General features: G+C 39.3%; 2 protein-coding genes and 1 long non-coding RNA gene across 3 annotated transcripts; 1 reads left to right on the forward strand and 2 right to left on the reverse strand.

Moving 5' to 3' along the window:
- Window positions 1-9382: 9382 nt before the first annotated feature.
- On the forward strand, window positions 9383-9653 carry LOC132955447 (uncharacterized). The gene is made up of 2 exons (XR_009665929.1): window positions 9383-9511; window positions 9573-9653. It is a non-coding gene; the product is annotated as an uncharacterized LOC132955447 (long non-coding RNA).
- Window positions 9654-12473: 2820 nt separating this feature from the next.
- Window positions 12474-25726, reverse strand: nlrc3 (NLR family, CARD domain containing 3). Its single transcript, XM_061028271.1, has 19 exons — window positions 25515-25726; window positions 23348-23517; window positions 19614-19877; window positions 17586-19332; window positions 17418-17504; window positions 17223-17306; window positions 17028-17111; window positions 16844-16927; window positions 16643-16726; window positions 16354-16437; window positions 16101-16184; window positions 15456-15539; window positions 14921-15004; window positions 14615-14698; window positions 14227-14310; window positions 13960-14043; window positions 13507-13590; window positions 13003-13086; window positions 12474-12898 (listed from the first exon to the last, which is right to left on the reverse strand). The coding sequence occupies exons 2-19, from the start codon at window positions 23469-23471 to the stop codon at window positions 12808-12810; spliced, it is 3405 nt and encodes a 1134-aa protein (XP_060884254.1). The 5' UTR covers window positions 23472-23517; window positions 25515-25726; the 3' UTR covers window positions 12474-12807.
- A 1561-nt stretch (window positions 25727-27287) lies between these two features.
- Window positions 27288-49242, reverse strand: si:ch211-183d21.1 (uncharacterized). Its single transcript, XM_061028276.1, has 12 exons — window positions 48997-49242; window positions 47397-48253; window positions 46221-46401; window positions 44969-45108; window positions 41876-42441; window positions 40509-40782; window positions 40182-40377; window positions 37538-37722; window positions 37280-37375; window positions 35711-35875; window positions 32040-32133; window positions 27288-29379 (listed from the first exon to the last, which is right to left on the reverse strand). The coding sequence occupies exons 2-12, from the start codon at window positions 48217-48219 to the stop codon at window positions 29316-29318; spliced, it is 2784 nt and encodes a 927-aa protein (XP_060884259.1). The 5' UTR covers window positions 48220-48253; window positions 48997-49242; the 3' UTR covers window positions 27288-29315.
- Window positions 49243-72089: the final 22847 nt, after the last annotated feature.

Consider the following 72089-nt stretch of genomic DNA (forward strand, 5'->3'; position numbering starts at 1 on the left):
ATTCATTTAGATCTGCATTAAAAATATTTGGAGGAGGGGGGTGGGGGATAAATCTGCGACGCGAGCTGTCATGAATCTAAAACCTAATTCATGCTTCTTGCGGCTGGCGAGCACGGTCCCTGCGAATGTTGAGTCGTTTCATACTGACTGTGGTCAGAGCGCTCAGAACTCAACACAGCCTGAAGAAAGTAGGCTACTTCCGGGTCCTGTAGCCAATCATTGCGAATCGGTCGGCGCGAACCCGTCCGCGTTGTTACAAAATGTTGGAGGTGCGCGGCTGGCTGGGGCGCTCAGACCCTCCGCAGACCCTCCTCTCACTGGCCACGATTGCGCAATATCGCCACGCGATAAATTCTGCAAATTCATCCCATTTATAAAAAGGGACTCAAGGTTGGGAGCACAGGTTTTTCATGTTTCACTGAAGCTTCATCAAAAAGTTAGAACAGAACATAGATATCGACAAGCAGTTATGTTTTTCTTATTGTTTGCACTGCTTCTTTAGTCGGTCTGAATGCTAAAATCCTCTGTAAATTAACATTTTAAAGCTGATATTTAAAAAAATTCTTCCCAGGGGTACATGCCCCCGGACCCCCCTAGGAGGTTTGGATACATGTTGCTTTTTTCATCCCAGATGAGTTTGCACCCTTGAGCTCAGATTGAAGACTAAAGAACGAATCTCTCAGGATAAAAACATAGCATCCCTTACAGTACATACGTTGTCATTGCATGAGTTAAGTGTTCATGCGTTTGGAGATGCTGGGTAATTCAGCGTCAGAAAAGGGCAGAATTAAGGCCAACGTTACTTACAGTTGAGCATTGAGGCAGCCAAGCTAATTCTTTGTTTTTGAATTAGTCATCACTAGTCAAATCAGAGAAGCTTTTAATGGTCTGTGTTTGATCCTAAGTGCAACACCCTCAAACTCCGGATATGCTGGAAATGTATTTCACTTGGAGCTTCAATACAGAGTTACTGAGAAAATATAACAAAGTTCAGGCCAATTTAAAGACCAAAGCTGAAAAGTCTGTATAAGGATCCAGGGGCTCGAGCTGAGTGGACTGAACCTGGGCACAGAAGAGAGCCAGGAGATCTCACCCTGATAGATGGACACTGACAAACGCAGAGGCAGATCTCGAGATCAGAGACAAAAGAATCTTGCATTTCCAGGTGAAGTGACAAAGTCTGGTGTTCAGAGGCTGATGGGGTCGGTAACGGCTGATCAAACCAAGGATGAGTGTGGGAAAGTCTTGCATGAAGGCAAAGATTGATCTGGCAAATTCCTGGAGGATGAGAGAAGTTTAAGTATCGTATTGATTGCAGATAATCTGTAAATGCAAGTTGTGTGCTGTACTGAGTTGCTTGATAAGGTGAGCATTACCGGTGGGGAAAATGGAGCAGGAGTGAGGTGACAGGAAAAATACTGAGATCAAAAGAGCAGAATTGTGACATTGCTATGAAATGAATTCGAAACCAGCTGTAAAAGTGTAACAGTTGGTCAGGAATTTAGTATATTGATGCATGCCTAAGGGCTGAAAATTGTGATGGCAGCTACTTTAGTCACTGTTTGGTAGATTTGTTTTTTAAGGGTTTTTAAGGCTGACATGTTGTAGGTAAACGAGTGTTATGCAGTGAATGTAGAAAAAACATATTCAGATGAAACCATCATTGCCTCTAGACCACAACAAAGTAGATAGTGAACAAAGGATGTTTTCCTCCTCAAGGTTTGTTGACTGTGCTCGAGAAATCATTTTCTTGCCTCCATCTCTGGGGATTAATGAAGCCGAGGAGGACCTGAGCACAATTTATCTGCAGGTGTTTTTGTATTGTATACCTCCATTCTGGTTTTGATTTGATTCTCTCATCCCGGCATTTGATTCTGTGATGTCTTCTCACAGAGTCTGACCTTGGTTGAACTTTATTAATTGTCATCTGGATTTGGGAAGCTGAAAAGAGGATTCACGGAATATTAATAATAACTGTTTTCTATTGTGAAAGATATTTGCAGAAATCAAGGGAGATGAGTGTTGTTTCTGATAGGGCTACAGTCCAAAAGAGGGGAAAACATCAGTGGGATGAATGAGAAAGGACCTTCAAGAAAAAAGTGGCAGGACTGATAAGATCGTAGAGCGGCAAATAGACATTTTGTTGGTTACAAACAAAGCTAAGTCTACACAGTTATTTTGGGAATTTAAGATTAGGGCTGCAGTAACCAATTCTTTTAGCAATCGAGTAATCTATCGATTATTCTGGTGATTTAACAAATAATCAGATAAAAATAGTGTGTGGCTAGCTTTTTTCTATTAGATCACTTTCTTCATTTAAGAGTAATAAAAATATACGAAAGAGAAAATAAGATGGGTCTCCTAAATTAATGTTAACTTAGTTTCCTCTTTTGAAAAACAATATATTTCCTTGCCTTATTATGTTTTTTTTTTTTTGTTTGTTTTTTTTACAATTTCTTTATTTTTATTGATGCTCATCTCAACTTTTGCAGTATTTTTGCTGCTGGAACAATACAAATTCCCGTATTGTGGGACTTATAGAGGATTATCTTGTGTAATAGGCCACATTTTTATGTTCATTGGACTGGCAAATGTAAATTACAGAGTTTTGAACAGATGTCCTACACCTGCTCATACTCACTTCAATCGACTTAAAATAGCAGGAGCAGGAAACACATTATTTTTTTTACTGTTATTTAAAAAAACAAAAAAACATTTAATACTAAAATTCTTTGGCTGAGAGCTGGAGCTCAGGAGGGTTTTAAGTGTCTTGACAAACCGTTACATCGTGCCCACCTGTCAGTCATGTCAGCTACGCGCCTAGCTACGGATAATTCCTATCGTTCATAAAATCAAAACGGATGCATTATAAAAAAAATCACCCGCCGTACAGTATGTGCCAGTGAGGACAATAACTAATAATACCAATATAGTTTTTTGGACCAGACTGTTAACATGTTAAATTATGCTGTAAAAACTGGCTTTTTGGCTGTTGTGTGTACGTGATTTCTGGAGCTCCTGGGGCCAATTGAAGGACAGGAACTCAACTTTAATCAGCTAAAAGTCAGACAACTCCTCAAGGATTACAATCTTTCCTTCATCAAGCTCATCCACAGTGACTGACACAGCTTCTTCCCCGAGAGAGTCCCGTCTGATTTATATTTCCTTTTGAGACTGATAAATTCTAGCAAAGACAGAAAAGGCAGAAGCTAGTGCTAGATGATATTGCTGAAAGTCCCAGCCTTCTCAAAATCACCCATATATATTAAAAGTACAAAAAGACTGTTTGTACTGAGACACACTTGTAAACAGACCCACCCCAGTGGCCGTCTTTCGCTCTCTCTCTCTATCTCGTTAAGAGTCAATGTAGCTTGCCCACCGACGAGCTCTTTCCCTCCCTGCACTATAAATATAAACCAATAATAATCCATACAGATCACCAAAAAGAGACTTTATTAAACAGAATAATAAGCGGTGTTATGAAAAATGGATGTATTCGTCAAAACCATCCATAGAGATTTTGCAATATAAAAGGAGTGTGCTCTAAGCGCATGTCAATTAAAATAAAAAGTCAGCAGAGGCTATAAAAGCTGTCCTGGTCTTGTCCAATGTTTCAGAGAAATATCTTTTAAACTGCCAATAGAATACAGTATAAGAAAGACTTTTTGTAATTCAAAGAATGGTTTCAACGCTACCTTAGATATTACAATCACCTGATAAAAGCAAAATGTATTTCATTAAATGTATAAGATTGAACGGTCACTTCCTGAATTATGTTACTTGCTCAAATGTAAAGTGATTCTTATTCACAAGTAGAATTGTGAGAAAGGCAACCACACCAGCACACTCGGATCATTCGTCCAGTGTAAAGAGACAAGGATATGATTAAGGCTGTGGCAGTAACCGCAAAAATTATGTAACGCATCCCATTCTTCAACCAGCATTTGTCACAAGTCATCCAAGTCAGTGGTTGTGTTGATCAATCTGGCATGAACAGCACACCCAAGCTGATCCCACAAGTGTTCAATGGGGTTGAGGTCGGGACTGCAGGTAGGCCCCTCCATCCTCTCCACTCCCAAATTCTGGAGGTGGTCTCTGATAAATCCCGCTCTGTGGGCACGAGCGTTGTAATCTTGGAGGATAGCGTTCAGTGCCAAACTGTGGAGATGTGGGATTGCCACTGGTTGCAGAATCTCATCTCGATCACTGTCTGCATTGAGATTGCATCCAATGATGACAAGCCTTGTTTTTCCAGCGAGGGAGATGCTGACCCACACCAACACTGCCTCCACCAAAAGCTGTTACCCTATCAGGTTGCCTGAAGCTCTTTCAGAATGAGCCCCAGGTGTGCCCATAGCCTACTGCCTGCTCATCATGGCGGAGGCTGTCTGAAAGTGTTGCATATGATTTGGTGCCTTGGACTGTGTAAAGGGCAGCAGTGTGTATTGCTGCCTGCTTCCGGCTGCCTCCAAAATGAAATGCTTGAATTTAAGAACTTGTCTTGCATGCACAGTTCTCTGAAAAATCTATGTGAAGAACAGCTTTAGATTCAGCGATGTTATGTTCGAGGTATCAGAACTGTTCTGCTTGGTGGATCCAGTTGAACTAAAAGTTCTAGCTTTTTCTGAAAGAGTTGTATTATGTCCTGGATTGTCCCTGTCCATGTTTGTTTTAAAACATTTGCAAAGGTTTTCCCTCCATTTAGGAAATGTTACTTCATCGAAGCAGAACTTTAGACATACACGATCAATGCAGGCTTTATTCTTTGGGTCACACACAATCAGACTCACTAACTCTCTGAGATGCTATTTGGCAAAAACCTATTTTGCAGTTGGTGGAGGAAGAGGTTACCTCGTACAAGGCAGTGGACTGCATCCCGCTGGATTCCAACCCACTTGTCTGGTGGAGGACCAATGAGTCTACATATCCTCGAATTGCCAAGTTAGCAAAGCAATACCTTTATTTCATTAAAACTGACATTTTCGAAGCATTTGTTTTAAATTAAGCATTGAAATATTTTAAGAAAATGAATTACCTGTTCTTCCATGGTTACAATCTCTGTGATGATGCCTTTGAAGACTCTGTCATGACAGGCAACATCCACATGAGCAGCGTTTTCCCTAGGTTTACAGCGTTGGGGGGCTGGGGACAAGCCGACATGCCGACACGACGACACAAACACTTGAAGGAATCTTGGTGTTCATGGGTTACTTTTAATGACAGCTGTCCTTTTCTATTGGAAAGGTATCCTTAAATGACTTCTTTCCCTGATTTCCGACTCTATCCACTATCATATCCCTACAATAAAAGCACAAAAAGCCCAAAAATAAATCTTTTTATAATGGTAGGGGAAACACTGACATGAGGAAGGGCCTTGAACCTTGGGTCAAGAGCTGTGCATTTGTGGAGGAAGTCAACACAAGCTGAGTATCTGTTATCTCTTACAGCAGCTTTGACTTCTCTCACAGTTGGACTATCCTCCTCATTGGGTTGCACTGATTTGAGCACTGTTGTTTTCAGGGGCAGTATCATTGATACATAAGGTGTTGCTTCAGTGCTCATCAGTGTTGTGATTGTTTTTAGTGGCCTAAGGACCTCGATTACCTCCTCTGCAATTCTCACATCTTGATCAGACAAGGTGGTTATGTCTTTTTTCTTGAGGGCCTTTTCTGTTAGAGCTGAGTACACAGCTGCCTGTTGCTCAAGGTACCTCTCCACCGTATCATAACTGGAGTTCCAGCAGGTGCTGACATCATGTATAAGGGTGTGCTTTGGTATATTGAGCATCTCCTGTTTGCTCTCCAATGTGTGAGCAGCTGTGGTGCTACGGTGAAAATAAGCCACAACTTTTCTGACCTTACCTAGCACTCTTGACACCTGGTTCAGTCCTGTTGCTTTATGTGATGCTAAATTAATTGTATGTGCAAAGCACCCAATTTGGGTCCCAGTCCAGCTTCTCTGACTGCATTCACAATATTTCTAGCATTGTCTGTGGTGACAGGGATTAAGGTTTCTGGCCTCTCCAAATTCCACTCTAATACAGTCTCCTTAAGTGCCTCTGCAAGATTTGAGCTTGTGTGTTGTTCATAAATTGGGCGAGTTTGAAGAACATGGCTTACCATGTTCCATTCCGGTGTGATGTAGTGGGAGGTTACCGTTAAGTAGCTCGCTAGAGCTCTGGATGTCCATCCATCAGTTGTGAGTGCTGGACAGCTGAAGCCTTGGACAAGTCATGTACAACCGCAGCTTTAGCTTCTTCATACAGGGTTGGTATGACTTATATCGCGGCTCAATTGTCTTCAACATGTGTTTGAATCCCGTGTTCTTAACAACCGAGTAAGGTCGTAAATCTGCTGCAATGAAAACTCCAATGGCATTTGTAATAGCTTTGGCCCGCTCAGAATGATTAGGAAAGGGCTGTTTAAATGCCAAAGTGAGTTGAGTTTTCTCCACGGTCTCCTTTCTTCTAGTTCCAGTTATGTTAATGTTCGCGTGGTGCCTTTTCAGGTGCTTCAACAAATTAGACGTGTTGCCAAACAACGTCGGCACACTACTCTTGTCAACTTGTCTTTGTCCACTGTTGTATTTCACTGGGAAACCAAAATGTTCCCATACAGGAGACCTCAAAGATAGCGGGGGATCTTCCAGCTCGAGCTGCTGATTTGTTGTGGCTGCCATGCCGCTTGCCATCTGTTGTGTGCTGTTTGTGGTCCGTGCGTACTTGGATCGGTCCGCGGGCCGGACCAAAAGCCCTGTACCGAAACGGTCCGGTCCGAGTATGTGTACCTTTACACCCCTAGTAATAATTAATCATTAACATCCCTAACTGAGTAGCTGTCATGTTCTCCATGTTGTTCTCTGATGTGTGTCTTTTATTCTTTAAATGTATTTATGGCTGTATCTGATTAAAATGACTCGAAATAAGCCCTTGGTATTCAAATACAATTTTTTCACAGAGTACCCAGAAACATCATCAGGGTTGGAACGTAGACCAACTGGTAAATGGAAAGCTTTGCCTTCTGGCTCAGCTCTCTCTCCACTCATACAACGCACACATTACTGCTGATGCTGCACCAACCTGCCCAGCAATCTCACCATCAAGTGTAACCCTTCCTCGTGAACAAGACCCAGATATACATGAACTCCTTCACTTGGGTCAACAACTCAACCCTTGGCAGAGAACCGTTGGCTTCATACTTGTAGGCGCTGACCCTCATTCGACCCACATGAACTCAGTCACATACCATCCCAAGCCACAAACCACTCCAATGCCTGCTGGTCCCAGTAAGAAGCTAACAGAACAACATTTGCCAAAAGGTATTTTTTTGTGTGCATTTTTACCCCTCAGTCATTATTTGGGACCAACACAGCACTACTTAGACTCAGTCCTCAGGTGTTTTCTTACAGCTATTGATTTTTTTGACACTTGTTATAAAGTAATTATCACACCTACTGGATTCCCTGTTGAATCACAGCTCTCACACAGCCAATTTTATTGTCTGTTGTGATTTTTAACCCACTTGGAACTAAACTCTATTACTGTCTGGAGTCTCTTCCCAGGCCAAACTTGATTTTTCAAGAATATGGAGAGCAATTTTCTTTGTTTATCTTTTGCTCTATTCAAGGTAATTGAAGCTCCCTTTCACAAGGACTTCCTGTCCTACATAGTGTTGAATTTGTGTCCTCAAAAGCCTTCTGTGCCTTTTTAAAACGACACACATGCTAATGCTTCCAATTAGATACAGACATCATACGTGCAGGCCGCATCTTTGTATAACATTATCATTAATCAATGTACTTTTAGAAAATGTCTGAAATCTGCTACTGAGGATGATGTGTTTAACATTGTGAACAAATCTGATATAAGAACACATCTGCATAAAAACACTTTTAAATCATTTCCATTGTAGTTAACTTAATGTAGGATAATGAGCTTACAGTACAGCTATATAAAATACTATATTGTGTATGGCTCCACACAACGCAGCTTAAAGTCTTAATATGCGATTTTTCACACTTAAATGTAATATAAATCAAGTATATCCTCTGAAAATAACTCTGTGAGTAATGACTGTCTACAATGGGTTTAACACCCGAGTCCCACTGTCTGTGATGTTTTCAGAGTTTTCAGAGTCCTATCTTCAGTTTGTTTACATCGTCGGGACGGCCGGCTGACTCCTCCCCTCACGTATAAAAGTTGTTTAATTGAGGGACTAGAGAAAAGAAGAATAACATACTGTACTCACTGCTTAACTGTGTTTCTAGATCACGCTCATTTCGGGTAAATTTACATGCAGTGTGAAGATACGAGCATAATAAAGATCGCTAGCATTAGCATGCTAACACAACAATGCAGCGCGAGTTGTTTTGGTTTCATGCTGGTGCTCAAGATCTACTGGATCAAAAAAATCACATAAAGCCTTTAAGTACCTCTAATCACCAAGATGTGCTGTTCCACTTTTGTGTTTACTTGGTATTTTGTGCCACTCTGGTTGTGGGAAAGTAAAAGGAGCTTCAATCAGAGGTGGTGTAAGTATCCAATAATGGATATGTAAATGGAAAAGAGTGAGAATGCAAAACAGCAAATGCATAAAACCACAAACTGACTTTTGTTTCGAGATCTTGCAACATTGGAACTCTAGCTGTTAACGACAGGGAGAAAAATGGCTTTCCTACAGTTGATGTAGAAAGAAGTATGCATGAACACCCATGTCAAATGTGTCGTGCAATTTAAAAAAGTTGTGAAATTGTGCACCCATGTTTAAGCCAAGGATAGATGTACCTTTGCCTCCAATCATCTGTTTAAAGAGCCTTAAGGTCAGTCAATGAAAAAAACAAACACAAAGTTAATGTGGAAGAAATTATGTTTTTTGTTACTGAACTAGCCTCTGAATCCCAGTTAAGCTTTTCAAGGACAAGTTGAGTACTGTATGAAAGCAAGCTTTGTATCGGTTTGTGCTGTTGAATCTGTATAGATTATTATTTTATACAAGCTCAATGTAGCCATGGAGACATAGTGAATGTCTCATGTAATTGAACCACTCTCATTGTGCTAGTTCAAAGAACACATGAAGACATGTCTTTTCATTTTATTTATACATTTTCAGTGTAACAACAAACAGCACAGCTACAAAAGCACCCACCCCTCATGGGTTAACCAACACAAAAAGAGGTAAGAAAAATAAGGCACATGACACTAAATGAAACAACACAATTAAAAAAACATACTCTTGTAGAAGACCAGGGTTTTTCCTGGCTCAAAATCAGGCGGTGGTGGTACCTTTCCTACCATGGACTTTACATATGTACCGTGCATGCTGGCTCAAGCAACATTTGGAATTCTAATAATTGTTTAATTAAAGAGATGCAAAATCTCACATGAAAACCTTATTTTTCTTCTAAGGAGCAATATGTAAGATACAGAATTAAATCATAAAATGAGCTTACTATATCATCAGACACTAAGGAAACATTGTTGTTCTCTGACAACAATGCAGCAGTAAGTATGTCCGTCTCTTAAGTTTTGATCCCAGTCCGGAATGGTCTATTAATTTTGCCCAGAGAGAATGTAGGTGGTTTTAAGGCACCCTCACATAGCCGTTTTGGGTTTGTTGTAAGTGGGACAGATTTAGCAGAAATGTCATGTAATTTAACTGAAAAGATTTTGGCTGTTCTGGTTGGACATGATGAATATTGATCAGAGATTCTGTCAGCTGTTTGGTAAGTTGGCTGCCCGGCTACCGGCACAGTTGCCCGGCTTGAGTACAGGACTTCAGTCCGCCAGGATTTTGAACTTGTCAGGCCCAGGACAGAGGGTTCAGTGTGAGTGTCAGTGTTTGATGACAGGGAGAATGTTAAACTGTAGCAAAGAGATGAGTAGCGAGTTCAACACGGACTCCGGGGATGGTGAAAGCACAAAGTGTTAGGATGGGAAAGCGGGTGCAGAGGGGCTTGCACTAGCTCCAGGCATCCCAGGGCTACAGCCACAGACCCATACTCGGCTCTCGTCCCCGATGTCAAAATCCCGGTCGGACACGCTTTATCTCCGCATTTCAGTAACATTGAAGTTATCCTGTGTCTTTCAACGACACAACTTCCCCTATCTAAACATAACTTTCTGTTCCTAGCTGACTCTCTTACTCTATCCCGTAGGCTAAATAAACAGTTCCACAGCGTTTTTGTGTTTGCTGTTGTTTTCTGATTGTGTGTGTTTTTGACTTAAGGTTCGTTTCTGTACTTGCAGCGCGTTTGATGCTTATGCAGTTGTTTTGCCTATTTGCAGTGCGTTTGTGTCTTTGCAGCATGTTTCAGCCTTTGCATTTGTTGTGGTAGTTTGCATTTCCGTAGATACTGCCATAAATAGTGCGGTCGAGAACAACATGGAGAACATGACAGCTACTTTGTGGATAATTGTTTCGTCATGTTAGTCAGATACAGCCAGAACACTCTGGATTTCTCCATAATGAAGGCCGTCAAGGTTGTGTTCCCGTGTGCTTGTGCTCGTGCATGAACTGTACCGTGCCGAAGCACACCTCTCTGAAGCGTGCCAGGACCAAGGAAGCACGGTACACTTTTCTTTTAAGTTATTTAAATGCCATTACTAAATGAATCACATGATTTAATGGATGCATATTATAGTCTGAAGTCTTTATGATGTCACCTCCGTCAGATGGATTTTGATGATTACTGTCAGAAGAGGGATTGCTGGTTTGATGTGATTTGGGATGATACATTCTTTCTATTTAAGTTTGTACCCATCACTTTCTTTACGTTTTTGTGATAACAAAGCAAAGACTAACAATTTCACAATGAAAAATAAATGTATTTACTCCTTACTATTTACCTTATCAAGGTACTACTGTAAATAGTTAATACAATTCACATTCAAAGTTTTCATAGGTTATATCAAATTTCATCTAAAAGTTTTAAATAACGGAGAGAGAAACTCTGACAATGACATTTTTTGTCCAACACAAAGTAAGACTCAAGAAGAGGAAAACAAAAAGCTGTTGCATATGTTAGAGGGCAAATGGGTTGTAATGGTCTTGAGCTTCAGAGGTTATTTGCAGCAGCTGTGAACACATTTGGCTCAGACATCTAAACCATTCTGCAAACCAAGAAGTGTTTGAATATTAAACTCAATGCCAAGAGGCTAATTGCTACCAACAAACTTGGGAGGCAAATGTGTGAGAAGGGCTGCTTGCAACATTTGGCTGTTTGCTAGTTTAGAATGCTACAATTAGAGTTGTCGCCGAAATGTGTCAGTTTGGTAGTGGTGAAGACTGTCCCTGTTTTTGTTGTCAAGTGAAAAGAGCTCTTTAAGTTTGGGCTTCACAGGCGTCTTAATTCTATGGTGATCAAAGTAAATGAAGTACAGAAGAAAATAAAATTACTACCTAGAGACGGCTGTTGGGCCATTTTCCTCTGCTGTGCTCAGAGTGAAGTGAAAATGCTGTTACTATATAATGTCAGTGGGTTTGAAAATGGTGTAAACATTGGGAAACTGGCAAATCATTCTTATTTTACTGCTTCTACTCGAGGCTGTCTCCATAACTACTACCTAGAAATGTTTGGTTTTCATATTCCATAAAGTAACAATATCATACAGTAGCGTTAGGGTGTGGCTGGAGGTTATCATAAGCTGTAGTCTAATACCGCTACCTGGTTATCAAATATATTGTTTAACTTTAAAATATCCCTTCTGATTTTCTCTATCATCTGCTCAGTTGCTGATCAGGTGAGGCTCATAAATGATAAGGATTTGTGAAATATAAAGGATTTTAAGCCAGCAGTAAGACACTATAAGAACATTCAAATTTCACAGCCCTGCTCTGGCTCTCAGTACTCACTCTACCTGTCAGCCACACCCACCTCACCAGCTCGCTCAGCTCACCTGTTCTCTCAGCTGCAGCTGATCAGTAATCAAGCCACTACAAAAGCTGCTGCTCCATTGCCAGATTGTCATCGCATTCATGCCCGTCTTTCTAGCGGGTTCCCTTGGACTGACTTCCCGGTACTGACCCTGCCTGCCTTTTATTCACCTTCTCTGGCAAAAGCCTGGTAATTACCTCAGCCTTCTGTCCCGACCACAAGTTTTGCTTCAGCGTGTCCTGGTTCCTGTTTGCCTGTTTTCCAGGCTGAGTGTGAATTACCTGTTTTGTCGGTCAGAAGTTAATTTTCCTGTGTTCCCTGCCTTGATTGTTCTGCCTGATCGGGTCTGGTATGTTTTTCTGTGCCATCAGGGGCTACATTCCTCAGCTGGGTAACAGAGACATTGTATAGTTTGGACCGTGATTATCTGTGCTTGCCATTGTATCACCTGCTGCTGAAAATGTTGGGTCCATGCACTTTACATCACGTTTTCTAGCCTGAGTGAGACTTCAAGGAATAATGAGTTCATGGCTGTTTTATTGTAAAAACTCTGTCAGCACAGCAGGAATGTAGATGAGTGTGAATTAAAACCGCTGCATGAATCAGAGCCTGAATCTGTTCTTATTTCTGGTTGCCAATCAAGTTGTGCAATTGTAATGAGTGACGTCAACTTAAGAGAGATGCAACTCCTCCTTATAATTTTGGCTGAGTAAAACTAACACAAAATGGTGCCATAATTAATGTTCTCATCCTATACAAGCCCTTTCCAACTCTCTGGGTACTTCTAACTTAATGACGACTTCAAATAAAATTACACTGAAACTAATCTTAACATTACAGAGAATATTCAAGTACCAACAAACCACTATCTGTTACTAATCTACTCCTTGTTACATCTTATACAATGTTCCTCAGTGCGATATTGTCTGTCCTCAGTCAGATGTCGACCACACAGCCCGGAGCGTTGGCTGTTATCGCATCAGATATGACCTTTGCTCCAGATTCTCCAATGCCATTTCCCTGCAAACTGTAGAAAAAACATAAACTGTAAAAATCAGTGAAACATGTAATCACCCTTGAGATGCAGCTTTTTTTGTGAAAATGAAGAGACGTTGTAGCTGAGAAACTCACCTGATGTATGTTAATTGGTGGTTTCCCTTCAAAGCTGTTGCAATGAATATGGCTCCATCCATACCGAGAGAGTTCTCCTGCAAGCTAATGATGCGCAAAGACAAATGTTTTTTTCTTCAAATGTCAGTTAATATGTTGCTTTTTTCCCCAATGTAATACTGTGGATTTGGCAATCCTACTGCCAACTATATCAAGGTTCAAAAACATAATTTACATGGACAATGTCATTACAGAATAAGGCTTTCTTCTGGATTTTGTAAATTACTGTGTGACAAAAAACGCTAGCTCCCTGCTGTTTACCTTTTGAGATCAATAATTGAGTCATATAAGATGTTTCTTAGAGGCTGTTTCCTTTAAGACTTAAGTGTTTGAAACTCAAATGGAACATATCCGTCAATGTGAATTCTCTGCTCAAAAAAATCCTGTTGACAGTATAATATTTTGCTTGCTTGTCCGAGGAGTGTGAGTCCACATGGCTCATTATAAGTGTCAGTCAGGACTTACTTCAGAGACTTGAGGCTTCTGTTGCTTTTCAAAGCGTTTGCCAACTTCTTGGCTCCCTCCATCCCAACAGTGTTCCCACGTAGACTAAAACCGTAGAAAATGTGTTATCATTGAGTATAAAACACAGAAGTTGTTATACAGAATTGACAGATTGTGTTGGAACTGGGAAATATTACATTTTCACAACTAGCAGCCTTCTGCTGGTTGTATCATATTCAAACTAGAGAGGTTTAATAAAGAGGGCTCTGACTTAAATCCAGTTCATGCATGTGATGTGTTTCCTCATACACACACATTCACTTTTTGTTTTAAGAATATTATTGTGTTTGGTCTTTGAATTGTTATGGTATGTTTGTTTTCTTGTAAAAAGTGTTGGCAGTCAATAAAGTTCATTATTTTGATCACTTCCAGTAACAAAGTAGCAGTTTGACACAAGACAGAGCATGGACTCACTCCAATGTTTGCAGGGTTTGGTTCAGTGTAAGAGCGTCAGCCATTGCAATGGCGCCACTTGTGCCTGCTGAGACCCCCTGGAGACTGAGAACAGCACACAAAATGATCAACATATGGAACAATAGCAGGCAACAACTGTCACAGAACATCAAAATACGAAAAAACGTATATCATGTCCAAAAATGAATTATTTCCTCAGTTTTTAGATACTTGACCTAGATGCTGAAACATTTTGAATCAATATTTCAAAAGGATTGTAATGCAAACCACAATGTACGCAGAGAGGCATTGGTCTTCAGGGCTTCAGCTAGAAAAATTACTCCTTCATTCCCAATAGCATTCTCCTGTAGACTGCAGCAAAAGACAAAGCGACAATCACACACCGAGACACAATTGTGAATGACAAAACAAAAGCTTTTGCTGAAATTTCACGTATGTGCTCAGCTGCTGCCAAGGCAACGAACAATCAAAGTAAGCAGGTAGTCATTTTCTCACAGCCATATCAGCTAAGGCTTGTTGACATGTATAGCCTCGAATGTAAGGGAATCAATTTAATTGCCATTTGCAGGGTGAGAAAAAGTGGAGATGAAGTAAGTGTAATGGGGATTGATAATTGGACGCTGATGAATGCAGGTGTCTGAACTATTGGCCTTACTCTAAGAGCTGCATTACAGTATTGGAGACGAGAGCATCAGCCAGAGCTTTTGTGGCAGAGGACTTGATGAAATTCCACTGAAGACTGTAAAAAGAGAAAGAGAGGAATTTAATTATGAATTTTGTAAAAATAAAGGTTATAAAATAACTTGCAATGAAAGTATATTATATTAATCCTAAATTAAAATGATTGACCTATTTCATTTCTTGTATTCTGAGTCCAGGGACCGTTCCTTTAGGAACAAGGTCTGCACGTTGCAGTCTTGTAATCTATGTGGGTGCTTGCATCGGAATAAAAAAACCTTACTGCAAAGATATGAGGCCTTGATTTAACTTGATTGCTCCAGCTATAGCTTGAACCCCTTCATCATGCAACAAGTTGGCTGTAAGGCTGAAAAACACATGCACAGAGAAAAAAAAACACATGGAAATGACACACAGTAGATTTCACTCAAGGATCACAAAGTAGAAGTACAAGTGGTTAAGTGTTAGACTTTCATAGACTTCATGTGTAATTTCAGTCTTCCACTGCTAAGCACAACACACACAATATGTCTGCTTTCATGCTGATAAAACACTTAGCTTTGAAGTTTAAAAATTCCACCTCATTTAATTTGGCAAATGTGATTGTAGAAATTATCATAAAACTGGAGTAAATTCATACCATGAATGTGGAGGTGTGAATGTCACCATATTTATTTCAACAGCTACTGAGTTCTTACTGTAGATTTCCACAGAGAAATATCAGTCTTGGGGAGTGACATTTACTGAGCAGTTGATTATTTTTACGCCTCTGTGGGGCTTTAAACTAGGCTACAACTCAGAATAATGAGCTGACTCACTCAAGGTCCTGCAGAGAGTGGTTCTCACGGAGGGCGTATGCCATGTTCTTTGCTCCTTCCACTCCAATTGAGTTCTCCCTTAAACTTAACACATGGAAAAATACAAGTAAAGGGGAAAAAATTGTTAAGAAAACCTCAGACATATTGAATGGCTCCATTAATTTCAAGATCAGGATAAGCTTAAAAAAAATCCAATTATGTTGATTCAATATTAAGTTTTTAACAGTCTTTAAAAAAAATTCTCTAAGCCCAAGACAACCGATGTTTAAACGTCACAAGCTCTGCCCGAGGTCCTGGCTAATGCTAGTTCACCGGCTGTTTTTTTTTAAAATATAAACTTTTATGAGGCAACTTTTCAGACAGCTGGAAGAAACTTTACAGCAAACTTTTGTCAGTTTACTTATTGCCTATTATGTGACACCAGAGATATATGGGTGGAATCCAATCATCCAGTTTTAAAAGGAATAAAAAAGAGGATTAACAGTTACTTTATACTTTATTTCAGACCCATAGGTCCATATACTTATAAAAAAAGCACAGATATATAAATACAGTTACTCTGGAGATATTTTGTTATAGATGTCATTAATGGCTTTTGTTTTTCCTGGAAAGCTGTGGTAAAACTTAAACAAGCCTGATACTAACTTCAGAGAGAGAAGACCTCGGTTTGACCTCAGTGCCTTAGTTAAGGCTGTCATCCCCTTGTTGCTGATGGAGTTACTCTGCAGCCTGCCAAAAGAAAGAATGCAACTGTTATGTTCAAGACAACCTAAATAATTGTTTCATGGTCTGGGAACCAATTATAATAACCCACAGAGTTGAGTAAAATGTATTATTAAAAAATTGTTTGCAGATAATATGGAGGCAGCAGTGCCTATGCAGAAGGTACAGTACTGACTGAAGTGAGAGCAAAGTGTGGTTGACTGTCAGAGCCTCTGCAAGAGCGATTGTTCCTTTGTCCCCCAGCTGGTTACTACAAAGACTGCAGAGAAAAACACAAATAGAATGGCCACTTAAAAGAAAAAAAACACTATGTGTCCCAATTACAGACACTGTAGTTTGAGGATAAGGTTAAGCCAAAAGTGAGTCTATGAAAGAGCTAGTTCTCATCTAGTACCAAAGTAACATGAAAAAGAAGGGCTACAGGTTAAGATAATGTATGCATGTAAAAACTAATTGAAGAGTACATCAACTTTGTGAGCGTCAGGTTTGTCTTCAGTGCATCTGCAATCCTCTTGGCTCCTCCCGCTCCGATCATGTTCTTCTGCAAACTGAATGGTTACATGGAGAAAGAAAAAAGTCCTAATTACACCGCATCTTCCAAGTGTGCACACACATGCTATAAAAATAGGACATTGTACATTCAGTGAAAGGTCAACAAAACTCACTTTAGAGACACCAGTTTGCGGTTGCACTGTAGTACTTCTGCAAGGGCCCGAGCACCTTCCTCCTCAATGGCATTGTTCTGAAAGCTAATTATGGGTTATGAAAATTGAGCCATTACACCACCTGAAATGTTTTTCTGTAGGACATTTATGTACATAAACCAAAATCTATGACAATTATACTTACTTAACAGAAACCAGAACTTGGTTCATTTTAAGTGCCTCAGCCAGGAACTTTGCACCTTTAGAGCCGATGTTGTTGTTCCGGAGACTTAATTATAAATTGATGGTTTAAGTATGTACAGAAATAGAAAATGATAACATACTGTACCAATGGTTATATAAGGGGTATAAAGATACAGAGGTTACACATAAATCTCACTTAAGTGACGTCAGTGTCCGGTTCACCAAGAGGGCTCGACTCAGGGCTTTGGCTCCTTTGCTGCTGATGGCATTCTCTGCTAAACTGATGGGGTGAAAAAAAGCGGTATCAACCATAACAATTTTCATCAATGCACACATCCTAAAGCACATGAAAATTCCTTCACATGAGGTGCTGCAAAGAAAATGTTCTAACCTTATTTTCTGGATGTGGCAGTCCTTAGCACTCAGGAGGCTTCCAAGCAATTCCATGACATCATCTTTGAATTGATTACTCTCTAACCTGTGGAGTTGATGAAGTGTAAGTTTCACCCTTCAATCTTTTATCTGAGTTTGAGTTAATTTGGAGTTTTTGGAAGCTGACCTGAGATGGCTGCAGTACAGCAGCTGTGGGAGCAAACACTTCACTGTTGAGTAAGTCAAAGAGCCTGTTAAGTTGGTCTGTTCACTGCACTCTGGCGACACATGCAGCAGGTAGCCTAGCACGACACAGTGAGCCCTTGTTAACTTCCCTGCCAGACTGCGGAGTTGTAAACCCTCCTCTACACTCCGCAGCAGCTCTGTATGTTGCAGCTCCTGTAAACAATAAGCCAGGTTGACTGCGCGCAGGGATACCACAGCACCCCCGTTGACCAAAAGGCCTTGTAAAAACCCTGCTGCCCAAGCCTTCTGATTGCCATCATCTTTCCCAAGGGCCAGAAGGCCAGCAAGAGGTTTGACTACCCCTGAGGACAGCAGGCCTGTCAGGAAGCGCACAAACACATCCAAGTGCCCATCTTCAGCTTGTTGCGAGTGCTGCAGGGCACTCCTAAAGTGGTTCTGAAAACCGATCTTGGGCCAAGACATGGTGCTCTCTGAGAATAAATCGAAGATGGCCCGCTTGGAGGAGACATGGTAGAAAGTAGCTGCAAGAAACTCCTGCAAAGTCAAATGGGTAAACCTGAATGTTGTGTAAATGACAGATTCCTCTCTGACAAGAACTCCAGCACCAAGACTACATTGAGTTAGCAGTGGATCTATCCCATAGGCTCTGAGGTCCTGCTCACTGAAGGTGTACTTGTGTTTCAGGAGACCATAAAATGCAAGTCGCCCAAGGTTGCCCAGCAGTTTACGATTGCCACCATGAAGCTGCTCTATTTTTACAGGCTCCCTTCCTCTTGGTTCACCCACTTCCGCCTTCATAGAACAGAATTGAGCAAACAGCTCAGTAAAAGTTCTTGGAAGGCTCTCTTGTGTTCCACTCTGCATAATGTACATCAGAGTATCAGCTACTATCCAGCAGATTCCAGGTATGTAGCACATCACCATCAAGATGTTATGGGACTCCAAATGTGGCCATATTTTATTGGCATATTCCTTTTCAGAGAAGTGATGGTCAAGGAAGAGCTGAATATCCTTCTGGCTAAATCCTGGGATCTCCGTCACTCTGTCAACTAATCCTCCAGGGATAAGGGAGGCCACTCCTGGCCTTGATGTTACCCACACTGCTACATCAGGAAGCAGATTCCCTCGAATGAGGTTTGTTACTAGGTCATCAATGGGAACCTCTTTCTTTGGGTCGTTACAGGACGCTGCATCAGAGAAATTTAAAGTGCAGCGGAATTCATCCAAACCATCCAGTATGAACAGTGTGCGACAGGAGCTGCTCAAGACCAGACTGGGGTCTGTTAAATGAGGGAAGGCCATTTTCACCAGCCTCTCTGCAGACAGTTTCTCCAGTGAGTTGAGCTCGCAAAAAGTGAAAGGCAAGACGAAGCTCACATCTGTATAGTAGGCCCCCTGGCACCACTGTCTGACGAAGTGTCGGACCCAGGTAGTCTTTCCAATACCAGCGACGCCAACTGTGACTGAGACTCTGGGAGGTAAACTAACACGAGTCAGGGGCTCCAGGAGTTTAGCCAGCCCCAACTGTCTGAGGTGATTTCTTTTCCCTCCTCGAGTCACCCCCACCTGCATTAAGTCATGTTCCTTTTGCTGAAGGTCAGAGAGTCCATCAACTAGAAGTAAGTTTCTTGAGGAGATGTTCAACTTGGGGCAGCTAACTGAATCTCTGTCTCTGTGCTGTTCGTATTGTCTTAACAGCACCTCTTTGTGCTCTTTCACCATGGAATCTGCAGAAAATGAAAATAGTCAGGTTTTAAAGTTTGGTTTCTGAGTTTTTCATGGAAATTTATGGCATTCATGGTTTTTTAAATTCTCCATCAGGAGCCCTTTTGGGCTTAATGTGTTGGTGGATGGGACTTTGATGTAAAGCTAAGAGGACTTAGGATTCAAACCACATTCTGTTTAATAGAGGGTTTGCACTACACCCCCAGCTGCCATATGCTTAACTTTCTCTTGTCTTTTTTGGGCATCACAAACACAAAAAGAAATTCCATTTCAAGTCCCTTACCGTGGTTTATGATGAGCTGGGCCGGCTGAGAGTCTGAGCTCTCTATGAAGCCTCGGAGGGTATCAGTCCCTTGACTGTCCTTTCCAGATATAATGGTTGTGAGCATGATAACCTGGTCCTGAAGCTGGCCTGCTTCCTTGATCTTGGTTTCCTCAGTTGCAGTCAGCACTTCAACCCTTCTCAGGTGGGTTACGATCCCATCCAAGAAGGACGTGGTAATAAATCTTTGCAGCTGTTCTTGATGCTTTTGGATCCAGCAAAGATCTAAACCAAAACATAGCACATGGAAATCACAGCTATAACTGTTGGAGGTTAATTGAGGGACAAATGTTGTTAGTTCTCAGTGTGTTCAACAGAGGACTATAATTCATCAGAGGATTTGTGATTAGTCCCCCTGATTCACATATCCAGAATAATCAACAATGTAAAAAGCCAAAGAACAGAGATACAGAACATACAAAACCACAATGATTAAGGAACATTCATACACAAAACAAACTACATTATAGTACTGAAGTCTATTACTTTATTTAACCCTGGATTTACTGTGGCCTTCACTTGATATATAGGTTTCTCTCTGTAATTAAACTTTAAGTCTGTTGCCACCTCTAATGTTCTTTCTGATAAGTTCTAAGCCTCAGAATCTATTGAATTTTCTTATATATACACACACGTTTCCCCTCCTGCAAGTCTGCCAAGGACTTCACTGCAGCCAGCACCTGCTAACTTGGTTTTTAATTAGCAATCTTGAAAAGGACAGCCTATAAGAAAGTTCTGTGTAATTCTGCACTGATCACCTTCTAATAACTGCCACTGTCTGTATTTCTTCTTTCTCTTCATCATACTACATCATACTGTTTTCCATCTAACATTTCTCTAGTTTAAGTACAAGTCACAAAAAAATCTATTCTCACTTTGGTTGCTACAGCTATTTCAAATCTTGTTAACAACGCTGCTCTGTCGTGTGCAGCCACTGTTCTTAGGGGTGTCATAATGCTGTCATAATTAATTAATAGCAAATATACATTTATATTATATCTAAGTCTTTTTTCATTTAGCCTACATATTCAATATTTTATGTAAACCCTTGTTTTTCTCAAAAGTCTGTGAAAAAAAGACTAGTTGTCTGGGCCTGCCCATAAAAATCAAACGCTTGGTCAGTTACTTTTGTCTAGTGTCAGGACTGTGGAGGGGGCGTGGACATTTCTCCACCTCCAATGACAGAAAAAGTTTAAGAACCACTGTTCTATACTAAGACCCTTGACTTGGATAAAGAATAATTAACTTTTTCTTTTTAACAGGAGTGGTCAATTTACAAGAAAACAAAACATGTTATAGATATTCTGGGTACATATCTGTTGACTCTTCCTTGAACGCAACAGTAAGCCAAATTTGTCACTTTTTGTGTGCTTTATCACACCATCAATGGAATAGTGATAAATATGGATGTATTTTATGTCAACATAGAAATTATTTACCAAAATTAAAGTTTCTGCCAAAAATCAGAAAAACTATGGACATTCCCATCAGCCTCATGTGTAGATTGTGTTTGTGCTAACTACTGTGGCTGTTGTAAGCAGACTAAAAACTTAACTGAGATGACTAACTTGGGGAAACATTGTTTTTCTAAGGATATTAGCATGCTTATGTAAGCATTAAACTCAAAGAACCTAGGGGCTTCAGGCAGCCTCACAGGTGCCAGGCATGGCACAATACTCTCATACCAATTAAATAGATTTCTAATTACCATGCTGCAGCCTAAACATTATTATGTCCGATATTCATTCTAAATTCATCCTCATGAAGGAAATAATGTGTTATACACCATCTGCTGCCTTAACCTAATGCGTATTGATGTTGAGCTTGCAATCAATAATAATAATCAATGATGTTTTCTAAGCTCATATTCTTCTCAAAGGAGCACGCAGACACTAATGCATGTAAACAACACTATTACAACCTAGAAATAGGACAGTAGACGGCTCAGTTGTTTTTTTTGTGGTGCTTTTAGCATTTTTGCTCATCAATATATTATATAATATTATTTGTGTTCTGTGCATTGCATTGTGCATATCCCCATTAAACATAGAAGTGTTGTATTAAGACATCAAAGGCAAAAAAATGTGTCTACCCCAAGTCCAGGATTTTCTTACAGTTCTTTTTTTTTTTTTTTTAAGAAACTCCAAAAGCCAAATTAATCAGCTGCAGAGACCTTTATATCAACATCTCTGCACAGTAATGACATGTCATTAATTCCAGCCTGCGTTGAGCTTTCCACAGCAATTATTATCAACACTTGTAAAACATATACTTTCAACATGGTCCTGAACAGAAGAGTGCCCACATGTCTCCATGACTCCGAGCCTTTCAAAATTTCACTTAACATCTTATCATTTAGCCATGACGATTTCAGACCAGGCAATTTCATCTCTCAAAAACATGAAGGTAGTTTTTGGATTAATAAGGAGCAAAAAAAATGTCAAATTCTCACAAATGTTTTTTCTAACAGAGATTCTTCAATTAAAGCTTTCACGACCTGAGAAAATAAGTATCTGCCAGAAAAGTGACACCAAAATTTCTTAAATCTCCTTGGGATATCCAGACTCTCCATCCTCTGTGACTAAATGAAGATACACTGCTTGGCAATACAAACAGGCACATGTCCAAATAAGAGTTTCATAAGCTTTCCAACAATTTTCTTTTGTGTTATTTTCTGTGGCAGTCTTACAAAGAGATCAAAGTAACTTCAAACATCTTGCACAACTATCAGGACTCCCCCCAGGAAACAGATATGGTGACGTGATTATGTCGGAGATCGTTATTGGTTGTAACTGGGCAACAGTCACAAACAATCGCTTCAATCATGAAATGCATGATAGCTGCCTTCGTCAATATTAATCTTAAACATAAAAATGTAGTGTATGCAGTGCATGTCTTTCTAACATAGAAGTGTAAAGCACAGCTGGATTTGGAAACTTTAAGTATAAACATGATCTGAATGTAATTCTCTGAAAACAAGTAGATGAATAAATCCTGCATCAACAATTAAACAATTTAATATATTGCACCACTTTGGTCTTTGAACATTTAAACATTAATATCCTGCTCATTTGAGATGTTCCTAAACTAAACCACCCCTCTTATTTTGTTCCATTTATTATCCCCTCAGGTCCTCTGCTGTAGATGTTTCATACATTTTTCACACATTGGCTCAAAATCAGCTCTAAGTGGCACCTTATGCTACCTGCCTCTAAAAGTCTCCATCTCTTTAAAGATAGAAAAAAAAGTCTTCAACAAGTCTTGGACAAGATTTTTTTCATCGTATTCCTTTCATCTTATGTCATTAAAGCTCCTGTTGTGAGTCTGATAAGGCTCTTCAATCTGGGTTCACAGTCATAATAAGAGCAGAACATTTATATAATTGGATTTAATGTGGAAGATAAATTCAAAGGTCCGAAGTTGAATCAGAACTGAACATTGATCTTCCCAAATGTAGGGCTGCACATCAAAGAGAGAGAGGCAGCTGTCTATTTTCTTCATTAAATTTCCCTTTAATGAAACTGTTACTAGAATTGATACATATTCATGTCCTAATCCTAGGCTGTGTGTCTTTACGATCATCGCCTTTAATTTAAATTGTTTTTTTTATAAGAAAGAATAAAGAGGTAGAGAGTTCTTCAACCAGGAATACGCTGAGTGTATATCAGAAATGTGATGAATCTGTCAAATCCTACCTTTATTTTCAGTTTGTGAAGCGAGTGAAGAAGACGTAGTTTGAAGATCCATGTAGCAGTCGTCCTGCCACATAATACGTTTGCTTCGGTCCAGGATAGAATCGTAAAGTTCCCTCCTCTCCATGAGAAAGTTTCACAGGTTCTGCCCTCAGACTTTTCTGTTTGTCGATCTACACACACAAAAAAAACTGCATTATTGAGACGGCTATGCAACAATAAACTAGACATGACAATCCTCATAAAGTCACTGAGGTCTCAATATTTCCCAAAGACATCTTCCATTGTCTACTGTGCACTCCAAATGTCAACTTAATGTATTGCGTAAGTCAGGCATTAATGATTCAGTATGTAAAAAATCTAACAGATGAAACTGCAGCATATGGAGCAACTTCAGCTTTCACAGATATTAGGATCTATTCTGATCTTCAGTGAGGCAGCTCTGATAAACAGAAGACCCTTTAGATGTATTCATATATGCCTGCGAGTCTATCTTCATTCACAGACATGACATGCACTTTGGATGAAAGCGTCTTAAAATAAACCTCAGCATTGTGCTTCTTATCAGAGAAGACATGACTGCTCTTTGAATGTCTCTTTTAGAATGCAGCTGCATCTCTTACATATTCCTCTCCAGTGTTGTCATCTATTTGATGTGTGCTACAGTGTGCATGTGTGTAGTAGGTGAATATCGCATGAAAACATTGCTGATGTTGCTGCTACTTCACCTGGACATAGGCCGTGATCACAGCTGCATGCAGCATGACAAAATGGCACAGATTAATCGGGGCAAAGAATTGAGAATCAACCCCCATGGGATATATTCTCTCTTAAGAAACTGGATTTTTTTTGCACTTCTGCATTGACTTAATTTGTCAACACATGAGGTTGTCGCTTGAGAACAACACTAGTGGTTGAGAGCGCACACCCCATGTGTGGGGGCTGTAGTCCTAAAAGTGGGCGGCCTGAATTCGACCTGTGGCTACTTTCAGGCATGTCTTTCACCGATCCCTCTCTCGCCATTATTTCTGGACTCTATCCACTGTCCTGTCTCTACATGAAGGAATAAGGAAAAAGCCCCCCAAAAAACATGCCCACGGGGGAACAACATTTGCAAAGCACAATGTGCAACCATATGTTCAAACACTAATGAATAGACGGCAACTAGCTGAAAATGTATGAGCATTGACAAACTTCATGTCTCTGTGCCTCTGTTCTCTTTATCTCTTTTTTTGAGAGAGAGGAAACTGGTCAACTGCTAGCTGACAAAAGCGATTAGAGGTATCTCTGGGTTTTAAGACGTAAGCATTGAGCCATTAGTAGTTCTTCCGGTACTTATTAGACCTCTGATGTAAATGGAGCACAGGGCTGGATTGTGCTGATATTATCTGGAAAATGTCAACAGCTCATGTTTGAAAAGGGCTTTTGATGCTGCAAAAGTGAACTAAACCTTACTGTATTTCATCTGTAGGATTACATTGATTTCTTCTTTAACTTGTTCAATATGATGTTTTCACCCTAGCTACAGACAAGGTTAATAAATTAGGTAAATTTTTAGTCATTTAGCACATCATCTTAAATAACAACGGTAGTGAAAGTGCTGCAAATAGTAGTTTGAATTATGTTTGAGTGTTCACCTAGACAGACGGGAAATGGTGAATACTTCCTGTGTGGTTTGTTGCTGATCACGTAATATCTCACCAAGGAAGCTGATACATGAATTTAGGATGTACTCGAGACACGTTGCCCGGGTGTGCAGTTAAAAAAGTATGTTGTCAAAATGCCAAAACCACGTCAGAACACACCAGTGCAGTGTGTTGGGGAGGGTGACCAACTGTTGCTGAAAGTTGTTAAACACTAATGTCCATTTACTACAGAAATGCAAGTCTGTAAAATACCAGTTATAAACATAAACACACGCAGCAGTATCATCTCCATCATGCAGGCAAACCACCTGCTGTGCAGATGAAACATCAGGTAAGAGACCGGGGTAGGTCAGACGTGTATTTTGGCTCACAGAAAAGTAATTAAATTTGCATCGAGTCTGGAGCAGATAAATACTCAAAGCCATCACAGAAAGCTAAAAGTCCATGGCTGGATGAAGAATAGACAAAGTTTAGCTGTGGAGTTAAACATGTTAAGAGTAAAATATAAAACTCAGGTAACTCACCATTGGTTTTCTTGAACTTCTCTGTGGGTATTAAATAATGTAAAAAGCCGCTTGGACAGATGTTTGGTATGGAAACACCATCATTTCCCACGAGAGCAGCTATAGTGTGATTTTGAAATGCGACTCGGAGCAAATGTTTGAAGAGTCAAATCCGGTGGAGGACTAGCGAGCGAATGAAACGAGTGACAAAAAGCAGAGCACTTTCTAGTCATCATTCGTTTGCACTGTGGTATCGGATGCAGTTTCATGCAGGGCTCCTTCCGGTCTGATCTGTCTTCCTGTGTTGTGGTGCGCAGCTTGAACAGTGAAGAGAAGAAAAAAAAAGCTTTGTTCTTGAGCAAGCAGTGTGGCATTGTCAGAGGCCTGAAACCTTTTTACCATGCTCCGTTTTATACTTTGACTCGTGCTTATCTAAACAGTGTGAAGAGAGCAGAGACATGAGACACCTCATGATTACTAAAAATGCATCAGTAAGTAAGTTCTTCTGCAGGGAGATGAATGTAGGGTTTCTGGTCAGATTATAGTTAAAAGCTAAGATAGGTATAAGTTAATGTCAGGAAGTCCATAAGTACACTCGGCAGACACAAGCAGAATCTCTGCTCATAACCATCAACAAATACACACAAAGGTAAGCTGCAGAAAGACGGGGCGAGGGTCTATGATGAATACAATTCTTGAGAACTAAGTACAGGATGTAAATGTAGAGGATGTAATCAAAGAGCAGTAATCCACACAACAGGTTGAATGATGAACCAAAGAACACGTCCATGGAAGTATTTTATTTTATTTCAGAACACCTGCTACATGTGCGTAACATCGGACAAAAAACAAACAAACTGGAAAGCAAACTCCAGAAAGAGAGCTTATAAATTACAACCAGGGGATGCAGACAATGCAACGTTTACTTTCTCCACTGCTTTCTTTGAATGTCCAGTGTCTATGTTCTCCATTGTAGACCATGAATATATATATATATATGCATGAAAACGTTTGTGAGTTTCTGGTCTCTCTAGAGTTACATTTGAAGGAAGAATGTACGACTTTTTGATCCAGTAGATGTCACCCTCGAGCACCAGCATTAAAACCAAAACAAACTGCTGCTTGGCGACACCTCCGCCACACTGAATACCTCCGCTCTCCCCGACCTCCAACCCCCCCTCCAATCGCGTTCACATGAAGGAGTTAAGCACAAGCGGTGGACTAAATTGTCCTTGGCTCAAGCAGTTTCAGTTTCTTCCCCCCGGCTGTCACTCCGATGAACGCTAAACAGTCACAGTGTCAGACCTGTCGCTGTGAAATAACTCTAAACCAACCGTCACTATGAATATACATATATGTATATATATATTATTTAATTTAAATGATCAATACATGCACACTTATTTATGTAAATACTGTAATTGACATCTTAATTGACCCATCTGTCACATAACTGCATTTTACTTATCATGTTACTTCAGCATCTTTTGCACTATTCACCACTGCACTGTTTCATATTTATGTAAATATTAGTCTTTTCTTTTTATGTTTATTTATATTTAATGTTGTACCTGTACATAAGAGAGCACAGTTCACCTAAGTTAAATTCCTTGTGTGTGTGTAAGCATACCTGAACAATAAATCTGATTCTGATTCTGAGTTGCAATCACCTGTGTCCTGCATTGTTGTGTAAGCATGCTAATGTTAGCGCTCTTTAGTTAGCTTGTAGCTTCACATTGCATATAAATAGACACAGAATGAGCGTGATCTAAAAAAGCTTACATGACATTCAAATAAGCAGCGAGTACTTTATTCTTCTTTCTCTGGTCTTTGACTAAAACAGGATTCATACATGAGGAGAAGAGCTGACCGTCCCGTCCATGTAAACATGATGTAAACACAGCCCCGACAACAACACAGCCAGCAGGACTTGCACTTCTCACTCACTGAAGACAGTCATGACTCAGAGACAATTACATATATACTTCACTTCTGCTTTGTTTGTGTAAAATGTCGCACATTCTTCCTCTAAATGCTGCTGTAGCTCTTTCAACTATGGTTATAAAAAAAGTTCTGTGTTCAGCCATAAAATAATATTCTACTTTTACGATTGCTGTCGTTGCACATCATGCATATGGTAAATGTTAGCATGGACATTGATTATCAATTGAAATCCTGCATTGAGTACAAGCGGTAAATGCAAATGTGTTCAGGGTTATTCCAGCTTCTTAAGGGTCAAACATAGTTCACTTTTTATTTTTTTACAAGTGTTAACCCATTTGCATAATCTACATTGTATTTGGGTTGAAACTCGGAGGACAAATTGCCTCTTTTCTGCCTTCTATTTATAACTTTATACACGTATTATCTTACTCAAAGAATAAACAAGATTACAACACAGGACATTTCATGAACATCACTTTAAACATGTCTGTGAACTTTAACAGCTAAACAGAAGACTTTTTATGAAACAGCTGGTTTACTTTCTTCTATTTTTAAACAAGGTTGAACTAGCTGCAAAAGAAAACCGGGTATAGAGGGTTAATTTTCTATAGAGTGCTGTGTTAATTAACATCAATATTTAAAACATTTAAACAGGACAAATGGCTCTGAGGGAATACATTTGCTCACCAGGGCAATTAAAGCAAGCTCACTAAAAGCCTGCAGCTCAGCAGATGAGTAAGGCAGCAGTGAAAGGTCATCAGCACATCCACTCTATTACAAAATGAGGACATCCTTACGAGTTTATTTCATGGCACTTTATACTGGCGATTTTTTTTTTTTACAATCTTTGAAAAAAGTGGAATTAAACCAATCAAAATATTAAATCTATTTCCCATACCACAACCATTTTCTATATTTCTTTGTAAGAAAATAAAGAAATCACTTGACATTTGAAGTCAACGCTCCTCTCCTTCGAGAAGCATCACCTCTGTAGTATTTACACTGATGTCTGTGTTCAGCTGTACTGTCCTCCGTCTAAATCCAGGGATCAGCTGATCAAACAACATAAAGGCACAGTAGAGGATTCTGAGCCATTTAAAAAAGTGAAACATAAAACAGCTCTGATTTTTTTTTTTACAGTCTCTCATTTCAAAAGTCAAATACTCTTCATTTAAAAAAACACTTCATCAGTCTCTGACATCCCTTTTTTTCTGATTTCCTTTGAAGAAAATGTAAACAGTTTGTTTTTAGTGCGCATACAACAGTGGTTACAGACAGTCGTCAGAAGATTTTCACATTTAAAGACAGTCAGGCCCTTGGAGTGATCAGATTTGACAGCATGTAGCAGGAAAAACAAAGCACAACGTCGACCATGTTGAAGAGTAAATGTGAGCGTGGCAAATATTGTCAGTGTTAAAACACTTGCGTTCCAGCTGATAATGGCATGTTAAACTGATATAGCTTACTGCATACATCTAAAGAAAGGCTGTTCTACATTTAAAATGCTGTCTTTTTCCACAGTAACAAGAACAAGTCAACAAAAATGATCATGTAGGACTCAAGTATTTAAGACAAAAATGCTCCCTTTTTCTCTGTCCTCTTCTTTCTAAAAGTAGTAACCACAACTGTTCACAGGCACTGACATTAAAGGGAAAAAAAGACAATATATATCGTTTTTAAAATTCTTCTCTTGGGTTGTCTCATTTGATGACTTTGTGTCACAGAGAAGGACACTTGTGGTGGCACTCGTTTTGAAACAACCCGTAACCAACAGGAGTAAACAAATCTCTTATTACCCCCGTCTCTCCATCTCTCTGCTGAAGTCCTCCCACACACAAGAGCACTTCCAGGTGCAAACACAGTGTTTCAAAGCCAGGATTATAGATCTGACAGTCCCTCTGCGTGCTCACTCAGCTCCATGGTGTAATAGTCCAGAGGACGCCTGAGAACAGAGGCAGAGGAAAGAATATATAGCACCATAAGAGATATGCACATTGCAATTAGTTTCCAGTAGCTAATGTTCAAAGTTATAAGTTTTAGCTTCCGGTTGTTCCCACTGTGTGCCCTAAACACATTCAACCTTTATTTATACTCAAAAGATCATTAAGGGGCAACCCTCATTTACAATGACATCGAGTCATTACAGAAATAATTAGAAAACAGACATTAAATCAAAAAGAAAAACAGGGGACAGATAATACAAGACTGCTAAAATCAGTCTACAAAAGTATAAAATGTATTAAGATAATTAAGAGAGTACAAAACTGCAATAAAAAAACACACTTATGTAAAACAGTTACAAACAGAGGTTGGGAGGCTTAAAATCAGGTTTCTAAAACATATCTCTAATTAAGTCTGTGATCTGCTTCATTTCCCACAGCACAGTCTTTAACAGCTCGTTTTTTTATTTCTTGCACAAACACATGAATGGAGTGATGGGGATAAATATTAAGAAACATTTTTTCCACAGAAAAAGAAGAGATGGTTGGATGATAAGGGATGGTGTTGAAATCTCTGTCTCCACTGTGGACTTCCTTTTTTTTTTTTCAGTTGAAAATGTTAAGACGAGACACTAAGCACTGAGGTCATAGCAGCAGTCTGACACTAAAACCTGATATTTACTGATGACATTTCACACAATGTGCTGTTCTCTCAGGCGGAAACTGTGACGGAAACTTGAATTAAAAAAAATAAAAAACGGAGAGAATCCATTTTTACACGAGTACACTCAGGCCGTATCCGAATTGCCAAGTACATACTCAATCTTTCAGTAGGCACTAAGCAGTATGTAGTACGTACTATCCGTGCTGCATACTGTTAGTACCTACTATTCAGTATGCACACACAGTAGACAGATATTTGTTCCTACTTCATCTGATTCATTCAGTATGGAAGTGACGTCATTTACGTTACCAGAACCGGCCGCATCCACCCGTTTTTATTTTTTTTTTAGCTTTATTCAAGAAGAGTAATGCGCATATACAGTCAGGTAAACAAAACAATATCACAATGTAAATCAAGTAAAAGACAGATTAAATAACTAAATAACATACAGTACATAAAGGAAAGAACAAATGAAAGACAGAAATATACAGAATATAAAGTAAAATAAACAAATAAAGACGCACTTAAATAGTGAAATGATTATTTAAATAGAGGGGGAAAGGTTTTATAATAATGCAGACATTTGTTATATTTTCTGTTGTTAATTTAAAGTAGTGATTTCAGTCGGGACTTTAACTCTAGATTAAAAATGTATTCAATTAATCCACGCTCGTTTGTTTTGATTTGGAGGCAGATGTGAAGTGACGATTTACGTTTAATTTCGCACAGCATTGTGGGTAAAATACAATTAATTTCCTGAAAGCACGCATCCAATCCATACTGCATGAAACCCGGAAGTTAGTATCCATACTGAAATGTTCAGTACACTGAGGTGGACCCAAAAAATGCATACTGAATGACCACGAAAGTTCAGTATACTGAAACTCCCTACTGAATAGTACGTACTGCATACTGAACTGTGACTATTCGGAAAGGGCCCATCTCTTGTCTAGTTGGCCAATTTTCAAACCCTTATAACTTCTTCTGTTCCTTTTCAAATTAGTATTAAACTGTTTTCTTTAACTGTACACAAACAGGACATGCAAACATTGGAGTTGCATTACTGGAGAAATGACACCAGACCAACTTCCATACTTTAGTCTGCACTGGGACTTGAACCAGCATCCTTCCAGGTCCCAACCCAAGTCCCTGCAGACTGAGCTATAGCCAGCAACAGGATAGCTTAGCCTAGCATAAATACTTCACAGAGGGAAACCTTCTAGTCAGACTTTCAGTAACTTCATCTCAGCTCAGAAAAGAAATCAAACTTTGTTTCTCATTGTTTTTTCAGAGATTAACAAACAAGACCTCAAACTCGACTTTTTAAATACACATCTTTGTCCGACTGAAATTGTACTCAGTTGAATTTATAAAGTTGAACACACCAAGAAACTTTGGTTGGGGGATCACACATTTCAGCGAATGTTTTCACTGTTAGACGTACAACCAGTTTTCCGCTTGCTAACTTGTTTTTTTGATTGTTTGGTCTGTGACGTCATAGATCAACTTGAAGAAGGTCTAAAGACAACTACTGTAGCTGAAATCACCACCTACTGTAGCGAGTCGGTCATACTCCTGTCAATAAATCAGTCCTCCCCAGGTGCTTGTATACTGGGACGAAGAGGTTAACTCCATTAAATGGCCCCTTGAGTGACATCACTGCATGGAAACAATTACGGTTTCTGTAAACGGCTTCACTTATCTTTTAAAGTCTATTTTCTCCAACAAGTACTTCAATGCCACAGACTGCTGCTTTGTAATTTCCACCTGAAACACGTCTTTTCTAAATGATCTGAGCACTTATCACAGTGGATCAGGGAAAAGAAAGCTGTAAAAGCATACCAACTTAATAACACATTTTTACATTTGAATTTATAATTGACAACTCAAAGTGTCTTCAAGAGAAGAGCAGCAACTCAGCAGGTGAGACAAATGATCCTTATCAGGCTTTGTGGAGAAGAGGGAGCAGGAGATAATGAAAAGAACAAGACTCCTCACCTCCTCCTGTAGAAATATGTGAACAGAGCAGCTCCTAGTCCCAGCAGCAGGAGGACCGCTACAATCAGGCCTATCTGCAACCCCAGGGCAGATGCTAGGAGACAGTGAAACAAACATTGAAACAAACATTGAAACGTAAAATTGAAACTCAAACATTGGGATGTAATTCAAACCAGCAGCAGATTTGTCAAACCCCTCTAAAGCTTCATGCATATAAAGTGGGTCATCTTTGCAGGATGGACTTGATGAGATGCAGTTTATCCTTCTATTCATTTCAGTTTCAGGGTATTTCTCCATGTAGCAGACTCAGTGAGACAGTGAGTAAAAAAGACTTCATCACAAGACATGAATTATGTCAATCAGCATGATTGTTGCATTATTACTTTTCTAGTATTAGATATATAGTTCACCTTAAAATGACTTTTACATCCTGAAACATGAACGTTTACAAATGTACAATAATTACACCACAAATCTCAAAGGGTAATCAAAGCGTAAATGCTTCAATGTGATGAGTAATAAAAAGTTAGCATCAATGAAAATTAGCGGCGGCCGGCTTGTTAAATCAACATTTTTTACTGTCAAGAACCACATGGCATCTATTTCTTAAAACTAAATCAAAACAAAATGAATAAGAACGACATCCTCTTAACACCTTTTGTGACTGTGCATGCCTGCTTTTGGAGTTCTTTCAAAGAAGGTAATAATCATGCTATTTCAGATAAACTATGTTTTCAACTTCTCAGTGTAATTAGGGGAAACTTGGGGTCTCCCACAGAACATTTTAAGCAGCTAACATTTCTTTTCCTGCATTCTGATCAGTTTTTATGCACCACTTTGTGTCTTTTACAAATGTCTTTGAGTGTTCATCAGACACAATGATGAATGTGTTCATTTGAATACTTTAACAAACACGTGGACTGGAGAGTTGGAGTGTTTCTATTGCAGTCATATAAAATGTCTTCAGCTGTAGCTTTATACCATTAGCCTAAAGTCGTTTTAAGTTACTGAACTCACTATGTCATTGTTTTGTTTTGTTTATGCACTTTTAAGAATGGCAAACAATATGAACATTAAAACAGAATCCAGAGTGTGATTATTACCTGAGACACATGGTCATGCATTAAAGACATGATCTTATTTTTATTCTTTTTTTTTTACTGGTTACTGTTTTCTTTTAAAGAGGGGTCCGGACAATTTGCAGAGTGCTGGTATCCTGCATGGACGTAAATGACAACATCCGGACCTCACTGAGCGCACAGACGTCCAACTTAAATCAGTGCGCACAGATTATGAAACAAAGCCTGCAGATTGCAAATTCAACTGTGGATACGGATTTGAAAACAGCTTCTTTTTTTTTTAACTGAGCCATCGGATGCTCCATGTAACAAAACTCCCGTTTTACAGCCAAATTCCAGCAGATGCCTGTCCAGTCCGTCTCCGCTCTGTTACAGCAGTAGAGCTGATAGGTTTTCACCTTAGAGTCTGGAACTCTCTGCAGCAGATGCATTCAAAGAGACTTCACAACAAATCTCTCTCTTTTTATCTCTATTTCATTGTTCAATGGTCTCCAATGCTGATCGTATGGGTGGAAATGTGCCCCCCTTTGTAATGTGTGCCACACACTGTGAGAAGTACTGATCCATCAGCAAATGTCATTCTTTTTCGTTCCATCTCAACATGTCAAATTCTGACCCGCTGACAAAATGGCCATGTCTTGCATTTTTGATGAAAGATTGAAATCATCACTAACCACAGTGAAAAGATTCAATGCATTTTTTCACCTCAGCTTGTTTCCTTCCACATGACTCATCCCTGCTTTTAGTACTTCACCATGAAAGAGCCAACAACATTTTACTTTTCCCCAGATGAGTGCATTGGTTCTTTTCAATCTCTTGAATGGAAATGATGTTTTTCCCACTTACTGTAAGAACACCTTCTCATGCTTTCTTTGACCTCTGAGTACTTCAAACTCACACTATTTTGATACAGGTAGGATTTTATTGTATTTCTCAACAAGCAAGGCTGCCACTATTAATGAAAATAAACACATATTGAAAAAAATACAGTGTGTTTATTTGTTGAAAAGCTGCTCCTGAAACATTTTCATGCAATTGCACTGAAAAGCTTATAATCTTAAAGATTATAACTCAAACACCGACAGGTAATGTCCCTCTCAACTAGCAGTCTCAATGTGCAGAAATGTTCATGAAAGCAGGTCTGAGTTTATAATCAAAGGCTTAAATTCTGTTTACTGGCAAATACCGTTTGTATCACTTTCTACTTTTTCACTCTCTGCTTTTAAGAGCACCAACTTCTGTAAGATAGATTTACAAACTAACATGAATGTTTTCAAATGTACAATAATTACACCACAAATCTCAAAGGGTTATCAAAGCATAAATGCTTCAATGTGATGAGTCATTACAAACTTGGCGTCAATGAAAATTAGCGGGACCGGCTTGTTAAATCAACATTTTTTACTGTCAAGAACCACATGGCATCTATTTCTTAAAACTAAATCAAAACAAAAAGAATAAGAACGACAACGAAATAATAAATGAACAAGTAGGTATACAAAGGGACACGACCTCCGGTGACGTTAACAGAATAAAACATTCTGAATGTTAAACGAGGCAATTCTGATTCTTTTAACTACGATCATTTAAAACATTATCACCACGTAGTGTTATGGAACATGTAAATAACGATATGGACGGTGAGTTCACTTTCTCTTTCTACACTTCTTCAGAAGAAAGCTGTGAAAAGGAGGGGAGGGGTGGATGAGTCGGATATGGCTGCACCCTAGTGACCTCTCATCTCATGCCTTTTTGCCTCAACCAGGCTGCAGACATACATACATACTCTTGTTGACATTTTCTGAACCGATGTTGCTCTGTGTTTTGTGCAGTGACATGTGCACGTTACCACATTAAAAAAAAACTAATTAACGTTTAAACAGTTGGCGATTTTACTAAACAGTTACTGTTTTTCTAAAGGATTAGCGTTTAAAGAAGTCACACCACTAGTGACTATTTCATTAGACTATTGCTTGTCGTCCATACCCTGTCTGCCTCTGTCTCTCTTGCTGCCTCAGTGTACGATATTTGCGGCTACAAAGAGTTTATATTTTAAATTATATCCATTAATTATCAATTTGCATTAATCTTCAATATTTCCTGCAAAGTGACCCGTCAGAGACCTCTTCACTTTGCAACCTGCTCTATCAGGGAATAATCTTCCCACTTTTGGAAACATTGTACTTGACTGGCTTCTCGGGATGTGATATAACTGTTTATAAAGAGGATAACACCACAGTCTGCCTCTGTGACCTTTCTGGATCTGTCTGACACCCTACTCCCCTAAACCCTATACTGCGTATAGAATTAGGTATATAATATAATCTCTAATTTGACACATGGTCCTGCAGGACCCAACACAAGGAGTTAGCTGCCACTTGCTTCTTTTTCTTTCAGTTCAGATCAAGACTCCAAAGACCAAACTGAGAAGTCTTCATTTCATAGCAGACTACAGACTTTGGAGTTTTTTGTTTAGCTCATGAGTATTAGTTTTTTGTTTTTTTAAGTGGCATTTTGCATTATAAGCACAAATTAGATGGTTTTGTCCACGTTTTTGATCTTGCATGGTAATTTGAGGATGGGCTGACCTACCTGTGCTTGTATATCTGTGTGTTGATGGAGCTGAGCAGACGTCTCCCTGAGCAGATGAAGGACTCATGTGTGATGTCTGGATGATGAGGGCCTTCTGATGGTCCGACAGCGCCTGGATGTTCCCCCACACTCGCAGCCAGCCAGACACACAGGAAAAATTTGCTCCTTGATCACAGAAAAACAGATTTATTTCATTTATTTGCGGGGCTTTTTTTTAAAGTCAAATGTACCTTCTCGCATCCTAAAACACAAAATCTAAGTCACCCTGGACTCAGCTGTAGACTCCCTTCTTCACTATGACTCCAGGGAAACAGACGTCTGAAACACTGTCTGACTTTTAGGAGTCAATATCTCCCTCGAGCCAGTTAACTCTGTTATCTCTTCTGAGTAAACACTATTTATCAAAGCAGAAAAATAAGCCAGCCATTTATTGAATCAGCCAAATAAAAAGTCCTCTAACGCTTTTGAATACGTTTTTAGATCTGAATGCTCCAGACTGTCACACCCAGAGGTCAGATCCACATGTGAGTGTTATCATGGAGGCTCTAAATAAACCCAATGAAAGAAATTAATTTACTGTATTATAACAACAGGTATGATTTCTACACGCATATTTTTTCTGATTAACTTTTGGTATAATGAAATGTAGACATTTTTAAATAAAAATATTATGATTACCTAATATTTCATATTGTATGAAGAGCCCTTTGGCTCCGCCTTCATTTTTACATGTTTTCTTTTTATTGCCTTGCCTTCTTCTACATGATGTTTGCATATGTCATAAGTAATAAGTTAAATGTTCCTTCCTACACTCTAATGATGTGAGTCAAAACGAACCTGAGCGCTCATTTATCATCAGTGCGTGCAAAGTTTTCCTAATTATGTCTTACAAATGTATTTTAGAATCTGCAAAAGGACAAAATAAATCTGTATTCATCAAATAATGCGGACAGCGGTCCTGGACTTTAATGATTTGTTCTCACAACTGAAAGACTTTCTCTCTCTCTCTCTCTCTCGGTGTATATACAGTACATCATATTACTGCATGTATCTATCTATAAATCTCAGTCACTAACCACCTACTTTCCTGGGAGCTCCTGAGCGCTCTTAGGCTCCTCAGGATCGTGGGTGGACGGCCTGCACAACACTTGTTTCTGTGCGTAAGCATGGTCAGAGCTGACCTTATATTTACACACATTCTTACTAAGTAAGAGTACAAGTTGATCAATTCCATTCTTAGCATGGGAATATTCCTACACACACATCTGAGTGTACGCACTGTTGATAAATGAGGCCCCTGGACTTTAATGACTTGTTCTCACTACTGAAAGACTTCTTCTTTTCCCCTATTTTACTACAACACAATGGTAGCAGTGTCCCGCTGTGCTGACTAGAATTTCTCCTCCTGTCCCACTGAACTCAGGTGTCACTAATCTTTTCTGTCCTCTTTTTCTTACTTTATTTGGACAAACACTATTTCTTAAATCTGAAGGATGAGCTGGACATTTCTTAAATTTGAAAAGAGCTAAATGTACAATTTCATTGTAAAATATGAAAAAGTTGTCTCACCTTGAAGATACAAGGCAGAGATCCCACAGTGACACCTCTGCTCGAGGTAATCGGCCACCTCAGCCACTTTCTTCCCCCGGATCAGAGCACTGCAGTCTGTGACAATAACAGAAGAAGATGTCAGCTTTTATGAATGCTTATTTACTCTCTGCTAAACATCGGACATCGCTTTTTTAAAAATCAACCCATATTCTCAAATCAAAAAGTCGAAAGCCTATCTGCCCTGTTTTAAACATTTTTAAAAACTGTTTGCCTCACCTCCTGATTGCTCGTGCCACTCACTGGCCAAGGGTCCGAGGCAGAGGTCAATGTGACTTGAAAAGGCGGAGCTTGGACAAAGGTTGGTGCTGTGAGGTGTGGGGGATGAGCTCGTCCAAGAGGAGGAGCTTCTCACCTCACAGCATGAACAACGGCTGAGTGAGACAGGGCCATCTTCTACCGACCTGCACAGGTATGCAACAAGACAAACATACAGTAAACACACAGTAAAAGTAATACAATGTGTTCAGGTGGCTGGAACTACCTCTTCCTTTCTGGACATTACTAAAGGGGTGCCCCAAGGTTCAGTGCTGGGACCCATTTTATTTTCAATCTATATAAATAATCTCTGTAATAACTTGTCAAATGCAATGTATCATTTTTATGCAGACGACACCATTATTTATTGCTGTTCAACCTCACTCACCCAGGCTTTTGAGTTTTTACAAGCTGCTTTTAATGTTATCCAGTCTTGTTTATATGATCTTAAATTGCTTTTAAACACAGATAAAACCAAGCTCATGGTTTTCCCTCATACAAAAGGTGCTACTACAGAACATTACAAATATTGTAACATCTAAAGGAAAACCTATAGAGCAGGTTTTAAACTACAAGTACTTGGGTTTTATCCTAGATCAGAAGCTTTCATTTAAAGCTCATATCAATAATCTGGTCACTAAACTATGCATGAAGCTTGGGTTCTTTTTTAGAACTAGAACCTGCTTCTCTCTCAGGGTCAGAAAGAAATTAGTGACAGCGACCTTCTTGCCCATTCTTGATTATGGGGACCTGCTTTATTTGAGTGCGTCATCCAAATGTCTCAAGTCCTTGGACACTATTTTTCATTCGGCACTGAGATTTGTCACTGGCTGTAGTCGTCTCACCCTCCATTGTGAATTGTATTTGAAATCGAACTTGCCTTCTTTGAGTGCACGCAGATACGCACATTGGCTGACCCTAATTTATAAGGCTCTTTTAGGCTTGATTCCTTTATATTTGTGTGCTTTATTACGGAGAACAAGCAGTCGCTATGCCTTGCATTCTTGTAACACACTTGTTCTATCTGTTCCACGGTTAAGGACTGAATTAGGAAAAAGAGCTTTCAGCTTTGCTGCCCCCTCAGCATGGAATACTCTACAGACTGAATTAAAACTCCCTGAACTTATTTCACTTGGAGCTTTCCGTTCTATCTTGAGGGACAGACAGCATGAGACCATTGAACAGTGCCTGTGTTTTTAAAATCTTAAATTGTTGTTTTATTGTTGTGTCACAGCTCCCACACTTTCTTTTTTATTGAAAACACTATGTTGTTAATCTGTACTGTCACTTCATTGTAACTGTTCTTACGACATGTGCTGCTGACCTCTTGGCCAGGTCACCCTTGTGAAAGAGATCCTGATCTCAATGGGTTCTTTATCTGGTTAAATAAAGGTTAATAAATGAATAATAAAAAATTGCGACGCAAGGAGTTATTGAAAACATTAACAGCATGATAAGAAGTAAAACATCAATTAAAACCAGTTAGTTTAGGTTATGTTGAAACAAATGAACACTGATTCCTTGTACAAACAAAAATGCTTTCCAATCAATTGCAGTAAACAGTGTGTAAAAAATGTGACCCTGCTGGCTGTTATTGTAACACACTGTAAGCTTACATGCAAGGACGCAAGACATGATGTCTTTACATCAGTGCAACGTGTAATTGGACATATTCACAGTATGTTTCTCAGGGATGCATGTGTAAAAACAGCATCATAGCTAAACTTTATGAAAATAACTCTTAAATAAATCATCTTGTTTGATCTGACATGAATGTTGCTTTAATCTATCATCGTCTGGTAGTTTAATCTTAATCTGTGATTTCACTTTTAAGGATGACATTCGGAGCACATTTCTGCTTTAAGAGAGAGAGAGGGGAAGCCATATGAAGCGCTGCCTCAATACGTGGATATAAAATTGGATATGTCTTTTTGGAAACTTTGCAATCATCTTATCGATCCCATAAAAAGATAGCACTGAAGCAAAATGGATGCTGTGATAGAAAGGCTGCATTTAGCCAATCCCTGCCACAAATCCTGGGTTTCCCACAAGGAAATTGGTTTGTGTGAAGAAAGTAGATACCCACCTCTTCCCTCCCCTAAGGTAGTGTATTCTTTTTTTTTTTTTGCTGAAGACAATTTGATATTAAGAATAGGAAAAATCACAGCTGAAAAAAATAAAATAACGAGGGTTTATTCTATTCAGTAGCTTTGGATTCAGGGTCCTTTATTGTCCATGCTGACTAACAAGCATATTGTCACTCTGCTTTTCCATCAATAAAACCAATAACATGAAAAACACTTCCACTGATTATCAAATCTGCTTCTAGAGCAGAGCCATATTTGTACCCACATGCTCCGGTTGACGGGTTGTTTTGATTTGTTTTAATCCAGTCTTATAAGTTTAACCTGCCCTGGTAAAAAAATAAGTTTAAAACAATAAGCAGGAACAAAGATCCTTTAACCAGCAGGGACTCTGGCAGTGTTTTGCCCGACCCAATTCAGATAATCAGAAGAAGGCTTTTACATGACTTCCTTTAACAGTCTGAAAAAAGTTCTAACATATTTTAAGGTCTCGATGGTTCATGTTGTTGGATTTTGCTCACCTCAGAGCTGGAATCACTTGTCTCCCTCTGCTGGTAGAAAGAGAGGAGAGCAGCTGCTGCTTTTCACTGAACACGAGAACATCTCTGAGACTGGAGTTTGTCAGCGCAGTTCCAGCTCTGCAAACACTGAACAGGTCATAGCAGAGGACCACCGCTCCTCGTACCGGCACTGTTGAGCCTTCTGGGAAAGTCTGATCTATGCAGGAGAGAGAGGAGGTGAAGGCGTGCAAAGAGCAGAAGGTGAAAAAAAATAGGGATAAGAAGAGTTGACGGAGACAGGAAGTCTTTTTATTTGTTTCCCTTAACAAAGTCTTATTCATGTCTCACCTGCTCCAGTGACATTTCCCACTATATAAAATCCATCCTGGTCGATAGATCCTGTAAGAGGAAGGGCAATGACGGACCCACTGCGCTCCTGCTCGAACACAGTGAGTACCAGGCCCTGCAGGTCCGTCAGAGCAGGCCCGTGTAGTTCCACGAAAGCCCTCTGCTGGCTATGATTGGTCCAATGTCCACTAGCCACCTCACTGATGACCACGCCCTCAGGGGCTGGAGGGGGACGGGGGCAGCTGTTCTCCCTCAGTGGGGTGGGTGGAGCCACCTGTTGGGATTGATTATTATAAATGTGTATACAATAAGGGTACATCTGCTTTTTATGTAATGGCAAAAATAGAACAGATCTGGTTACAGTTTTGCTCAAAATCTACAAAGAACTTGCTAAATATTTAAAGGAAAAGGTCAGCATTCTGAGAAAGAGTTTCCTAAAGTCTCTTTGACAATCCAGTACATAATGATTCCTAAAGCAGACTTTTTTGTGTGTTTCCTCAGGGACTTGCAGATACTTCATAGAAATATGATGGCATAGATAAAGTGTTAGTCCTGAATAAAATGCAAACAAAGTCTGTACAGTGTACAGATGAATTTCACTTGAAAGGAAATCTTGAAGAGACATTCAAATATATTCAACAGAATACTGCATGTTACTTTCTCTATGACTTTCTGTACGATTTCCTGAAGTGTACATTTTAAGCGTCACAACCACAAATACATACTGTGTTGTTTCCTTTTTCAAAACGGCAACAATCTGTTGCCAAGCAACTTGTAACCCCATATAACACAGCTCGAGTATGAACTCAAACTCTTGAAAATAGACCTGTGACAAGACTGCAAAAAGTGAAGACACACAGAGAGGCCCAATAAGGCCTGTAAGATCAAAGCATCATTTTAACACATCAATTTGTTAACGGATTACAAATTAGACATAATGCATTAGTATGAGAGTTTAAGAGGTGCTGGCAGATGGACAAAGGTGGACAGCCTGTTTTTCCTCTTGGTGCTAAGCTTAGCTTACTGCCCTCTTAATGTAGCTTAATATTTAGCCTATAGAGAGTAATGGTAGTATCCGCCTCTGATACAGTCTATAGCCTGATCCCATACTATAATAGTCTACCTATCAGATTTAGTACAGTGATGGAATAATGAAATTGGTACATCTCTAGAATACAGATACGTAAGTAGTATCAATATTTGTTGTGTGCAAATCAGCTAAAATGGTGATCTATTCCTATTACTGCATCTCTCTTTTACCATTGTTTAATTCTGTTCATTTTTAAAGAAGCGTTAATCGCAAGTGTATTAGCCTTTAAGCTAACAAAGTCATGTACCATGACTTAAACCTTTCTCTCTGTACTCACAGAAAAAGCTGACAGGTCGTAGGGGTAAAGGCCTCGACAGCGGCTCAGGGCCTCATCCCCAGGCAGAACCTCTGGATCCTCCAGCAGGGGGAGCTGTCCTGGAGTCAGAGCTTTACTCAGCTCCTGTGCTTCCCTGTCTGATCCCCTCTGCCGGTACACGACTGCATCCAGCAGGCCTCTGGTGGGGATGCCTCTCTGCGTGGCTGACGGTGGGCCAAAGGGGCTGCGATAGAGCGCCACAGCGTCTGGTCCATTCTGGATGGTGTTTGGGGGCAGACGGAGTGATGGAGCCGGCACCAACCGGTCGCTGCCCAGCAGGAAGTATCCCTTGGAGGTGGTGAAGTGTCCACTCAGGCTGATCTCTCTGTAGGGTCTGTTGTTGTGTGCACTGAACAGCAGGATCCAGATGCCCTGCAGGGACACACGGCGTCCTGAAGGATGCCACAGCTCAATGTACTCACCATCCTCAGCTGCACCGGGTGTGTCAGTGTTCAGCTCATTGATCAGGAAGTCAGTGTTCCCCCAGGGCGGGAGGTGAGGCGGTGAATCTGTCCCTCCTGGAATCACTAAAGCATTAAGGATATATTATAAGTAAGCTACTGTGGAAGGATTTGTTTGAATTCATCTTGGCATAGTTTCTGTCCCGATTTAACAAACAACATGAATCACATTCTTTTCAGAGCTTTCACATGCTGCATGGTGGATTCTGTTACTTGTTGACACTACAAGGATAGCTGCTTCCAGCCTTTTACAGAAGTATCACTGATCAGAACACTGAGGCAGGAAACTGTAAGGAGGGATTTATCATAATTAGAAAACAGCACCTGCAACACTATCTGTTTTTCTTCAATGCTGTGTTGCAATGAGACACAAGGACATTTGAAGTACGTTTGAATACTTTGTTATTACATGTTTACTGCATTCATGCAACACCTAAAACAAGGCATTAGGTGGCAGTATTTCACAATTCATCTAAAAGGAAAAATCACATAATTTTAAGGTGAAGGCAGAAAAACCTTCACAATAATCTCTTAAACCTGTTGTCTTACTACATTAGTGAGGCAGACTTTGCCAACTGGGTTGGTGTAATGCCAATTTGTCATTTTCTGTTTCAGACTAATTTTATCTCATCTAGTTTCTCCTAAAAAGAATAAAAGCCTCATCAGATGCTGAGACTACAAAATAAGATGAGATAAATGAGACGTAGCGATGTCTTAAGACAGAAAAAAATGTCTAAAAACGTAATCTTGTTTGTTTATAACACTCAAACTTTTTTTAGATTGTCTTACAAAACGTTGGGCTTTGTAAATTCTGCTATTTTGCTGCTGAGAACTCTACAGTGTGTAACCTTATTTCAGCAACTTGTCAATGTTTTGTAAAAAATCTTCTGGGTGATGAGTCCTCATGGAAGAAAACACTGGATTTGTTCTCAACATCATAACTTCTCTAACATAATTTCTCTAACAGCAGTTTCTTTCTGGAATAGTATCCTCTAAAAACTCTCAGTTCTTACATTTTTCCACTTTTGTTCCATTCTAGCTTTGGTCCTTGGTTCCTCAGCTTGTAAATGACAAAACCTTTAACTTCCCTGAGGTCAGCGTTTGACTTTGAGCATGTGTATCCTTAGAATAACAAACAGAAATCTGAGACTTTATGGTTCTACAATTCATTCAGCAGACACATTTGTCCAAAGTGACGTACATCAGAGAGTAACTACAACAACTTGATTTGTTTTTCTGTTCTAATCAGCATCAAAACTATCCTAAATATCATTATCGTCATCATCAATATCATGATCTATATCATTAAGTGTGTAGGTGTTTATGAAAGAGCTGGGTCTTTAGCTTTTTCTTAAAGGTGCAGAGGGACTCTGCAGATCGAATGGAGTTTGGTAGTTCATGTCACAACCACCGGGGGGCGACAGAAGAGAAGAGTCTAGCTCGAGACTTAGGGCCCTTTTTTGAAGGTAAGATCAGACGCCTTTCATTAGCAGAGCTTAGTGGTTCCTGAAGATGAAAAAAAGTTTTTCCTTGAAGTATCCATGTCTACATGCATAGACATGTAGATCTTTATACAACAACAGCCAAGTATTCAACAAACAACGACAGTCTCACCATACGGATGAGTCATCCTACATTTCCCACAGCTTCACATGACCTTCCTCTTTTCAACCGCCTAAAACGTCATGTTGCCACATATAATTAAGTTAAGCTCCTCATTATATTTACTTTTACAAAAAATCATCACTTCCTTTCTGTCTACATCTCATTAATAATATCAATTTATCATGCACGCTGTTTCAAATCACAACCCCAACATTTAAACATAAACTTTTGTATGTATAGACCCATCTCAAAAAGAAGGCACAGAGGGACAAAGATTAAAATAAAATAAAATGATAATCTTCTTCTTTACTTCCTAACTACTTTAAAGCTGCAAAGTTACACTGCCATACATTTAAAACATTGACATTAACATAATGAAGTTACACTGTCTAATTCCAGTTTAAGTTACATGTGGAAATCATAATCTGAGGAACTAATGTAAGGTTTATAACTTCTTTGACTATAGTTTTCATCAGCTGAAATGTTGTATAATAAGCTTTCTTTAAAAGTTTAGCATACAGGCAAATAAAAAATAGAAAAGGGGGTTTGACCACAAATCTGAGACATTGCCATTACGGGGCATGCACTGAAACCACTCAGCTAACAAGGCCCAACCTAGCAGATGTATTTTGATATATGGAGATAAATGGATCATAAATGAGTGACATAAGTCAGAACCCTACACATAAGAAAAGTAATTGATTGAACATTTGCTTACAAATTGTAGGGAGCTTAGGCATCGAGTAAAGTCTGTTTGTCAACCATATAGGTTTCATTTTCCCTCCCTCACCATGTGTAAACTGAAGAGAGAAAGCAAAACTCTGGTTTTCTGTCAGAGCAGGATATAATAATTATCTTGGGCTGGGGAAAATGTGCCTTGCTCAAGAATGTGAATTGAATCTTCCAAGGTTTTTCAAAGATACAGATCTTAATCGTTCTGACCATTCAACATGAATTCAGGAGTCCTGAAGCACATTCAAACACTCACCAATACTGTGAGGGCAGATCTTTGGCCAGGGGCACTGGTTGGGCTGTCCTGGAGTTTGTGGGGCCTCCCAGAAGACCCCAGGGTCTCTGGTCCAGGTGGCCACACCACAGCGACTCAGATAGAAGCCTCCCTCTCTTAAACTAGAGAAATAAAAAAACATTTATATAATGTAACATTTTGTGTTGGTTTGAGAACGGACGCCGACACAAACACTTGACGGAATCTTGGTGTTGATGTGTTACTTTTAATGACAGCTGTCCTTTTCTATAGAAAGGTATCCTTAAATGACTTCTTTCCCTGATTTCAGACTCTATCCACTATCCTATCTCTACAATAAAGGCCCAAAAAGACCAAAAATAAATCTTCACCCTAAATCACCCTTATATAATGGTAGGAGAAACACTGTACTACATTTGCTGATATCACAAAGTGTTTCACAATATGGTTTAGTTCTGATTCTATTTAAAGGCCTCAGATTTGTATTAACCTATATCATAGGTTGATTTATTGAAATCAGTTAATGAGGTATCACGTTTATCAACTAACAAAAACAACTTAAATATTACTTAACAATTGGATCCCTGAATTATTTTTTAATATAAAGAAAAAAAAGATTTATACTTTTTTCAGTGAATCATACAGATGACATAAAGATCAATGTTTACCTTTACATTGATGATATAGAATCATTTATAATTGAATCAAAATTTCTCTCCATACTGATGTGTCATACGGTAACACCCATTTTTATTAGCAAGGATGCTAACTCAAACACTGTAATATCTGCTAATATTTGCTATGTAGGCATAGTCTTTTGAAGCATGTTAGCTTGCTCTCAGTAGTATGTTTCTTTAAGTTCAATTTTTTATCAGGGAGGTGTTAACAAAACTTGATGGTCGATTTTTTATGAGAGTTGTTCCGCAAAATGTCTTGAAGTGTCTGAGAGCCTGCATGTGACTGCTGCTGTTCCCCAGTGATTCACACAGCAAACAAGAAAACAGTGTTTTAGGAAAGAGGAACAGTGGTCATCAGCTGACATTTTCCCCCCTTGAGTGAAACACATCTTGGTGTGTCACAACACTTGAGAGTGGCCTAAAATAATAACCGCTGAATATAACTAACATGGCTGACCTAAAGAACATCACAAGCCCCTCCACACTCACTCCTGTGTGTACTACAGTCATATTGGCATGGTGTAACTCTTGAGAGTAACACAGTAGGAAAACCTTTAGCGTCTATCATAGACTCTTGCCTGTTGCTGAGTTGGTAGGGATGTCTGCCTGGGATGAGAGTCTCTGTGAGGTTGGCACTGGGCCTGTTTCCAGGTCCAGCAAACACAAAAGCATCCAAAGGCTGTATCTGGCTCAGAAAACTGCCAACAGGGAAGTCTGATGCTCTGCCACTGTAAATAGCCACTGCCCCAGACTCATCTCCTGAGAAGAAATAATAACAGGAACAAAGAATTTACAGTGAAACAAAAGTGAGTGAATGAAAAGGACCAAGCGTAACTAACGTTAGAAGCAGCTTAGCTGGCAGCCTCTCCTGACCACCTGTGTCTGTGTCAGAGACACTCACATTTTAACATGGTTTTATTTGTGTTATTTACCCGTTTTAATAATCTTTGTGTTTTCATTTAAAAATATACAGCCTTGAAATGTGTGACTGGAAAACACTGATTACAGTTATTTAACTAATGTTACACCCTCTGCTAGCACCACACTGTTGTCTTTTTTCCCCACATGATAAATATTGTTACGATAAACATCCTCCATATAGCCTTAGAATTATTTCTTAATTTCTGCTCTGAAACAAAATTTGCTCGTGGTATATTATAAATGTAAAGGCTACCAATTTTGAGAAGATACATGTGGTTATGTTGAGGGGGCAAAAGTCAATGCAATGACTGGTGTACTTGCAGAGTCCACATTTTAGGCTGTATCCGAGGCTTTTTTCATTGTTTCATTTCATTGCTTCATTATGGATGAACTGGTATTGGTATCAGAATCAGATACTGCCCAAAATGTGAAATGTGGGTACCAGTGGATACACAGTCAATAAACCGATCTGTTACTATTACCAATTAGCTCCTAAAGACCTACTGGTTTCAGATAAATGAACATGTGACAATTACAAACAACAATGGTGTGCAACCAAGAAATGAAATGTTAGCAAAAGCTAGCTAAATGTTTACAAAAAGTGTCATTTGACCAAAATAATGTATATTTTTAAACACAAACTTGGCATTTGCCAGTACTTAAATCTATGTATTAAAATCGGTATCAGGATGTAAATTTATGGAACATTTCCCCTTGTGGTATAAATAAAGTGCACCTTCTTCTTCAAATATTGCATTTCAGGCTCTGACAGGCATTTGAAATACTAGTACAGGTTTTAGAAGGTGTCTAATGATGACCCACAGCCAACTGACCTTTCATGAAGCTCTTCTCTATCGTCATGGAAATCAACCCATTCCTTGCGTTGTCCACATTCACATTTGCGCTCACACTGACCCGGTCCGTCTTCCCATCCAACACCACCAGCACCAGAGGACCTGCAGCGGAGGCCTCTGTCAGCTCCACAAACCCGTCCACCTGCCCTCCTCCCAGCTTCAGCTCAGTAATGACAGGAATGGTTGCTGGACTAAGAGATGCGGTGCAATTGTTCCTCTGACCCGGGGAGGGGGAGGACACCTGAAAGCCCCAGCGATCTTCAGACAGCAGACACCTCTCGATTGACTCGTCACCCTCAAGCGCAGTCTCATCCTCGACGAAGGCCGGCTCTCCTGGGGTCAGAGTTTCAGCCAGGAACTCTGCACCCCCCGTGCGGCGGGTCATGTACACGACGGCGTCCACCAGTCCATGAGATGTGACGTTCATCTTTTCGTTGTATCGAGCAGCAGACGTGTGATAGAGGACGACGGCGTCCGGGCCGTTCTGGACGGTGTTGGGGGGCAGAAGGATAGCAGGTTTGGGCAGCATGTCCACAGAGCCTACCAGAAAGAATCCTCTGTCGTCCGTGCTCTGACCTTTGAGATCCAGCACCTTGTAGGCTACATTTCCATTCCCATTGTAGAAGACAAGTGTGTAGCCGTCCAGTGATGCCCGCTGTCCACTAGTGTGGTACAATTCCACAAATTCAGTGGTGTCCAGTCTTGGGTTGTCAGCGTTGATCTCGCTGATGATGAGGCAAGGTTCACAACAGACAACTGCCAGCATGCAGACAGACACCACACAGGCCAAACTAACCTCCATGATGTTTCCTTAAAATGCCTGGACAGAGCAGATTCTGTAAAAAATATAATCTTTATAATGAATAAAGGACCACAATTTTTTTCAATGAAATAAAAGAACTGAGTGTTTTGCAAACTGAAGTAATAGCCTGCTGTGATTTCATTCATACAACACATCTGAAACTAAATCTTAGCCACATAAAAGCAAAGGTTACTGAAGCATGCTCACAACGTTTACTACAGCAGACTCCCTGCAGGACTAACCTCATAATGTCATGAAGCAGTCTTCTATGAGTGTATTTATTGTTCATGGTGACATTGGGAATGCACGTCTTCTGCATGAGTCATGAAATGTTGCGAAACACGCTGGCAAGCAGATGGAAAGTTTGTATTCAACGGACCGGTCAAATGGTTCATTTAGCAGTAAATTGACGCGATATCATAGAAGTTACTGGAAGTTTAAAGGCTAATAAAGAGGAGCCGTGTCGTTTCTCGGGGTCGAATTTGGATATGTGATGCTATTTACAAATTCAACATCAACCTCAATACATTCAAATCGCCACAACTTGAACGTTACTTAACTTGTCATAAGGAGACTACGTTAGTGTGCATGAGTAACTCTTGTTAATGTATTTTAATGGGAGAAAGCGTTAAAATGTGCCCTGAAATCATCCCATTCTACGACAGTTATTCCAGTCACGGTTTAGGCTGCCATGCATCTTTCCGTCGAAAAAAAAAGAGCCGTCAATCTGCTTTCTATCAGTGCCACACAAGGTTCCTTAAAGACGTCCTAACTTACCGTGTTTCCTCCTTCCTTGTCGCCCAGGTGTCTTCGCCCTGCACGGTCCAAACTACGCAGTTGGAAATCAAATCGTTTTATCTACTCGCCGGAAATAATCTTTGGTAAAGTTTGTTTTCTGTCCTCCGCCGCTCCCTTCATTCACAAAGCAGCACTTTCTCCCCCCGGACTGTGGGCGGTCAGACTGACTGAGGGGGATGATGCCTGCCAGGGAAGCTCTCTCTTTTTTTTTTCTACGACTCAGTAAACCATTCAGACATCCACAGCTGAAGATAAAACTCAAAGTAAACCAAGAGAAACGTGATCTGTGAAGAATAAAACACGTCTCAACACTATGTCAAATATTTCAACATTTAAACCTCTGATATTTCATGTTTTTAGTACAAAATAACACCATCGCATGGAGTTCATCCCAAGAAGCCTCGTTAAAGACCTGAAGGGGGCCCCTGACCCCACTTTGTAAAATACGGGAGAGCGGGGTCAGTTATAACACTTAACTGACAGCCAAAGATCCCCCCAAATTAGATCAGTTGACCTCAGTTCAGTTTTAGTTTGAGCAATTTTTCAAAGCTTTTGCTTCATCTGGAAAGTAGTGTTTAGTGCTTGAAGGAGAAAAACAAATGTTAATGTATCCTAGTTGTAACATTTGCTGTGTAGAAATAAAACATAATAAAAGTTAAAGTACAAAAGTTTGTTAAAGGCTTTATATGTGATTTTTCACACTTAAATATAATATAAATCAAGTATATCCTCTGAAAATAACTCTGTGAGTCATGACTGTCTACAATGGGTGTAACACCCGAGTCCCACTGTCTGTGATGTTTTCAGAGTCCTATCTTCACTTTGTTTACATCGTCTGGACGGCCGGCTGACTCCTCCCCTCGTGTATAAAAGTTGTTTAATTGAGGGACTAGAGAAAAGAAGAATAACATACTGTACTCACTGATTAACTGTGTTTCTAGATCACGCTTATTTCGGGTAAATTTACATGCAGTGTGAAGATACGAGCATAATAAAGATCGCTACCATTAGCATGCTAACACAACAATGCAGCGTGAGTTGTTTTGGTTTCATGCTGGTGCTCAAGGGCGACATCTGCTGGATCAGAAAATCACATATAAAGCCTTTAAAGTTTAAAGATATTCTAAGCATACCAAAGTTAAAAACACAACATTCAATGGTTTGTTTCAGATTCTTTGTAATGTATTATAACTTTTGATGCAATAATACAGTATGTAAATGACTCAAATATTTTAGAAAATTAAATGTTTGTTTTATATTTACCATCAGGTGTCTAACAGTTCCACTAATAGATCAATTACATCTGATCTCTAAAAGAACATTATTTTTTTCAGACAATTTTGTATTTTATTCATTAAACTCTTTAAAGTAGGACTGGCGGTGTGCTCTTGCTCAGATTTTCCACGAGCCAGCTGACTTGAGTTGTTGGAAGCGACAGATAGTGAATGAAGTTAAAGGTTTCGATAATTGTTTTTTCATATGAATGTCCACATCTGTTTAAATACACCTTTTGAATACTATTTACTTTCATTCTCTACTGTCTGCATTACTTTAAAAAATATTCTCTGTAGATTATATATTCCAAGACCAACATATACTCTGGGGTTTGGACTTGATGAGGCCCAAAACAAAAGACTGAATAGGTGTGGATGTTGGGAGGGGCCTTTGGTCTCCTGCCTCTTGAATAAACTTTAATGGAAAAGCCATTTTCTTTTGAAAGACATCCACATCTAACGTGAAGTTCAAGCGAGTCTAAAAGCCCTAAATTCCCTGAGTTGGTTATCAGTTGAATGTGTATAAGTGAGTCCTGTGATTACCTCATGTTGGGGTTCTGTCTAATACAGGGGCAAAAGTTTAATCAGATATTTCACCAAATCAAAATAAAGCTGTATTAAAAAAATTCAACTGTAGAGGTATTGGTTCGTCTGTCGGGCTCTATCTGAAAGTAGACAGTACATTATTACATTTAAAATAATATAATAATATAAGTATAAATCTGGCCTTCATTGAAAGGTGATAGAAAAAATGACATGTCTTTTTACACTAACACAGTGAAGTAAAATAAGTTTATAAATGTTTATAAATGCTCTTTAAAACAATAACGCTGGTGTCTTTTATAGAGCAAATATGGAATATATCTATGAAAAGATAAATAAATAAGTCAATAATGAAACAGGCTAACCTGGCAAACAAACATAAGAACCACAAGTAAATCCACCGACGTGACAGAAAAAGTGGCTCCAACGTTTTCCTGGAGATTGAACATTTCAACATATTTTTTTTCAACATACTTTTTGCAAAGACTTGTAAAAATATGAGAAAATGCAAAATAATACACAAATAAACATTTATACAATTATGGGACTAAATAAAAAATAATAAATTAATATAATCTACATCAAAATAATAAAATAAAGAAAGTCCTATATTTTTTTAATAAATTATGTGAAACATTTCATTGCAGTGATGTCATCATAAACTCACTGTGAATGAAGCATGTTCAGGTATTTAAATATAAACATCAGGTGGAATAAGCAGTCTCTGTTTTTAATAGCTCAGCAGGTTAAAATACATTTACAGCATTTAAATCCTGAGTTTGCTTGATTTATGTTACTCTTAAGCATTAAAAGAAGGAGTAAGAAAAGTAACATTATTCTGTCTCAAACCTAAAACAGCACACAGATGCTGTGAAACACTTCTCATCCCCCTGGCAGACTACAGGTCGGATTCATCCTACATTTGACCTGAAAGTGGTTACCAGTTCTTGTTTCAGGGACATTGTTGAATTGTATTCTTCAGTCAATAGGCTTAAAGTTTCACTTCTGCTGTCTGTTCAATAGTCATTAAAAAGATTGACCACGAGTACTCTGTGGTCTGAAACTTTTCAGAATGTAGAAAGAGCAAAAAGTCAGATTTCCTAGTTTTTAACTTTCTATTTATTTTTAGGGAAATAGTCTTCAATTTGTAAGTAGTTTGATTTCCTTGTAATAAACACCCCACATGATTTAAAAAAGAAAAAAAGAATTGAATTCTGAAAGTGAATTCTATTATTAAATAAAATATAAACTCAACACCCAAAGAACTGTGCAACTGAATGCCGGGATCATTCAAACACTCATATTAGATATACATATGTGGGGACAAATATCATTGTGGGGGTTCAGCTGAAAGACAAATTAATTATAAATAGATATCAGTCAAGTAATATTGAACTCCTTAGATATGTGCTACTAAAGTATGATACATCTTAAATGACAACACATTCAAACGTGTGAACAGGGAAGTCCTTCAACTCTTTGATTTACATCACAAGGGAATGCTTCTTAAAGTCTACTGAGTCTAAATCTCTGAGCAATACCTCCAGAGTATGATGTAATAATTGATATCTTGTCATTTGTTATAAAGGATTTTTTTTTTTTAACCGTTCATTTTGTTAATGCTGACAGTATTTCGTCAGGTTAGCGTAGAGCTAATATCCAGCTCATGCTGAGGATTCAAAGTTTCAATGCCTGTGCTGAAACATTTAGTTGAAGAGCTCATTCATTTCAAAATATAGTTTTTGCTGATTTACTAATTCAGATATTCAAAGAGGAAAGACATTTGCTGCAAAAAAAACCAAAACCAAATGGGTTTAATTACAGGAACTGAAAACATTGTACTCGTCCTCATGTGAATGAACAAACTGTCTCGTATGTGTCAGATGTTGTTTATAGAACGGACTACTCGTCTCAATGACAAGCCGGCACATGTTTTCATGATCTCTTTCTAATATGGATTGCCTGTTTATGGATTTTTGGTGTTTTCCTGATCGTTTTTGAGGGCGACCTGTCTGTGAACAAGCTATATCTGTGACCATGTGCTCAGAGAATGAAGTTCACTCCCCATACATCAGCCCTGTGATTGAATCCAAATGAGTGAAAACTATACTTCTTTTTTAATGTTTCTTTCATGCTTAACTATTTCTTAATAATTTACACCTGAAGATTTATCTTTATGTTGAATTATGTGCATAAAGAAAAAGCTAGGCTGCATGAGAACTTTTTCCACCTCTAATTGTTGTATTTAAATGTCTGCCTTCTTTGATGAAGGCCTATTGAATGTTTTTTTTTACTGATATTTGGGCACTTAGAAGCATAAAATCACAAAGCCAAGCCATGCTATCACACTAAAGCCTCCCTGTGGTGTGAAAGAAGTTGTATTTAGTGTTAGAGAAATCACAACATGAAGTGAGAATACAAATGCTTGTTAAAGGTAGTTGTGATGGAGGGAGATTTGGTGCGTCAAAAAACATTTGTCAGATTTTTTTCACTTTGGATTCTACAAAATTGAAACCAGACTCCTCTGTCTATTTTGCACCTTCATTATCATCAACCAAACTCTGATATTATTGTCTTTGTACATTTCAGGCCTTTGTCATTCAACCTCTTTTGAAATCCTGGTGGGTAACTTTACAACCTCTATGCACCACAAGATGGCACTATAGGCATATGTGTCAGAGTTGTATCTGCCATATTATTATTAGGACACAATTAAACTCTCAGCTGGGGACAATAGGTGAAAAGGACAACAATATGTTACATCTCCCCTGAGATGTAACTGTTCATAGAGGATTCTGCTGGCACGGGAAGGTCTTATGAGAATTTGTGGCATTTGCAGGTGTTGTGTGTGGTGTTAGTTGACATGTCTGGGTGTATGTTGATGCAGAAAAAAGGTCATTTGAAATGTTAATGATGCACACATTTATTTATGGCATGTGCATGAAGTTTGCACTCCGGAAGCAGCAGGTATTTCAGATTTTCTCACTTTTCAGGAGTCAATAACCCACTGACGAGGTACTTCTCATTAATTTGGCAGGTTCTGTTGTGATGACTCACTGTCAGGATGCCTATGATTCATTTACTGAACCCGGCTTGTGTTGGAAAATATGTAAAGATGATACGCTCAGGGTAACATAGGAGATCAGCTGAATTCATTAAAGGTTTAAAACCGGCTCATCAGCCCTACAGTATGATTAGGAAGTCAGCTGGAGTTTCATTTCATACTTTTAAGTACCTAAGGAGAAGGTTGATTGATTTATCCTCAAACGATATGGTAATAATGGACACTGACACATTGTAATACAGTGTAATAAAGACAAAAAAGTTAATTTCAGCTCAGAAATGTGTTTATTTTTTCCAAATGCAAAACTGTTTCCCTGTCTTTACAGACCCCAAACCCACTTTTTTCTTTGGTGAAGTGAATCAGGAAAATACAAATCAGCTCGAAGCATTCCCACTTTGCATGAGCAGAGCAGAATCCAGCAGCCTTCACGGGTTTTTTTTTCTTCAAAACTTAAACATGTGCTGTCATGTCCCCTGTTTGATTTCAGTGTGAAGTGTGACAGCGGCTGGATGTGTGTTGAGTCATTTTGTTAGAAGTGCAGACAGTCAGAGAATCATCCCTGACTCAAGCATTAGATGAATTTCAAGAGCAGACTGGGAAGGAAATGTTTTCTCCCACTGGGAATATATGAGACCATCTACTTGAAAGATGAGATACCAGCCAGCCCAAGCCTCAACATGGAAGACCACCATCAGATGAAATCAAAAAGCAAGCATATGACATTGCAGTTTTGAAATTTTACAAATATAGAAAGTAAATCTCCTTGCAACAAAAAAAAACTTAAAATATTAAAAAAGTAAAATATTTGACCATTATTAGAATGGCAATGCAAGCTTCCCAATGGCAGTTCCTCCCACTGACAAAAATGTGTGTAAGATGAATTGGTTACTTTAAGTTGCCTGTAGAGGTAAATAAGACAGATAGTTGTTTATCTCCATCTGTCTCCATCAAGGGGCAACCTCCGATCTGGAAAAATGAAGCCAATGCGGAAGTACAAAAAACTGCAGTTCCTCGAGGTTCCGCTTGAGGCTGGCTGCAGAAGCGCCGGAAGTGCCATAAGCCCACAGGCAAAAAAGCCCGTTTTTACCACAGGAATCAACATGTTTACAGCCTGGTACAAAAAACGAGATATATCTGATAAGTTGACGGCCCCTTCTCCTCACACTGTGGGGGGTGAATTTTTTTATAACTCGTCGGATTTTATTCTATTAAGGAAAACGACTATGCCCATATAAGGGTTGTGGTAGATTTGATTGACAGCTCTGCGCGCTGCATGTCTATCAGGTCAGCAGGTCAGGAGGCTAACAGCCTCTGATTTCTCCTCTTTTTTTACTTCGTTTGGAGAGTTTGTTTAACACATATCTGACATCATACATGGCTTGCTGTGCGGTTAAGAGACCATCCAAGAAGTTGATGCTTCAGTTGTTTTCGGTAAGTGATACAGTAGTATTATATTTACTGCATACTCGTGTCGGTATTTATATTTACGGACCTAGCTTGTTTAGCGTTAGCTTGTAAACCAGTCGGCTAACTGTACTCAGTGTAGTCCATTATTTACAGTCAATGGTTTAGAAATGTTTGTTGTTAAGATGTTGAAAATAATGAGTTTGTGTGATGTTAGAAGCTAAAGGTTCACCTCGGTGGTTAACCACAGACTGTAAATATGGTTATCTGACGTTATGATGAATGTAATACTCCACCTAAATGTGGACATTAAAAAACTAACTTTGTGTCGTAATTATCCGTCAGTAACATAAACTGAACTGAACCTCATATATTGTGTAGGTTATACAGGATGACATCAATGTTACATGGTTGATGTAGTGTCTTAAGATTTGTACAAACTGTTACCAAATTTAAAAAAAACTTCACTTTGTGTGAGTTCAGAGAAAATTGAATCTGGTTATTAATATAGTTCTTAATCGTTACAGATGCTCTTACAAAGAATATAGCAGTAGAAATATAACATATAGAATTAAAATAAGATATAAAGCAATAAGTACAATAAATAGTTTGAAGAATACAGCCATGTACTGAGCTCATGTTAATAATAAATGAGTTACTGTATGTTCTGTACTGAAGCACAGAGACTGTTAATGATTTAAATAATTCAGGTTATATTTGTTTCATGTTAAGATGAAGTACTATCCACAATAAACTGCTTTATCTTTCCTCACACAAAATCTGAGGCAATTTGATGTGGAATATCATTGTGTGAGTGAGAGAGAGCTGAAAATATTATGATTACAATAAGGTTTATCTTATTAACTTTGAATAGATGTTGATTACCTGAATACTGTACCTTTGTTGTCTGGGTAGTACACTGTTGAATTTATAAATGTACTCTTATACACAGATGAATACAGAAAAATAGATGAGAACAAAAAAATGATTTAATGAATAACTGATATTTTCTCTCTTTCTATACCATCCTGAAGACCCCGCACTAAAAGTCCATGTTCTCCTGGATCCTTGTCACATGCTCGAGCTTCTTCTGAATGACTTTTCAACAGTCAAAGTTCTGGTGAGAGAAGATGGCCAGCAGATAAGACGGCAGTACATGAAGGAGCTCCACAAGCTTCAGAAGAAGGAAGACTGTTTGCACCTTGGAAGACTGTATTCATGCTTCAGCTGTTCAAATAAAAATAGATCTCCTCCAAACAACTTGCAATCAAACCATTTTCTTCCCATTTTAAAACCCTTTGTCCAGTTTAGATGGGAGAAGTTGATATTATGTGATATTGATCAGGGAAGACTACATTTCTAAATCATTTTTAACTGTTTTTATTCACAAGTTATTGATCTTATTTACTCTCCATGTATCTTGATTTAAGAATGGGGCTGTGTTTAAGGGCACATTTTGAACTACATTAGTATTTGGTAAAAAAAAATGTCAAAAGAATAAAAAGTTGTGTAAAAGTAGACTTACTAAGCTAATGAGTTGAGCATTAATGCACATTTTAGTCTTGTCATTTCAAATCTGAAATGTATACTCATAAGTAGAGACAAAGGAGTGCATTTATATAGAAATATTTATTTAATCTGAAAAACCACATTCAAAAAGTCTGTTTTTACAGCAGAGATTAAAATGTTTACAGCTTGGTACAAAACAAACAAATAGGTGTGATTAGCTCATGTCTCGATCGACACACTGTACGGGGGTCGTTTGATTTGATGAAGGATAAGAGTTATTCACAATAAGGTGTGTAGCTGACCAGCTTGACAGGCGGGTGCGGTGTAACGGTTTGTCAAGAGGTTTAAAACCCGCCTCAGCTCCAGTTCTCAGCCTGTGGGTGACATCACTCAGGCCATCCGGGGGAGACCTCCCTCGCAGCGAGTTGTTGAAGAGAAGCAACCGAAGTCCACCCCAGAAGAACCAACAAATGAAGATGTTGTTGAGGCTCAGGTTTCTTCCTCTGTCTGCAGCTCTCTGTCACCAATAATCCACACTGTGTCTATAGGAGAAATACAAAGGTGTTCAATTAATGCCTCAGACAAGACAAAATGTACAGTTAACTACATGTGACAGCTCAGGGTGTTTTTTTGTTATTAGCCACATCTGCAGGAATAAACAAGGTAGCTGCAACTCATAATAATAGATGCCAGTCTTAAACACTATTTTTTCTAATACTTAAAGTTTTTGGTGTGAAGCTGACACTGTCCACAGACTTTATGACTTCACGGGGTTCTATAGAAAACAAATATCTTATAATAAATACTAAATATTTATTTTTCAATTGTCATGTTCACTGTCATCGCTGTTGACATCAGTAAATATAAGACACAGACATTCCTCTTTTTGTCAGAACAGTAACATGAACTGTATGCTTTGTAATATTGATTTCTTCTGGATGTTTTCATTCAGATATGTTTATGCAGATAAACATATTTATTTACAGTTTATGGATAAAACTTTGCTAATGTATTTCTCTGCTAACACTGACAAAGTCTAGTAACTGCTCTGACAGATAACTAATAACCATAATTGTATATTTAAAAAAGTGTAGTTTTAAGACTTTAATTAAATATTTGGGTTGAATATAATTCGTTTTAACTGTGCTGTAGAAAAGTTAAATGTTAACTTACTGTTTATAGAGATAACTCAGGACGAGCAGGAATAGGGGATGATAGCAGCCTAGCTGTTAGCTATGCTGTGAAGTGGACTGCTAACGTCGCGCTGAATGGGCGGAGTTAAGTCCCGCCGGTCCCGCTTTACTGCTGTCGCTAGGTTGATCCGAAGTTAGGTTGAGACTGCAAATCCAATATGGATGCGGCCGTCGATTAGACTCATTTGCTGCCTATGTAACAGACGGGTCAGGGTTTGTCCAGTAATATTTACAGTCTATGGTCTCCATCTGTGTGATGTGGGACAAGTGATGGAAATGCTTTGCAGTCCTACACAAAGCAGGACACTCAATCATCCAACAACCTCAGAGCAGACAAAGTTCATGAAATTCATACTCCAAAATTCAAAACACAAGAGAGAGCTTCCTCCCTAGTGTCAATGTACACACAGGTTGCCATGTCACAGACACTGAAGCTTCAGTGTTTAGCCAGCTCTGCATCAGCCTTGAAACCTTTCTGTGTTCTAACCTCTCTCCATTTTTCAAAAGCATCTCCAATTTTTATCCTAGTTTTACCACGCTTCTCTTTCTACCCTGATTGGGGCAGAATCACTTCTATCTGAACCAGTTCACTTGCTCGCTTCCATCGCTGCAACACCTGTTGGTTTGACCTGATAACTGCTCTCATATCTGGCAAACTGAGGGGCGTCCAAAACGGCCGTGTGGGGGTGTGTCTTAAAACCGCCTACCTTCTCTGGTCCAAACAAATCCAGAGCATTCAGGACCAGATTCTAAAGTTAGAAGGAGGACATACTGGCTGCTGCATTGTTGTCAGAGAAGCCAGCACTTCAACATTGTATGTTTCCTTAATGTCTGATCAGATAGTAAGCTCACTTTATCATTTCATTCAGTAGATATCTAACATATTGCTGCTTTAAATTTGAGGAAACAGAGCTATTTGTGGGAACTATTTTCCGCTGCGTATTAATATACAATTGATGCGTTAAGAAGTATTTACATCAGAAGGCTTCTGAGACTGACTCAATATAAACTGCTTTGCTAATGTTAAACAAGTTAAACTACCATGTCTTTAGTTGATAAGATTGCGGTCTTATAGTTGAATTTGCAGACGAAAAGATCAAAACGCAGTAGAATTTTGCAGCTATGACATGCTGCTGACATACAGGATGCCATCGGTGGCGTTTTGTCTGAACTCTGGTTCAGCCTGTATTTGACTACACAATGCCCTATCTGCAGCTTTCTAACACCAAAAATGACTTTGCATGCTGCTGACCCTAAAAGCTTCCCTTGTGAGCCTCAAGCTAATTTTTCACCTCATTAGCCTGAAAGGACCCAAAAAAAAAGAAAAAAACTGGGACGCTGTGAGGACAAAGTAGTTTTGTTTATTTATCTACCGCAGGAAAACACAGAACAATACAGCTGTGGGGGGTGGGGTGCATGTTGACTGGAGTGTTTGTACAGTACAACTCTTTAAGTTGTGATCACAATGAATTATGGTACAAAAAAGGGACAGCCCCACGTGATAGTGCACAAGTATTACCACCTGTACGTGATTGGTTGCACGTGCAGGGTCCAACCAGGAGGTGAAGGCAGGGTTTGACTTTGATGAATAATGTGGGAACATTGCCCCCCCCCCCCCCCCCAACCCTCCACCCATCTCCTCTTTTCCTTCCTCTCTGTCTTGCAGGCACAGAGGAAGCTTTCTACCGCTTCTCTTTTTCTTTTTTTATCCTCCAAGAAAGCACCCAAAGAACCTCATCAGCATTCAACATGCATCACCGGCTTGCTGCATCCAATCACGTGCACTTCTTACCATACAGAGTGCATAACTGTGTGCATGTGTGTGTGTGCTGGGATAATGTGTGTGTCTGTGAGTGTCAGGCAGAGACAAGCAGAAGGAATCCCTTTGTGTTCACTGTGAATCCCCAAGGTCATGTAGAAACACTGGTGAACAAATCCGAGACAGAACAGCCCGTGTGATGTAAAATTATATTCCAGGTCAAAATATGGGATTAAGATTTTATTTACTGCACATTTATTAATGGAAATAAATGCATCACTCTTCTGGCTGACCAGATGTGTGACGAATTGATCCACAAACGATGCAGAAAACTGGTCGGGCTTGTTTCACGATGTTAACTTTCTCCCCCCCCCCCCCCCCCATAATGTGCGGGATAATCTGAAAGGGTTAACCGCTGAGAGGGGATGAGGGGTGCGAGAGCCACAGCTTGGCCACAAGTCGATTTTTTTTTCTCTGAGATTGCAGTCATGTTTGATACCCAGTTCCCATGGCAACCAGCAACTGTGGTGTACCTGACCTACATATGTGCTGTATGTACACAAACAGGCGCTAACCATCTGTTAGCGTCGCTCTGCACAGTGGCTCCTGGACTCTCTGAGCGGCTGTTGAATGAGTCGATCAGCGGTGTTTAGTGCGAACAGACGAGTCTGGGAAGCTGCTTTGAATGTTTTTTGAGGAGCTGTCAATGAGTTGTGTCAACAACGGCTGGAAAATCACAAGGAGACAAGCACTGCTGCATTGTACAGGATACAGGATGCTGTAGCCTGATGAGAGTGTCTTTATTATTAATGTGTTCTGTGATTACATTTGTCATAAAATGTATCCTTGAAATAAGATGTAGCCAAAGGAGCCCTTTAAACAAATCAGTGGTTTGGAAGTCAATAACCTTAAAAATGCAAAGCAGCGGTGCATAGTAACCAGTGTCATGTCCAGAGGGGTCAAAAGAGTGAATTACTGCTGAACAGTAAACGTAATGCAGTCTCTTAATTACCTGTATGGAGATCGTAGCGGTCGCATGCATACAGTCTACGCACTCACTCCAGTCACAGGATATAAACGTCACCACCCTCTCCTATTGGCTCATGGTGAAATATCCTGCTATGTTCTCACATCAGCTCGCTGTAGCCGTTTTCACATATGCACTTCGGAGGATATCTACATAATTTCGGGAGGACTGCTAGGGAGATTCTCCCGGACTTGCTATTCACATATGCTCCACAAAGCGGGAGACTATTCCTGTCAGACGGGAGGGGGGGGGGGGTCTCCTGAGGTAAGTAGTGACGTAAAAAACAACGCTGAAGTAGAGGACGATGCAACAGAGTCCGCTACACAACGTTATAATGAGAATATTTGCCTTTATATCAATGCTATGTGTAATCCAATGGAATGACAACATCCACAAAAGAGAGGAGAACAACATACTGACGAACAGAAAACATAATGCAGACGTTTAATTACATGTACGGAGATCGTAGTGGTCGCGGGCATACAGTCTATGCATCGTGCAGCAATCACTGTATATAAACGTCATTCTCTTTCTATTGGCTCGAGGTGAATTCTCCAGAGAATATTCTGCGGTGTTCTTACATCAGCTCACTCGGACATGCTGCAGAAAAAAATACTAGGGGCACATATATAGCATGGGGTGGCTGTGGCTCAGTTGGTAGAGTCGTCGCCTCTCAACTGGTAGGTCAAGGGCTCGATTCCCAGCTGGGCAACATGTCCCTGTTGGGGTTGTATCAAGTCAACTTTGGTTATATTCTTTAATAATTATATTTAATTATTAATAATATAAATAAAAATATCCTTAAACTATGTTTAATCTCGTTTGGGGCACCACCCTGTAATCAGGGAAATATAACCAAAATATCACTCAAATCAGTCTCAAATTAGTTACTTAATTAATAATATTATTAATAATTAAAAACTATATTTAAAAAATTGAAGGCGTGAAATCCGTACACAAAGCCCTTGCACCCATCTTATATCACAATGCAAATACACCAGTAATCACAAACAACACACAACACTAATCTAAGCAAACAAACATTATCAAGCAAAACTTGTGAATGAGGTGTAAATGTGTGTGTGTGTGTGTGTGTGTGTGTGTGTGTGTGTGTGTGTGTGTGTATGTAGATGAGAGAGAGAGAGAAAACAAGATGGTGGAGAGAGACAATGCACCTGTGGCTTCGTCACATGGTGACAAAATGGTGGACAACAAAGGAAGCCGTGTGGCTACCTTTTGAAATAGTTTGAGCTCTCTGAGCTGAGTTCAGTAACTGTTACTTAAACACCAGAAAGCCAGTGGCCGGACTTTGATTCAACGTACACTGGTCTTTCTGATTGTGAAAGCCGTTGACTGAAGGTAAACTAGCATAGCATTACATACATAGGCGAACACAGCGGTTCATCACAATAAAACAAATGCAGCAGCTTACAACAGATAATAAACAGAATGTGACGTCTCGTCAACAATGATGCCTAATAATTAGTGGTTATAAAAGAAACATAACTATTTCTGAAACTATTTCTGCCCAGACCAAAGCTCTTACTTGGGGTAACTCCTGGTGATCATTGCAAAGTTGATTAGATCGTCACTCTGTTGAATGTTAAATCAACAGATTCAGGCAGGTTTCCTTCATGGCAGATGTAGGAGGAAGCGGGATTCAGATCTTCGACCAAAGCGCTGCTCTAGGGTCTTCTGGTTGCAGGAGCCGAGTTCTTTATGTGTCCTTGTGGATTCAGGGATCAGTGGGCTTCCTTCAGTACTCCTGTTCAGTTGCGTTCAATGACGTCTTACGAAAAATCAAAGGAAAGAAACTCTTCTTTTTGCTCGAACCTGATAGCATCTGATTGCACCCAAAACTCCTAAAAATATGCCGTGGAAGTAGTCAGCTGAGTCCTCTGATGCTTGAATTCAGCATGTGAAGAGCTACCTAGACTGAGCAACCTCAGCTCTGGAGTTTAACATATGTAAGTCAAGAGGATGAAAGGCTTTGTCTCGAAGGCTGGAGTCCATCTTGTTGGAGAGGGTATCCTCTTTGGGTCGGCAGACCACACTTGAAGAGAAGGAAGCAATGCCTGGTGATTGCTTTTAAAGACTGGAGCAGCCTGCGGGTTTACCTCAGGCCTCCTCCAATGAGGATAGAGAATTCAGACGACCCCCACCCCCCCACTTTTCATACCTATTTGTTAGTTTCTGTTGGGGGTTTTTTCCTTTGTTTAGTTGCCTCCAAAATAACTCTAGTCAGGCTTGAGAACTGTGATACAAGCCTGAGTCCTTTGTCCCACACACATGGCTGAGACCCAACATCCCAAACCCTGAATTGCTCCCGCTGCTTCGGTGATGGTGTATGAATGGGATTAGTTACTTCTGATGGATGATACTACATAGTGATCACTACCATCAGTGTGTGAATGTGTAGGTGTGACCTGCAGTGTAAAAGAGCTTTGAGTAGTCAGAAGACTAGAAAAGTCCATTTACCATATCAGGAGATTTCTGTAAGTGTGAAAGCTCTATTTGTATTTCAATGTACCACCTTTCCTTATGTTAGTAATTTAGTTGTTACTTTCTTTCTAAGTCCTTAAAGAATTTAGCTAGGGAGATTTATAAGTTACCAATCTATTGTGTTACTCTTTAAAGTTTAATAAAATATATATGCAGGAACATCTGTATGTAGCCTATCTCATGTTAAAAGTATGTTTTAAAGGATTCTTTTACTTTACAGAACACTACTTGAGCTGTACTCCTTTTAGGACTCATAGTGAAAGAAAGGATTCCTTTAACAATCTCTATATTCTACATCTTTTCAGTCTAGTTTTCTACAGCCATAGACATGTGTAGCTTATGTTATAAAATGCATTTGTTAATATCAATGTAAAGCCTGACTGTGAATTGCTTTGAGCACTCGTACAGAGTCCATTTTAGTAAAGCACACAGTGGAGTCTGCTGATGGATCATCAATACCTGATGGATGAGAGGTGGCACAATAAACTGAAGCTGAGCCAAAGTTAAGAGACTCTGGCTAAAGTGTGAGAGAGCTGACGTGATGACTGAGAATGATTGAGGACTCAGACTTTGTTTTGACACATTGATCAAGTGAGTCATTGTATACACAGCGTCCCAACATCTCTCATGTCGTCTGTCTGGGTGTTCAGATTCAATAAAACCAAGAAATCAAAATTGTTAGCATACAAGAAGGGATTAAGTTCTGTCTTTAAAGGAAGAATGTGCGACTTGAGCACCAGCACTAAACCAAAACAAACTGCTGTTTGGTGACACCTCCGCTATTCTGAAGCCTCCGCTCTCCTCCGGCGGCACACCTCTAACCCCTCTCCACTCGCGTTCGCGAGGACTTATGAATGACAATGCACCATGGAGCGAAAGCAGTGGATAAAATTGTCCTTTGCTCGAGCTGCAATTGTGTTGTTGCTGCATTGTTGTGTTAGCAGGCTAGTGTTAGCGCTCTTTAGTTTAACTCATAGCTTCATATTGCACATAAATTGACACAGAATGACAGTGATCTAAAATCACTTATGTGACATCCTAATATGTCGTGATTAAAGGGATACTTCACCCATTTGCATTAAGCTTTGTATCATTAGAAACCTGGTAGTATTTTTGAATGGTCGTGCATCCCTCCCTCATTTCCCCCTGAGATGGGAAATCTTTGTCTGAAAAGGAGACACAAAATGATGATTTTTGCGTCACTGGAAGCTGTTGTAGTTAGCGGGGTGAAACTACAATGCTAGTTCCTCATATTTTACTACTGAACTACAGACCAATCACAGATCAGTGGGTGGGAACTCACTTCCAGAATCGAAACTTAACGTCCGCCATATTGCTAGGAAGCTATGCTAACAGGCTCTATGGAGAAAGCTGATAATGGCCAAAAAATAAAAATATAGCGGCGAGACGGCTGCTGCTGCTGGCCGCTGGCTGCAGGGGCCGCCGCTGGCCCAATGTGACCCAATGTCAATACAGATTCATGTTTCAACGGGTGAAGTATCCCTTTAAGCTATGTTATTCCTCTTTCCGCAAGGCCATCCCGTCCATGTGAACATGATATAAACACGGCCAAACAATAACACAGCTGGCGGGCTTCTCACTTATGGTAGACAGTCATGACTCAGAGACACATTTACACAGGATAGACTTGATTTCTGCTATATTTATGTCACACATTCTGCCTTTAACTAACTTTTAAGGTTCAAGTAGCCTCGATTGCCCAGTCATGTCGATTTTCCCTGTACAACATCAGGAAGATCAGACCTTACCTGTCAGAACACTACCTGTAACACACACGCTACACAGCTCCTGGTACAGGCTCTTGTGATATCATGCATCGATTATTGCAACTCTCTACTGGCAGGTCTTCCTACATGCACTATCAAACCTCTACAAATAATACAAAATGCAACAGCATGACTGGTCTTCAACCTTCCTAAAAGAACACGTCACTCCGCTGTTCATCTCCTTACACTGGCTCCCAGTTACTGCTCGCATCACATTTAAAACTCTGCCGTTCGCTTACAAAACAGCGACAACGGCTCCTCCTTACTTTAACTCTCTCATCCAGGTCTACACTCCCTCCCGCCCACTACACTCTGCCAATGAAAGGCGTCTGATCCAACCTTCACAACAGGGTCCTAAGTCTCTGACTAGACTCTTCTCCTCTGTCGCCCCCCGATGGTGGAATGAACTTCCAAACTCCATTTGATCTGCAGAGTCCCTCTGCACCTTTAAGAAAAAGCTAAAGACCCAGCTCTTTCATGAATACCTACTAACTTAATGATGCTGGTCTCCATATTATTGATGATGATGATGGTAATGACGATGGTTTTTGTTTGATAACGACGACTTATAAGATGGTTTCTATACTGATTAGAGCTCTCAAGAACTGCCCTCAATGTTGTGCTTTGCCTCTGGTCACTTCCTGTCAGCACCTGTGTGTCCAATCAGACTCAAAGCTGATCGTTTGCTCTTGCTGACATTGTTCCCTTTTTTCTAGATCCTTGCTTGTGTTGTACTTACTCTCTGATGTACGTCGCTTTGGATAAAAGCGTCTGCTAAGTGAATTGTAGAATTGTAGAATTTAAAAGGAGAGATTCAGAAAACAGCTCACTGGTTCTCAACTTGTCTCTCAAGATCACTCAATGTGTGAAGGATCACGACACGCTTCGATGAAATCTTTTCTTTTCTCTTTTCTTTTCTCTTTTCTTTTCTCTTTTCTTTTCTCTTTTCTTTCCCTATATATTTATTTATTGCTGACTGGTCAAGAGCATCAATACACACGGTTCCGACTCTTGTTGTTGTGATTGTAACTTGTCAATCACACTCCCTGCTTTATTGAAGAAGACTAAAAACAATTTATGCAAATCAATAACATATTGAAATAACGTTAACAGAAGTCATTGATCAAGTGCCATGAGATAATTTACCATCTGGTTTTATGCAACCAGCAGAGTCTCCCCCTGCTGGCCGATGGACAGAATGCAGGTTTAAGGTGCCATTTAATGCGTTTACACTGGAAACAATATACAGTCTATGTTTCTAACACATGATAGTCAGTTCAACTCAATCTTTTTATTGTCGTCCTAGAATTTAAACTTGCAATAACTGTTTTTTGGCCACTTGGGTCAGCAGAAACAAGATGTAAACATAACATTTAAATAATATGGCAAACATGTCAGCCTACAGTTGCTAATTGCATAGCCAGCATTTAGGGAGAAATCATCAGCATCCCTCATCTCCAATGAAGAAGCTAATCCCAACATGTACTTGTCTTTAGGCTATGTTTTTTTATTTTTTTTTATTTTTTTATAAATTCGGCCCTATGAAAGTGACGTTGTGGACAAGAAAATCTATAATAACAATACATTGATCAGATTCTTCAAATCTCCATAGAGCTGAGGAGATCTGCAGATTCTGGCTTTTATCTTCTGTATTTTCATCACAACAAGCTTTCTCTTTCACATTCTCGTAGGCTTGTGTTTTTGATAATAAAATATTGATTATAGCCTCTTCAAATAAAACTTTCTTTCTTCTTCTTTTTTCAGTTAAAAGTTCCCCACTCAGTTTTTGCAACTTGTGAGTTGAGTAGGCGTCTTCACGCTCAGGGCTAAAAAGTCAAAAAGGCAGAAAACAACTGCATAGAGCTCTTCTGCACCTCATTTACCAACCCTCTATTTGAAGATCAACTTCCTACTGCATTTTCTTTCCACCGTGTTCTCTCTTCTCTCTCTCTCTCTCTCTCTCTCTCTCTCTCTCTCTCTCTCTCTCTCTCTCTCTCTCTCTCCAGGGTGATCTGTAATCCCAAATAGCCATTACTTCTCCTCTCCGTCTTGCTCTTTTCCGCTCTTCTCCTCTCCCCTGCATGTTTCATTGATTCTGCCTAGACAGGGCAGGGGACAGTGTTCCCCTGTGGGGTATTCTGGGTAATAAATCTTATTCCTGTCTGCATGTGGAGGCTCATGGGAAGATCCTGTCCCACTTTTCAGCCAGACAAATATATCCTCAAAATGGAGGAAATTGGGCCAAAAAGTAGCATAGAGGGGCAGCTCAAATCTTGTTTCTTAACTTTAGCTGCTTCTTTTATGCAAATAACAGCAGTGTCATGAATTCAACTAGCCTATATGCTGTTTTGGATAGAATACTTTTATCCTATTCAACAGGATTGGGGGATTTATACTTCACCATGATAATATATAAGATGATTCAATAAGGAAAAAGCACTAAAGACACTTGATAGTTTCCAGCCTTGTATTTTTTATTTGTTTGATTCATTTCATGTTTAAGAAAAAAAAAGAGGGCTTTTTGTATCGCACTCACATATTCACTCAGAGCAGAAATGCCATCATGTTCAGTACACATAGTTTGGCACTGATTGCAAACTCAAAGTAGAGATGAAAGGACACTTTGGGACTGTATACTGTAATGGTTCTGTCAGATTCAGTTATGTAAAATTGTAAAAGCTGAGAATGCAACGGAGCACCAACTGTGCAAAAAAGAGGGGAGGGGAAACATGCAACTTTTAACCACAGCAGGATGCTCACAACTATCTGCAAAGCATAGCAGGTGAAGATGTCTGGTTTGTTCACATTGACCTACCTAAGCAAAATAAAAGCTTAGACAAGTTGAAAAGACATGCAGAGTGAACAAAAGATTCAGGTGCATGATGACAGAATCATTTATTTGGGAGGGGGATGTTTCATTCATCCATTAGTACAGACAAGCCTTATTAGATTTTGATTATGCCAGTTCTTTGGACATTTCTAGTAAAGCCAGTGTAAACCGAAAGAACAATAACTTTCCACCGATGTAGAAGAATTGAAGAGTCTGATATAAATAATAGCAAGCATCAAAAAGTGTTAATAACTGTTATGGAAGTTTTATAAAGCCTATTTGATATTTGCTTTAGATTGGGCATCATTAGGCTCAAAAATGTATAATCAAAAAGCACAATAAATGGACTGAAAAGTTATAAGAATGGTCATCGGTGGCTTTTAACACTTAGCATAGTCCAATAGGCCGTTAACGACTATAAGTGTTGATGGTCAACCCTGGTTGACTACTTTTTGCCGCTGGGGTTTTATACAGGTTGTTGGAGATTTAATGTTTAGTGATTAGTTTTGTTGGAATATAGCACAAGCTAATGCTATAGAGCATCATTCATACCATTCATAGCTATGAGGAGACATAGGAGCGTCTCAACAAACATTCAATCGCTCTGCTAACTGCTAATAATATGGATAGCAAAGCATTTTGAAACTCACCTGTCAGCAACTGGACCAAATAAGAAAATGTTATACATTAAGGCTGATTCTAACCTTACTCAAACATACTGCACGTAACTGATTGTCACATGCACAGTTGCTGTATGTGGATACAGACAGATGTCAAAAAATGAAAGGCTAAGACATTTTTGTTTTTCTGATAGTTCTGAAGGTTTATTTCCACTCTGATGTTTGTGGATGCTTTATCAGAATCTCAACTTTGATATTTTGATGTTTTTTGGGCTGTTCATGCCAAATTTCTGGAGGCTTCAAACAAAGCATGTATATCAAATCAGCATAGAAGTCTCACCCTCACGTTATGAGAAACCATAAATGCATATCACTGTGACCTTTTGCTGTTATTACATATCTTCACCTTTGCGATCCCTTCTTCCACCGACTGGTTTCATATCTCGTGCCGTCCTGGGAAACCTCCTGCCTGAATGCACCATAATAATTAAAAATGGAATTTCTAATCTGGAGAGCAACCATTTCTGATGGTTCATTAATTTTTTAATGGCTTTCCACAACGGGAATGGGAGGACATTATGTAAGGAAACATATCCCACTTTGGACGTCCCACAGCACAAACATCACTTTGTCACATTTCTGCATTTGTTTAAATATATCTGCACTGTAGAACATTGTATGAAGTACATTAAAGGGACTTTGATTTCATGTATAAACGTATTTTATTTTAGACATGGTTCATTACCTCACACAGGAGACACTTCTGCCCGCACTAAGTCTGCAGTCATCATGCATGCGGAAACACCATGTAGCACAAGCTAGCACAATTAGCCTGGAAAGCCTCCTCTTTCCCCAAAGTGCCTTTTCTTTCATGCTTTCATCTTCCCATTTGCATCATGAGCGTGCTATTTTTGACTGCCTCGCTGTAGATGATGAATACCTCCGACGAAAAAACAAATCGAGACAACCTTCTTTGTTGAGAGCCTTCTTGTGTTTTTAACTCAAGGCGAGCTGCTTGACTTGGCACCAGGATTAATCACGTCGGAATGTCTCCTTTCATTCAGCAGCTTTTCCTCCATGCCTGCTCTCATTGTTTTTCACACACTTGTCATTGTTTTTTATCCAGAGACATTCTGACTCACTTGAAAGTATATCTCGATCAATGGATATTGTTGGCTTGGAGGACATTTTTACATGGATAAGTAGAGGATTTCACTGGTTGTAATCCTCATGCAGACAAAAAAAAAAACATTCTGAGACAAGTTGACACATGAACACTGCATAGACTGTTTCAGAGAGAATCTTTTGTACTTTGCATTAAGCTTTTTAACTGTGTCTTGATTTGTTTTGGAAAAACTTGTCATGTGGCATCACTGCAAAAATGAAAGCAGGCTTTTATCTAATATGCTCACCAACAACACATGCAATCATGTTGCATATTATGGCCTTTAAAAATATTAGTAGTTTAACTAAATTTTAGACATTGGATTGTAAAAGTTATTTGTTTTGTCTTTTCTTGTAGGAGCAAATTTGATTCTATTGTTGGATAAAAGCAGTTATTCCAGTTGTGGTTTTTCAAACCCTCATTTTATATGTTGTTTAAAGCTTTTGTGTAGCAGAGGGTAAAACATGACAAAGGGATCATAATAATCCCAAAACATTTTCAAAGACTGCTAGGAACAAAGACTGCTAGAAACATGTAAACTGGTCAAACAAAGCATAACTACTACTGTAGAGGCCATTTTAATCATGATAACTTTAGTTTCAGAAGTATAGTTTAAGTTTGTGTTAATAGAGTATATTTTTTTGTGTTGTAAGAAATAAGTATTAATTTATGCGAAGTACTTGATTTGACATAGAAACCTTTATGGTGAATAATGGATTTATTTGGGCATATTTTGGCAGGTATTTTGTGTTATGGGTGGAGCCGAGTTAATTAATGTGGGTGCGATGCACAGGTGGTGAGAAAAAAGTAGATGGTTTTTTTGTTTGTGGACTGTGGTGGAGGTATAGGAGCCATGCGGAAATTGTTTTTGATCATGACCTTTTGTTATGAGTTTTGATATATTCATTTTGGATCTGTTCTGGAAACAAGTGGAATTATGAATAAAATAAGAAATCAAGTGAAACAACGGATCTGTGAATATATTTAAGTGGACACGCATCAGGAACGAACAGGTTGGCTCCTATGACACAAGTGACAATTTTTATATGACACACAAGAAGAAATTGCCACTACAACTACCATGTAGAATTTAACTCTTTACATTTGTTTTGTTCTTTTGCCCTATTTATTACGTTATGTTATTGAAACAATGTATTTATGAACTTGCTGTGGGTCAGATGAGAATGGACAGTTTAAAGTTAAGTTTGAGGGGAATGTCTGCAAAGGTTGTTGTGTTGCTTCATATTAAGACATGAAGTGTCCTCATGCTGACTATTCTTCATCTTCATACCGACACTTAGTAGCCTACATTGTGATATGAATACTCATTTATAGAAATGGTCATCTGGATTTTTCAGTGTATGTGTTAATCTGAATAATGATGATAAAGCAAAGAAAAGTAGATTTGCTTTGAAAAAAATAGTCACGATTGTAAAATGGATTAGCTGATCTTAGATTGAAAGGATGGGATGACAAAATCTAGATCATTCATATCTATTACTCATGTCTTTGAGCATCACCCAGCATGTCTCCTATCTTTTTACCCTCCAGCATGCATTTTGCAGGTCTTCAATGCTGAGTAGCACATTAAGTTTTAAGTATTATGAAGTTAAACTTTTAGATTTGTTGTTATAAAGGAGTACAAATAGTCTCTGAGGAGCTCCATTTAATAACAGGTTGACTCATAACACACATAGACCACTATTGTGTGATTCTATTTCAGCATCTTCAATCATACACCACCAGTTTCCTCTTTATCTACACAAAAACCTGAAGGTTAGCCTCGTGCTTCAGGCTGTCAGCAGAAATGGATCGATTGTTACGTCAGACTCTCCTGCAGTAATGTTGGTAGTCCTGATTGGTCACCACCCTGGGAATTAGATTCACAGCTGCTGCTGGGATTGGCCCCCGTCGGCCGAGCTGAAAACGATCACTGTAGATTCAAAAACAGTTAAAGGGAGCTATTCCGTGCATGGTCGAGGTTACAGCGCATAATAGCCTCACAAGTCTGGTCTGCTTATTCAATCACTGCTGCCTAATGAGTTGTACAAATTGAATCATGTAGAGGTTGTTTGGTTCTACTTCAGGTTCAGATTAGAGAGTCAGGAGGATGGGGTCTCATTTCCTCACCGTCAGTCACATCAGTCTTTAGCATAAGACCTACAACTACAACACCCATTTCAAACACTGATTACCATGCCTACTCTGCATGCGTCCAGTGGTGTGTGTTCTCTGTTAATCTTACAGGCACACACCGTGTTGTGCTAATTGTTTATAAATCAAGCTAATCTTTTACCCATATTTGTTGTCCATTTTAATCTGCAGTGCTGTGATGACCAGTTTAATGATGTTCCTGTACGCAGATTATTTCAACAGCCTGCAGGTACTCTGGTCT

The sequence above is a fragment of the Labrus mixtus genome, chromosome 21, assembly GCF_963584025.1.
Source record: "Labrus mixtus chromosome 21, fLabMix1.1, whole genome shotgun sequence".
Lineage (NCBI taxonomy): Eukaryota > Metazoa > Chordata > Actinopteri > Labriformes > Labridae > Labrus > Labrus mixtus.

Bases quoted from the DNA above. Each gene is read 5' to 3' on its own strand.
- si:ch211-183d21.1 (XM_061028276.1), bottom strand. From the start codon at position 48,219: ATGGAGGTTAGTTTGGCCTGTGTGGTGTCTGTCTGCATGCTGGCAGTT. The intron at 40,783-41,875 runs GTGAGTACAGAG...CAATCCCAACAG, and splicing joins ACGACCTGTCAGCTTTTTCT to GTGGCTCCACCCACCCCACT. The intron at 37,723-40,181 runs GTGAGCAAAATC...ATACCTGTGCAG, and splicing joins CAAGTGATTCCAGCTCTGAG to GTCGGTAGAAGATGGCCCTG.
- nlrc3 (XM_061028271.1), bottom strand. From the start codon at position 23,471: ATGGAGAGGAGGGAACTTTACGATTCTATCCTGGACCGAAGCAAACGT. The intron at 16,727-16,843 runs GTGAGTTTTGTT...GTAACCATTCAG, and splicing joins CGCAAACTGGTGTCTCTAAA to TTTGCAGAAGAACATGATCG. The intron at 12,899-13,002 runs GTGAGTTTCTCA...TTTTTTCTACAG, and splicing joins CACCAATTAACATACATCAG to TTTGCAGGGAAATGGCATTG.